The sequence below is a fragment of the Gymnodraco acuticeps genome, unplaced genomic scaffold, assembly GCF_902827175.1.
Source record: "Gymnodraco acuticeps unplaced genomic scaffold, fGymAcu1.1, whole genome shotgun sequence".
Lineage (NCBI taxonomy): Eukaryota > Metazoa > Chordata > Actinopteri > Perciformes > Bathydraconidae > Gymnodraco > Gymnodraco acuticeps.
The window spans coordinates 220643-292731 of NW_022991123.1; the positions used below are offsets into that span (position 1 = coordinate 220643).

At 42.8% G+C, this 72089-nt stretch overlaps 4 protein-coding genes across 4 annotated transcripts; 3 read left to right on the forward strand and 1 right to left on the reverse strand.

The window, feature by feature from the left end:
* Positions 1-14202: 14202 nt before the first annotated feature.
* LOC117560254 (protein ANTAGONIST OF LIKE HETEROCHROMATIN PROTEIN 1-like) lies at positions 14203-15920 on the reverse strand. The gene is made up of 2 exons (XM_034237110.1): positions 15805-15920; positions 14203-15115 (listed from the first exon to the last, which is right to left on the reverse strand). Exons 1-2 carry the CDS (start codon positions 15918-15920, stop codon positions 14203-14205), a joined length of 1029 nt encoding a protein of 342 aa, XP_034093001.1.
* A 2529-nt stretch (positions 15921-18449) lies between these two features.
* On the forward strand, positions 18450-22158 carry LOC117560271. The gene is made up of 2 exons (XM_034237134.1): positions 18450-20745; positions 20947-22158. Exon 1 carries the CDS (start codon positions 18883-18885, stop codon positions 19507-19509), a length of 627 nt encoding a protein of 208 aa, XP_034093025.1. The 5' UTR covers positions 18450-18882; the 3' UTR covers positions 19510-20745; positions 20947-22158.
* Positions 22159-24013: 1855 nt separating this feature from the next.
* LOC117560270 (zinc finger protein 184-like) lies at positions 24014-26806 on the forward strand. The gene is made up of 2 exons (XM_034237133.1): positions 24014-24564; positions 24683-26806. Exons 1-2 carry the CDS (start codon positions 24393-24395, stop codon positions 25375-25377), a joined length of 867 nt encoding a protein of 288 aa, XP_034093024.1. The 5' UTR covers positions 24014-24392; the 3' UTR covers positions 25378-26806.
* A 1138-nt stretch (positions 26807-27944) lies between these two features.
* On the forward strand, positions 27945-30543 carry LOC117560268 (GDNF-inducible zinc finger protein 1-like). The gene is made up of 2 exons (XM_034237130.1): positions 27945-28477; positions 28596-30543. Exons 1-2 carry the CDS (start codon positions 28306-28308, stop codon positions 29402-29404), a joined length of 981 nt encoding a protein of 326 aa, XP_034093021.1. The 5' UTR covers positions 27945-28305; the 3' UTR covers positions 29405-30543.
* The last annotated feature ends 41546 nt before the right edge of the window (positions 30544-72089 follow it).

Consider the following 72089-nt stretch of genomic DNA (forward strand, 5'->3'; position numbering starts at 1 on the left):
TAAGCACAAATCATTGTCTAATTAATACATTAAAAACAAAAGGGGGCTTAGTAAGCTTTATTTTTTAGTACATAAAATATAGGTAATAATGAGATCTATTAATTATCTATGTCTAACTGCTACACATGTATTTATACAGAAATGTAGATATTTATGAACATCTAAATGTAGTTGTTAAAGGTTTTAAGATATACATAATCACATCATGGGGTCATTAAGGTTTCAAACAGGTTCATGTAAGGTAGGCCTACTATAAGATGAAAACGTGATTTTTAAAACTAATTTCTGAATCTCACATTATCCTGTAGTTTGGTATATTATTGATATGGGCTGGACACCCCTTCACAATGATCATCATTGACTTTTTTTTAGACCAAATTAGGAGGGCCAGTCAGGCCACTAATGAGCTCAATCATTCACATTTATTATTATTACTTTATAAATTAAGAGTACTAGGGGTCTATTACAAAACCTTTGAAGGAATCGTCATGCATTCTGAATGTTTCTGTAATTTAAAAACAGGCATCATGGCTCAAGATCCTGTTCTTGTTTAAGATTATTCATACTAATTTGTGAATTTAACATCCATATTCACTCTTCAAAACTGAAACAACTAAACATTTGTTTTAAAGCATTGCAGGCCTAAAGCTCCATATCAGTGACCTATATTTTAATTTCTTCCATCAAACTTTAAAAATGGCAAACCGCATATTTTTAAAGATTTAATCTTTTAAGAAACAAAATATCAACTTTGAACAGAAGGGTTTTAAACACACGTTTTTAATGCAAATAAACTTGAAACATAAACCTATTTGTTATTTCAAAATTCATTTTTATTGTCTGCGTGAAAGGCACAGTAGGCTATAGGCTATATCAACATTCAAAAATTACAAAGTCGTACAATATATACCATGTGCTATGTCTAGGATTAAGTATATGAGACTTTTCAGCCCACGACCCCCAAAATAACAGTGCCAGAGACTGGCGACCCCCGACGGGATAGTGATGTCCAGTGTGCTGGGCAGTGTGGCGGCGGAGGGAGCCGAGGGCACCACCGGAGGAGAGGCGAGCGATGACAGCAGCATCACAGTGGTGCAGATAGGGAAGAATGGGGAGTACCTGGGCACGGCGCGGCTCCCCCACAGACTGAGGGGACTTGTTACACGGAGCCCATCACCGTGGAAGCTGCCGGACCGAGAGTTTGATCCTGCCTGTGGCGGGAGAAGGCGGTCTGCTCGGCCTGCCCTTGGCTCTGGGGTCCCTCCTTAAACAAATAAAAACCTTTTAAAGGTGGGGTAGGTAATTTTGGAGAAACCAGCTCGAGTGCGCTAGAATTTGAAAATACACAACCGGAAAAATCTGCCACTTCCTTACAGAGCCCCTCCTCCAACACACACGAACGCGCACATGACCAATGACGGCACGAGATAAGTTTGTGAACAGAAGCTTCCACAGATGACATTTTTTAATGGATTTTTTGTCAAAGCACTTAAGATATTCATTGCTATCGGGATGTTAAGAGCATTCCATGCAATATAACAAACTGTGTATCTCGAGCCGGTTTCTCAAACTTACCTACCCCACCTTTAAATAAAACATTCATCTTAACAGATAAGGTTTGATTATTTATTTTAAACGTCAGGCCTACAGCATGGCCACAAACCCCATCTAAAAACAGAGGCTCTGTCCTAATTACCTGATTGCATCGACCTGGGTTACTTGGCTCAACCCAATAACTTTATATAAGTTTACTTTAAACAACACTTAAAATAATAATAATTATACAGTATAGCAAGCAACTAATACATACATACAAAATCATGCATTGTTCCATCTGTCAAGCTAAGATATATCTTAGCTCTTAGCTTGACATGCTCGTTCAGTTAGCATGTATGCTAACTGGACATGCTCGCTCAGTTAGCGTACACATATATATATATATTATTTATGTATTCCATTCCTTTAAATTGAATATTTAAAATACAAATTAGCAAAATGAACACAATTACACTGCGCTAAACAGCCAAATCGACAAACAACCGAGAACCTAAATAGAATGTCATTATATCTAAATCCACAAGACGTTAATTACCTGTACTCGATGCACCATATTGTTTGTTGTCTGTTCTCTGTAAACCTCCATCTCTCATTAAATATCCTTGCGTCAGCGTCTCACGTGTTGGGTGCGCTCTCTTCTGACCATATTTGGAAGTACAACTTCCTACAACTTCCTACAGGTTCAACCTCCACCGTCTGGCTGCGGCTGCAGCTGGACCCTTCTCGGTTTGGCTGGACAAGTAAGGAGAGAACGAGGGCATATGGAGTGGAGTGGAGACCATAAAGTTTGCCAAAGCAAGCCCATTTAGCAGTGTTCCCCCATGGCTTTTCCCAGAGGCTAATATAGATGTGAGTATCATAGAAAGGAAAAAAGAGTGGCAAATAAATGAAGTGGGAATTAAAATGATAGTTACGGCTGTAACTAGGGTTCTATGAGTCCCGGATGACTGCCAGAGGCGGTGCTTTAGCACTGGATATGTCCATCGCACGCATGTGCAGTTCGAGTACCTAATAACAACAAAGTCGCCTGTGACCCACGTGACACCGGCTACATAAGCCGGCGTCATTAGCGGATTGGTTCCCAGAATCTTCTCGCGAGCACACAAGAATTCTGAGTGACAGGATACTCTGGCGGTCATTCAGGACTCATAGAACCGTAGTTACAGCCGTAACTATCGTTCTATTTTGTCCCTACTGACCGCCAGAGGCGGTGCTTTAGCACTGGATGACTTATGCCAACCATGTCATGAAGAATCCAAACACTTGCTTGCCTAGCTGGAAGCAGCGGAGCTCGGCAACAGCACCACGCCCAAAGGATGGGGAGTGGCGTCATTGCCCCGGTAGAACCAGGGGAATGTGCCAGACGATGCCCACGACGCCGCGGCGCAGATGGTCTCCAGGGGCACCCCTCTCAGGGCAGCCCAAGATGTTGAGATGCTCCATGTAGAGTGGCATCTCACCCCTGATGGTGGGGGGCGGCCACTGGCCCCATAGGCATGTGAGATGGTATCCACAACCCAGTGGGACAGCCACTGCTTGGAGAGAGCACAACCCTTTCTCGTGCCGCCATGGCAAATGAAGAGCTGCTCTGACTCTGTCGTATACGGGCCGTAGCATCAATATACGCCTCTAGGGCACGCACAGGGCACAGCAACTCAGGCGTGCTGTTCTCCTGTGGGACATTAAAGCGCGCCAGCTGGATAGGCCGATTGGAGTGGGCTAGTGGAAGCACCTTGGGCAGGAACGCCACATTCTGCCAGAGGGCAACACCCGAGCCATCGGCGTTCCACCTCAAGCATGTATCGCTCACGGAGAGGGCATGTAGCTCTCCAACTCGTTTCCCTGAGGTTATGGGTAGCAGAAATGCTGCCTTCAAGGACAGCCACTTAAGCCCCACCTGGGCCAGGGGCTCGAAGGGAGGAGATGACAGGGCATCCAGCACTAGGGGCAGGTCCCAAGCCGGAGCCCTCAGGGTCCTAGGGGGACGCTGCCGTAAAGCCTCTCTCAGGAAGAGGGACACCAACCTGTGGCGCCCCACTGTGGCGCCGTCGACTCCCACATGTCGGGCAGATATAGCAGCCATATAGACCTTCAAAGTGGAGTGAGAACGACCACTATCTAGAAGGGACTGTAGAAACTCTAAAATGGTGGCCACAGAGCAATGCTCTGGATTCTCGGCCTTACCCAAACACCAGTGGGAGAAGAGCTTCCATTTGCACTCGTACTGTGCTCGAGTGGATGGTGCTCTGGCATTCAGGATAGTTTCCCTGACAGATGCCGTGAAAACGCTCAACAGTGGGTTTGGCCCCTCAGAGGCCAAGCCCAGAGCTGAAGGCGGTGAGGGTCAGGATGCCAGATCTGACCCCTGAGCTGTGACAGAAGGTCCTTCCTGTCGGGGAGACACCATGGTGGGCTGCAGCAGAGACTGTGCAGCAGTGGGAACCAAACTCTCCCCGGCCAGCGGGGGTGACCAGAAGAAGACTGTGCCCCTGAGTAAGAACCCTGTGAAGCGTCTGCAATATCAGAGGCAGTGGCAGGAAGGCATACAGGAGACTGTCTGGCCAGTCGTGCGCCAGAGCCTCCTGCCCCATTGGGCTGGCCACCTCCGTCCAGGAGAACCATAGGTGGCAGTGCCTTGATTCTTCCGAGGCGAAGAGGTCCACCTCGGCCCTGCCAAAAAGGCTCCAAATTGACTCCACCACCTCTGGATGAAGCCTCCGTTCCCCTGGTGGAGGTTTGTGCCGAGAGAGGAAATCCGCAACCTGATTTCGGTCTCCTGGTAAAAAGACTGCCCGCAGACTGGTCAGGCGGGGAGACGCCCAAGACAAGAGGTTATGTGAGAGCTGGAGCAGCTGAACGGACCTGGTGCCCCCTTGGTGGTTGATATGGGCAACGGCGGATATGTTGTCCGAACGAACAAGCACATGCCTGCCCGCCAGTTGGGGTAAAAAGTCCTTGAGTGCAAGCAGCACAGCCCAAAGCTCTAGCACGTTGATATGGTGCCCACCCTCCTGGGCGGACCACTGACCCTGAGCAGTTCTGCCCCGCCACACTGCACCCCACCCTGAGAGACGGTCCACGGTGACAGTCTCACAGCGGGATGGGTGACTGGCACGCTACGGAGGACTCTCCTACATGTCTCCGTTAGAGGAGACTGCGCCAGCCAAACCTGGCGGCGAGTCTGCACCAGTAAGGACATAACTCACCCCAGTTCCCTAGTCATTCAAGCAAAGGCCTGCAGTGATGCATCACTGAGGCCCAGCAAAGGAGACTCAGCCGGAGCCTGTCGCAGAGAGGTGGAGACGGCCAGCATTAAATGGGAGAGGGAGTTCCCGATACGACCCATGCGTGCCGCTGCGTCGTAGGCCTTACAGAGCAGTTTGTCTGTGACCCTGCACTGAGGCCGAGGGCACCTGGCATCAGGCCTTAGAGCCTCATCAGGAGCCAGAATCAGGGAGGCAATGGTGGGCTCAATGGGTGGCATGGGTGGCAGTCCGATCCTCGCCGGATCCTGCATGGCAGCCAAGGTCCGGGCATCAGACCCAGAGTGGGAAAGGGCCTTGGTGTCTCTCCAGCATGCATGGAGCTCCCTCGGGTACTCCTCTGAAGGAGGAACAGTGAGGGGGACAGTGGCAGGGTTACGCCTGAAGAAGGTGCTAGCCTGAGCCGGGTCGGCCTGCAGGACCGGAAGCTGTAATCAAATAAAATCAAGTTTTATTTATATAGCACATTTTTAAAACGATTTTTGGTCGAGCCAAAGTGCTGTACATATAATAATGACCTTACAGTAAGGACACTATACAGCAAATACAACAGCACAGTCTATGCAGAATATCAGTATGAGAAAACGACAACCTCTGACCTTAGACCCTCACATCGTACAAGGAAAAACTTCCGGAGAAAAACAAACAAAAACCACAGTTTAAAGGGAAAAATGGGAGAAACCTCAATGAGAGCAACAGAGGAGGGATCCCTCTCCCAGGACGGACATACGTGCAATAGATGCCGTGTGTAAGAGATAATACATTTTACAGCGTAGGTAGACCGAATGTTTGGAAATGCATGTGTCTATAATAAGAAGATGAATCCACGAGGATGTCAACAATCCTGTGGGAGCCATCAGGGACGCAGCATGACGAGACCCAGGCAGGACCGCAGAGACAGGCCAGCCACGACCCGAAGTCCACGACTTTATCCAGAACTCAGGATAGAGGATCCAGGGCACAGGACCACAGCAAGAGGATCAGCCTCGACTCCGGATCCCGGCGTAGATATAGACACAAAATAAAAATAAAATTTGGGGGAGGCTCGGTTCATCGGAACATGCAAATACACAGACAGGCACACGCAGGGAGCAAGGTCCCCGCTGGGGCCTTAGTTGGAATTGGTGAGAGGTAAGGAGGTACGCTGTGGCTACGGCATAACACTCCCTGGCTGGAAATAGGCCCCTCTGCAAACCTGTTTCCCTCCAATAAAACCTTGTGAGGTCATGGAGGGAAAAGGTTTTGGATAAAGAAAAAATAGAAAGAGTAGTAATAACCTTAGTTTTAGATATAAGATCCAAGTTTTTAGGATTTAAGTGAAAGAGCAAGAACCAAAATGTAGATGAAGAGGCACAGCGTATCTGCGTCAAAGCACTCTCATTAGGTTATTTTATCAACTATAAGCTTTATCAAAAGGAAGGTCTTAAGCGTACTCTTAAAACGGATAGGCTGTCGGCCGCCCGAACGCAAACTGGAAGCTGATTCCACAAAAGTGGAACTAGATAAGAAAAGGCTAGAAGGCCAGAGAGAAGAAGTGAGTTTTAAGTGTTGATTTAAAAAACCCTAATGTCTGGGCTGACCTCACGTGGAGGGGCAGAGTTTTCCAGAGCCTAGGGCCCGTTGCTGCGAATGCTCGGTGCCCTCAGGTTTTAAGCCTGGTCATGGGCACTATCAGCAGCAGCTGGTCAGCCGACCTTAAGGCTCTGGCTGGGGTGTAGCGATGGAGGAATCCGGCTATATAGGCAGGAGCCAGCCCATTTAGGGCTTTGAAAACAAATATTAAAGGAGTTTAAAATCAATTCTGAACCGAACTGGAAGTCAGTGTAGTGAGGCCAGAATTGGGGTGATGTGGTCACGCTTTTTGTGGCCAGTGAGAAGACGTGCAGCTGCGTTCTGAACTAGCTGCAGGCGTCTAATTGAGGCCTGCTCCATACGCACATACAGAGCGTTGCAGTAATCCAGTCTCGAGGTAACAAAGGTGTTAATAACCCTTTCTAGGTCTTTAAAAGATAAAAAATGACTTGGTCTTAGCCAATAGTCGTATTTTGAAAAAGCAGGTCTTGACTATGGTGCTGACCTGCTTATCAAATTGAAAAGCGCTATTGAAGGTCACTCCAAGGTTCGTGACAGAGGAGAGGATGTTTTTATTGAGGGAGCCCAGAATATCAACCGGGGAGGCTGGAGGTCGGGGTCCAAAAAAGTTGACCTCGGTCTTGCTCTCTTTGAGATTGAGGAAGTTTTGGCTCAGCCAGGATTTGATCTCTGTAAGTGTGCCAGGGCCAAACGAATAATGGCCGCCATGGAGGCATCCTCCACGCACTGCAGACAACCCTGAGCAGAGGAGTGGGAAGCCTCCTCGGGAGTGAGCGGGGCCTCGTACTCCACCTCTTTGTTGAAGAGGTTAGCCGAAGCCGCGTGACATGACATCGTCATGTGGAGGTGCGGCAACCGAAGGAGGGGCGGGCGGCAAGCTAGTAGCCCCTATACTAGGGCTGTGCAATTAATCGTATTTTAATCGCGATTACGATTATGGCTTGCGACGATTATGAAAACAGCATAATTGACAAAATACGATTATTTAGCTGGGTGCGCTTCGCCCCACCCTAAAAGCCCACTCGGCCACGTGGGAGTGACATGTGTTGTGAGTGTTCAGCGCAAGCAAAGATGTCAGAACAAGAGCAGCAACTCGTTAAAAAGAAGGGTACAACTATTTCCACTATTTGGAAGTACTTTGGCTTTCACGAGTCCGACGTGGAGCAAAACAAAGTACAGTGCAGGATTTGTTACCAGGTTGTGTTGGCACCACACGCTAACACAACCAATCTCTTTAATCATCTGAAATACAACCACAAAGTGCAATACGACTGGGCAATAATACAACAAAAAGCAGACCAAAAAGCAGATGCCGCTCGACTTCATCCACCACATCATCACAGTCATCGATTCAGGACGCATTGTACAGAGCAACGGCCTACGCGACGAGCTCACAGAGACACAGAGATATTACAGGTGCCATTACATTTCACATCGCTAAAGATATGTGCCCAGTTAGCACTGTTAGCAACCAGGGCTTTAAGCAACTTGTCAACACGTTGGACAAGCGTTACGCGATGCCGTCTCGGTATTATTTCAGCAGGTATTATGTGACAAATGCCTTGGGGAAGTTGAGAGATGTGGCTTCAGCTGACTACTTTGCCACCACAACGGACCTATGGTCTAGCCCAGGGGTGCCCAACCAGTCGATCGCGAGATGTGTCTAAAAATAGAACAACAATATTCTGTTTTATCGTTAATGTCCTGTAACATAATCTTCCTGTGCCAGAATAATGCACTTGAACGCATCAAAGCTTTGTGATTGGCCGGCGTCACCCCATGTGTCGGGGCGTGGCTGAGGGTCTTCAGTACAGGTGGCAATATTGTCACCTGCCTGCGCTCATCTCTGAAACCAGACCATGTAAACAGCCTGGTGTTCATTGCAAAAAATCTTTAAGAGATGACATGAGCAGCCCTACCAGCATTTGCCATGGTGGCCAAAACATCTTTATTTGGTCTTAAATTGTAGTTCAACATTTATTTCCTGTTACTTTTGGACCATGACGGTTGGCCAGCCTTCAACGTTTAACTGAGTGGAATATGTTGAATATGTTTTACCAAAATGTTGGCTATATGTTAAGGAGTTTTCAGTAGGTTGTGACAGTGCACTGCAACATGTTTGATTTAATTTATTTTGGTCTAAATTATTTTTATGTATCATATTAATAATATATGTTTAGAATGGTTTTGGAAGTGTGCTCCAACATATTTGTTGATCTTGTTTATTGGTAAAATATTATTTGTTTTAAAGTTCAATAAATGGTCAATGAATAATCGTCAAAATAATCGTGATATCAATTATTGACCCAAATAATCGTGATTATGATTTTTGCCATAATCGTACAGCCCTACCCTATACCGGTCCCTGGCTGAAAGGCCAAGAGGAGCGTCTTCATCTTGCTCATGTCGGCAGCTAACTGATCCACCTTAGAGGACAGCCTGTTTCTAGACCTCCTATTGGGGGTTGACCCCATAGCCATCGTTCCCTCGCGTCGCCGGCAACGGCTAAACTGCTCTGGAGGAAGATGTGACGAGGAGAGGTGTCCGTTGGCTGCTGCCAAACGCTCCACCTCTGCAACTCTAGCTACTCTGAGCGCCCAAGGCATACAGCTACACTTCATGCAGGCATTCTGCGTGAGACCCTCCCTCAAATGCTCGATGCCAAGGCAAGAGGGGCAGCGGTCATGGCCGTCCTCGGGCTCAAGAGGAGCTATACAGGCGCTACAGGAATGAGCCATTATGTAGGTTGCCAGATGTAGGGCAACCGGGAGCGGGTGCGAGGACACAGCCTTCACCAGCTACCTGCTGAATGGGAAGAGTAGAGCAATGCTCCTACTCGCCGAACACGACAAGGGATGTAAATGTCCTACACCCACGTTACCAGCAAAGGGAGCGGGAGCGAGAGCACTGCCTTCACCTAGCTGAATACAAATAATATAAAGAAGCTCAACAGGACAGTTTAGCCGGGTGGTTGCTGCTAACAATCAGGCAACACGCTCACCAGGAGCGGGGGCGAAAACACTGCCTTCACTGGTTGGGATAATAACGAAGTTAAACGTAAACACAGGCTAAGACCAGAAACGGGCCTCTAAAGGAAAAACAGCACAGATAATCCCAGCTTAATCCAGCGTCAGACAAGTGACTGCGCGACTGGACACAGCTAGGCTGAGCCACGCTACTGCTAACTAGTTAACCGAGGAAACACAGCTAAACTGGAAACTCAATAATGCTAATAATAGCTCGGCACAACGCCGCGGTCAGAAACAGTACAAAATAGCACAGCAAGGGCAACTACTGGGAGAGGGAGCGGAAACGCTGCCGTCAGCAAGAAAAAAATGTAAGCAAAATAGCAAACAAGACAGCACGGCTAATCCCGGTTTATTCCGGCGTCAACCAAGTGGCTGCACGCCAGGACACGGTTAAACTGAGCCACGCTACTGCTAACTAATTAAACAAGGAAACACAGCTAAAGCTGGAAACTCAAAATGCTAATGATAGCTTGGCACAATGCCACGGTCAGCAGAAGTACAAAATAGCACAGCAAGGGCAACTCCTGGGAGAGGGAGCGGAAACACTTAGTAACTTTTGAAGTACTGTGACTACAAAGCATTAGTCAAAAGCTCTTGTAGCAGAAACCTATCTGTTAGTGCTATATCCAAATTGAAGGAAGAGATTCCACCAATACTTAACTCGATGGCATGTCTGCATGTAAGGGAGGAAACTTATACAAAATGTACACCACCCCAAATTGATCATGTTGTTGATAGTGCTACAGATGCGCTGCGAATAAAATTAGACTCTGTTGCTCCTTTGAAAAAGAAGAAAATAAAACAACATAGATTAGCTCCATGGCATAATGCCGAAACCCGCAAAATAAAGCAAAAGTCGAGACAACTTGAAAGGATATGGCTTTCCACTAAACTTGAAGAATCTCGTTTAATTTGGCATATTACTCTCAATGAATATAAGAAAGCACTGCGTAAAGCGAGAGCAGCCTACTACTCTTCATTAATACACTGAACAAAAATATAAATGCAACACTTTTGTTTTTGCTCCCATTTTTCATGAGATGAACTCAAAGATCTAAAACATTTTCTATATACACAAAATAACCATTTATCTCAAATATTGTTCACCAATCTGAAAAAATATGTGATAGCGAGCACTTCTCCTTTGCCGAGATAATCCATCCCACCTCACAGATGTGGCATATCAAGATGCTGATTAGACAGCATGATTATTGCACAGGTGTGCCTTAGGCTGGCCACAATAAAAGGCCACTCTAAAATGTTCAGTTTTATCACACAGCACAATGGCACAGATGTCGCAAGTTTTGAGGGAGCATGCAATTGGCATGCTGACAGCAGGAATGTCCACCAGAGCTGTTGCCCGTGAATTGAATGTTCATTTCTCTACCATAAGCCGTCTCCAAAGGCGTTTCAGAGAATTTGGCAGTACATCCAACCGGCCTCACAACCGCAGACCACGTGTAACCACACCAGCCCAGGACCTCCACATCCAGCATGTTCACCTCCAAGATCGTCTGAGACCAGCCACTCGGACAGCTGCTGCAACAATCGGTTTGCATAACCAAAGAATTTCTGCACACACTGTCAGAAACCGTCTCAGGGAAGCTCATCTGCATGCTCGTCGTCCTCATCGGGGTCTCGACCTGACTCCGGTTCGTCGTCGTAACCGACTTGAGTGGGCAAATGCTCACATTCGATGGCGTCTGGCACGTTGGAGAGGTGTTCTCTTCACGGATGAATCCCGGTTTTCACTGTTCAGGGCAGATGGCAGACAGCGTGTGTGGCGTTGTGTGGGTGAGTGGTTTTCTGATGTCAATGTTGTGAATCGAGTGGCCCATGGTGGTGGTGGGGTTATGGTATGGGCAGGCGTATGTTATGGACGACGAACATAGGTGCATTTTATTGATGGCATTGTGAATGCACAGAGATACCGTGACGAGATCCTGAGGCCCATTGTTGTGCCATTCATCCACGACCATCACCTCATGTTGCAGCATGATAATGCACGGCCCCATGTTGCAAGGATCTCTACACAATTCCTGGAGGCTGAAAACATCCCAGTTCTTGCATGCCAGCATACTCACCGGACATGTCACCCTGGGGATTATGGGTAGTGTAGTGTCTTCTGCCATCCTTTACTCAGAAAAAATACGTGTTTCTCCGAATCGAAGGGGAAAAATACAAAAGCATTGCACACAATTTAAACCAATCAATGTTGTGTAATTAACTAAGGATAATCTGGTGTTTTTTAGTCGATGAGTAGTGCAGATATCACTGTAAAATCAATCGACAGTAAGAGGAATACTTACTTCCGGGTGTACAATTCTCCGTTATCCAATGGGAATGGACGCTCACATTGCCTTTAAGGGTAGCCGACACAAACGAATGCCGTGCTTCCATGAGCGTCAAATCCCGCCGCAGATGGGAATACATTGCAATCAGTTGAAAGCTATTTGCGTCCCTTTATGACGCTGAAGGAGCCTAGGAGCGTCACAACTGGACACCACGGACACTGACCAAACGTCGCTCCTGGACGCTTAGGGAGTGAGAGTGTGTTGCCCAAACAGGCGAAAACCTACCAGTTTCACCCACTGTCTCTGCCACCTCCCTCCATGACTGGTTCTTCCGGTTTGTATCCCGGTAGGTGAAGAGGGTCTGGTCATACAAAACCGGGTGATTTGCTACGGCGATAAATAGTTTCTCCTCCATCTTTTTTTGAAATATAGAAATGAACGGCGGGATATCTCTCCCAGCTTAGACGCGGTTTGATTGGCTAGCGCTTGAGCTGTCAGATTTTCAGAAACAGGATTTGATTGGCTGGCGCTGGCTACTCCGGCGTCTCCGGAGACGGCGGAGACGGACCGCTATGCTACCCACAATTCAGTTCGGCGAAAAGCGAGGCAACGTGACGTCACCCCATTCAAAGTGAATGGGCAGACGCGTTGGAAACTGTTTTTGAAGCTGTCGACGCTGTAGTGTGGACGCAGCGTAACGGCCCCTACACACGGCGGCATGCGTTGCCGCTTCAACGCTTCTGCCCATTCACTTTGAATGGGGTGACGTCACGATTCGCCGAACTGCATTGTGGGAGCAAAGCGTAGCTTCTCTCGCGGTGCTCGCTGCAAAAGTAGAGCAATGTTCTACTTTTGCCGCCTCGACGGAGGCGTCAGCCAATCAAATCTCGCGTATGCAAATCTGACATTACAAGCGCTAGCCAATCAAACCGCGTGTATGTTGGGAGAGCCAGACCGCAGTTATTTCCCATATGTCAAAAAATGGAAGACAAAATTATCGTGGCGGTAGGGAATCACCCGGTACTCTATGACCAGTCCCTCTTTACCTACAGGGATACAAACCGGAGGAGCCAGGCATGGGGGGAGGTGGCAGAGACAGTGGGTGAAAGTGGTAGGTTTTCGCCTGTTTGGAGAGTTTATATCCAGTGTACTTCGTTTGAATGGACAGCTAGCAAGCATAGACAGTATATTTAGCCAGCATGGATGTAGCATGAATGTTGCATAAAATAGCACCATAGACATTAATGTCATGCATGTTCATAATATAAAGTGTGACATGTAAAACCTTTTATGCAATTAACAGTGATAAAGGGATTTGGTTTTCATTAATGGAGGAACAATTTAGTAAATTCTTCAAGTAATTAACATTATTATTTCATTTCATTAGAGGAAGTATGCAGGACAAAATGGAAGTCACTGAGGGACAGATTCAGGAAGGAGAAAACCAAGGAGAAAGAGGCAAAGAGAAGCGGGGCATGGTCGTCCGGGGGATATAAGCCCTGGCGTTTCACGGCAGTGATGGGGTTTTTAACCCCATTTATCATTGACCGTGAGATGTCCAGCAATGTCCCCCGGCAAACCCTGCCTCCATCCAACCTGGTGCCAGAGGCAGAGAGCCAGCTAGAAAGCCAGCCAAGTGTCAGCCAGCCGGCCGACAGTCAACAAGCCGAGGCAAGGGAGACAGGACAGGAGGAGGAGGTGATTGTTGAGGACTGGGACTGGGGAAAGAGGAGAAGGGGAAGGGAGATGTCCTCCTTCGAGAAAGGCTTGATGTCAGCCATCAGTCCTCTGTTTGTGCCACCACCTCAACCTCATCCTCCACCACCCCCTTCAGTAGTGGTGGAGGATGAGGATGAGTTATTTTTCAGGAGCCTCTTACCTACCATGCGAAGGCTGTCTATTGCAAAGAGGACAAGAGTCCGATTTCAAATATACACTAAATTTTTTGAGGCAGAGCAGGAGATGGAAAATAACTGATTTTTGCAATTCACACACATACTACACTACACTACATGTTTTACACTTATCCAATCATCACACACTTACACAAATAAAAGTTATTTAAAAAGTATGTTATGACTGTACTGTGTCTTCACTTGTTCATGTGGTTTGTCAGTTGCAACATACCAGAAGCTTCATGTATGTCGATATATAACGACCTTGGGTCCCTTGAAAGGCGCTATATAAATATCATTTATTATTATTATTATTATTATTATTATAATGTGCTGTCTTCTGTACAATTGTCCATTTGAAAACCTATTGAAATTATGAGTGGTTTATCAGTAAAAACAGGGCTGAAGGAAAAAGGTTGTTAGCAATATCATAATATCAATTCAAGAAACATGTTATAAGGAATGTTTTATTTTGAAATGGCTCATTTGGAATATTTGCTTTTTAAAGAAAATATGGGTAGCTCTTAAAAGAGCTTTTGGTTTGGAGGCTCTTAAAAGAGCCGTGGTGACCCTACACCACTTTATGCTGCCATGGCACTGCACCCTCCTCATTGAAATAGGAGCAGAAGTTCTCCCGCAGTTGGAGCGATCTGCGTGTGGCATTGTTGGAGCCCATCCTTGGTGCATCACACAGGGTTGGAGTATCTGGAGCTTCATCCATGGACTCCTCGACAGGTGTGCGTGATTTCCTTCCTATCGTCTTCCTGCGGAGGAAGTTGTGCAACACACAGGCGGCCTTCACACACAACTCTGTTACCTCCGGGCTGGTGGTGATGGCACGCCTGAACATTCTCCACCGAGATGAGAGGATGCCAAACGCACATTCAACCACCAACCTGGCCCGGCTGAGGCGGTAGTTGTACATCCTCCTCTCGTGTGTGATCTGGCGTCCAGGGAATGGACGCAGCAGGTTGTCCAGCAGCGGAAAAGCCTCATCTCCAACGAAGACATGGGGGAGAAGGCCGAGCCGCTCTGCTCCTGGGATGACGGTGTCAGGTGGTAGCTGCAGACTGCCATCTCTGAGGCTCTCTCCAAAAGCGGAATTCCTCAGGCTCCCACTGTCGCTGCTCCTTCCAAAGCCTCCAACATCCACTATCCTGAAGAGGTACTGGGCATCCACGACAGCCAGCAGTACCAAGGAGTGGGTGGACTTATAATTGAAGTAGAGGGACCCAGAATTTGCCGGAGCCTGGATCACCACGTGCTTCCCATCAATGGCACCAACGCAATTTGGAAAGTTCCAGCGCTCCTGAAACTCAGCAGCGATGGCTCTCCAGTCCTCCGCCTGTGGTACCGGCATGGTCTCCTCGACCAGCGCGGTCCAGATGGCACCCGCAACCTCCCTGACGATGACAGCCACTGTTATATGACCAACCCTATAGCTGAATGCTATTGTCCTGTACGAGTCACCGGTTGCCAGGTACCTGAGAAAAAAGTAATATACATGATTTAAAAAATAAAACAATTTCAGACCCCACACACACACACACACACACACACACACCCCTAAAACACGCACACACACGCCCCACACACACACAGACACACAGACCACACACACGCACACAGATCCCACACACGCAGACCCCACACACACACCCCACAAACACACACACACCCCACGCACACACAGACCACACACACACAGACTCCACACACACACATCCCACGCACACCACACACCACACACACACACCCCTAAAACACGCACACACACACAGGCACACAGACCCCACAAACACACACAGACCACACACACGCACACAGATCCCATACACGCAGACCCCACACACACAGACACCCCACAAACACACACACACCCCACACACACACAGACCCCCACACACACACACACACACACACACACACACACCTCACGCACGCACACACCACACACACACACACAGACCCCACACACACCCCATGCACACACAGACCCCACACACACACACCACACACACACACACACAGGGGAGCAATACTGTGTTAACCTAGCTATCTTAATTAATGTTATCCATCTGAAATAAATCACAAACTTCATTCGTCAATGGCATGCACTCTCTCTCTTTCTATACAGAGTCAGATTAAAGAAGTAGAAATACACTAAACATACCGTAGGCAGATGGCGAGTCGCTCGGCGGGTCCGATTGACAACCGCATGTTGGTGTCCGTCTTTGTTATCAGTGGACCCACTTTGCCGAGCAACTCATCGAAATGGCCTTTGCTCATTCTGAAGTACTGGTAAAACAGTTCGTCATCCAGACGGAGCTCTTGGACCAGAACGTGGTATTCTCCCCGTTGCAGACGTTTTCGGAGTATCGGATGTGCCCAACAGCGACGCACACGACGTCGCCTCCCGAGATACAATGCATATACCAATGCTACCCTTGCTACCAAACCGGCATCCATTTTGGCTAGAGTGGATAGAAGAACCGGGCTTTTTTGCTTTGTATATCCGGGGCGGGACATTCATGTGATTGGTTGTTGGTCGCGTTGTTCGTAAAAAATCCCCAAGCTTCAAACACGCCCACCGCCAAGCGGTAACGCACACCGCCGTGTGTAGGGGCCGTAAAAGTTACGGCTCAGTGCGCGGCCAAGTCTGTCTGAAGTCTGCCTGCCACGGACCACGGAGCTGTGTGCACATGAGCGGAGGATCACATCTGTAGCACAGCACTGGTAAGCTAACCGTTTATTTTCTTCAAACTTCAATTATAACACGGTGTGTTGTCAGGACAATACTAACTTCTGTTTGTGATTGAGTGCATTTTGCAGCAAAACGCTACAGACGAGGGGTTATGTTCTGCATTACATAGGAACCCCAGTGTTTTTCAAATGTGTTGGCGCGAACTGCAAGCAAACAACGGTGTGTTGTCAGGACAATACTAGCTTCTGTTTGTGATTGAGTGCATTTTGCAGTCATAGTTATAACGTCTACTGAGCGGGGGGTTTGAAGCTACATCTGAGCGGGTTAAAACTTAACGGGCAGTCGTGTTAACGTCAACGCCGTCAACGTTAACGCCAGCCTAAGGCACACCTGTGCAATAATCATGCTGTCTAATCAGCATCTTGATATGCCACACCTGTGAGGTGGGATGGATTATCTCGGCAAAGGAGAAGTGCTCACTATCGTACGGAGATCAATTCCAGCACATTTATGTGGAAGGACATGTGAGCCGGCCACTGTCCTCCCACTGCCTGCGCCATGCACGTTCCTCCCCACCCTGAGAGAGATGCGTCTGTGAACACCGAGATGTGTGACGTAACTCTGCCCAGGGCTACCCCCTCTGACAGGACGTGGGGACTTTTCCAGTAGGTTAAGTCTGAACCCACGGACAGAGGGATGACCACCATGCGCCTCTTCTGTCGTACGGGGTCGATGCGTAGGCTGATGAACCACCTCTGCAGTCTCCTCATGTGCAGGAGACCCAGGGGAATCACCCCGTGATCTGCTGCCATCATGCCGAGCAGCCGCATCACGGAGAGTGACGTCACCACGCTGCGGGGTGTGACGCATCGAAGGAAAGCTGTCAGTGTCTCCACTCTCTGCCGTGAGAGTCGTGCTCTCATGCGGGCTGAGTTGAATTCCACCCCCAGGTAAACAATACTCTGGGAGGGAAGAGGACAGCTCTTTTTCCAATTTATTATGAAACCCAGCTTTGACAGATGCGATATGAGTTGTACCATCTGTAAAGCCGCTTCCTCCCTGGAGCGAGCCAGCAGCAACAGGTCGTCCAGGTAAAATAGTACTCTCATCCCTCCTCTGTGTAGCGGCTGCAATGCCGTTTCTACACACTTTTTGAAAAAGTGCGAGGAGCCAGGGAATAGCCGAACGGCAGACGGTTGTACTGGTACGATATTCCCTGGAATGAAAACCGCAGGAATTTCCTGTGTTGCGGAATGATGGGTACATGGAAGTATGCATCCTTTAGGTCTATACAGGTGAACCAGTCTCCCTGGTGAACACACTCTAACACCCTTTTGACCGTCAGCATGTGAAAAGGCCTTTTCATTATTGCCTTGTTGAAAACTGACAGGTCGAGGATGGGTCTCATTCCCCCCGTCTTTTTCGGGATAAGAAAATAGCGGGAGTAATACCCCTGATTTTCTTCCTCCTGGGGAACCCTGGAAATAGCCTCTTTCAACAGGAGTTCCCGTAGCTCTGCTTGGAGCGCAAGACACTGTTCTCGGGATGACAAGCGTGTCACCTGTATCTCGTTGAACTGTGGGGGGGAGGCGAACTGCAGGGTGTACCCTCTGTTGATCAGCCTGCTCATCCATCTGTCCATCAGACACACGCGCTGCCACTCCGAGAAACACTCTGCGAGCGGGCGCACATGCTCGAGATGTGTTGTGGTCGTCATGACGACGAGCCACGCCAGAGCCCTCGCCGCCGCTGCCCGTGAGGCAACCCAAGGTGGGCCTAGAGCGAAAGGGCTGTGAGGAGGCCTCCACACGCTGCATTTCACTCCGCCTCTCATCATGAGGCGCGTACACGCTCAGAGGATGGGTGGAGGTGTGTGCAGTGATATCCACATGAGGCGTTACCACGGCGCTCATGGGCTTATTGTGACCGTGTGTAGGTGGCGTATCTCGGACAGAGGAATGCCGCGAGGTCTGTGGTTTAATAACCGAAAAGTCATAACCACCAGGCCTCTGCAGCGAATCCTGCTGCCTACTAATCAACAGATTGGAGGCAGCTGGTGTAGTTACTGTGCTCCGCATCTTATTAATCGATAGATTAAATAGCGCAGGCTTTTGTAACGAACCCTGCTGGCTATTAACCGATAGGTCATAGGCAGCTGGTTCACCCAGGGTGGGGGATATGTGAAACACATTTGTAACTGATGACTCAGACCACATGTTGGGAAATAATCTTTTTTTATTTCCCTCACACTCCCCCCCAAACCGTCAAGGCCGGCTCTGTTTTTTCGGCGGCTCTCGTGGAGCAGACGCCGAACGGGAGTACCTCACTCCCTTCTTACCCCCCTTCTCTGGTGGGGGGCCGGAGGCGCGGGACGGTGCCCCGGAGGTGCGGGACGGTGCCCCAGCCGCCGCTGACGGACGAGTCTGACGCCTCGGCTGTTGTTGCTGCGAGTGTCTGTCTGTCTGCCGCTGTGGCCGGGTTGGCTGCTGCTGCCGCTGCTGCCGCTGCTGCTTCACTGCTGGCCGGAGCCAGCCGACATGCTGGCGGATGTCCTCCGCTTGCTCCGATGCCGCCTTCATGGACTCAACCATGGCCAGGAACTGGGGTCCGAACAGCCCGTCCGAGCTGATCGGAGCGTCCAGCAAAACCTTCCTGGCTGGCTCTGTAACCGCTGCTTGTTGCAACCAGAGGTGGCGCTGGATCCAGGCTGTGATCCTTGCCTGGGAGACCGCCACGGCTGCGCACAGCGTGAGTGCCGTGCTGGCCGCCTTAGCGATCTCTTCCGCCTCCTCTGGAGCCACGGTGGTGGACCGTTCGACCAACGTCACCACCGAGTTGGTCACCAACGCGATGTTATTCGCTGCTGCAGACGCCTGGAACGCACACTGGTGTGCCCGGTCAGCCTGGCGGGCGACATACTGGTCCTTGGGGGCGGCCAACATAGGGCGCCGTCCGGCGACCAAGTTGGCCTGCCTAACCCCGAAGAACGCCGTTAAGCTCGGTTCCAGAGCGGGGGTGGTTAGAAAAACCTCGTCTGTGAACCCCTCCACCTTAGTGAAGGGGACAAAGGTGGCCACCGGAGCCCTTAAGGTCCTCGGGTTCGCCGCTGCCCCTTCCTGGTATCGCCTAATGGCGGGAAAGCGCGGCCAGATCGGGTCACTCCTGCCCGTCTGAACCCGGGAAAACACTCCGGCCATGTCATCCAGAGCCACCCTCTCCCGTCCTCGGGGAACGGGGAGACCTCTGCATGCTGCTGCTTTGCCGATTATTTCCGGCAGCTCCAGCATAATGCCACCCAACGCCGGTAGCGCCGTGGCCACGGAGAAGGGGACCACGTGCTCGGCCGCCACGCTCCGACCCCGTCTCCCCCGTCCGGGGAAGAGGGGGGAGGGGAGAGCCGCATGGCGAGCCATGGAGGGAGACGGGGTAGGAGTCGTCCGACTCCTGCCCCCCACTCGCCTCCAGAAACAGGCTGTTGTCCCTGTTCTGGATGGGCCAGTCGTCCTCCTCACCCGCAGCAGCTAGAGCGTCTGCCCTTCGCTTCCTGTCGGATGATGGGAGACGAACACAATGTGAACATGCGATCTGCTGGCTGAGAGCGGCGTCCGCGTGCTCTGGCCCCAGGCAGGATGCGCATATTGGGTGCAAATCGTAGCTCATGATGTATCCCGTATTGCACGAAGGACACATGCGGACACAATCATTGCTGCTCATGATTCGATCTTCAGATTGCCGGGCACCCTTCCTATTTATACCGGAAGGAGGCCCGAGGGTGGGGCCCACATGGCGGGTGGGCGTGGACTATAAGTGTTTCAGTGCTGCGCGGGGGCGCAGAGGGATAACCCAATAGCGATAGCCTTAGAGGGCGAAGCCATATACGAAATAGAACTTTGAGTTCATCTCATGAAAAATGGGAGCAAAAACAAAAGTGTTGCATTTATATTTTTGTTCTGTGTATGTCCACAGCAGTGCATTGCTTAGCTGTCTGCTGGTTCTCCTCTCTGTTTCTCCAAACTGTAGCTCCTACAACCCCCCTTCAAACAATATGAACTATCCCCTAAAAGCAAGTCAAATTGACATTACATTTATCTCCCCTTAACCTGCAAATACACATGCATACATTTTTGTATTGATGGTGAGCAATTTAACAGACCTTAACATGTGTGCTAAAATTGTTTTGTGAAATGTTTCAGGAAGACAAGTCTTAATTTAGTTTGAATTGTGTTTTTCTTCTTTTTTAGGACGATCATGCTATTCTTCAAGGTGATTCATGCTGAGTGTGGATCGAAACATAGTACAGGACAACATCCCCTCCTTGGTTTCTGCCCTGTCCATGATGTTTGGGAGCTATTATTGCTTCAACATCGCCTACCCGTCAGAGCTGGCATCCACCCTGGAGTTTGTCCAGAGGTATGTGTTTTTTGGGATTGGCTTTATCCAACGATTTCTTTTATTAAACTGCAACAAATCTAAAGCAGCTGCTTCAGTGAATTGGGGGTTAAGATAATTGTCATTTTGGCTTCAAAATAATAAGATTGATGTGAAGTTTTTTGTTGTTAGGCAAGCTATTTTATTATTAATTCTGTTGTTTGTTTGTATTTTTATTTTAAGGTGTTTTTTCTCCATCAACCCAGAGAAGGGCACCAAAGTGGAGAAGACACGCGCATCCCGTCTTCAGGTGAACCCGAGAGTCCTCACCTTGATACAGGAACTTTCGGACCATGAGTGGCGTGATGTCTGAATATGGACAGTAAGATCAATGGCATGTGGCGATGTGCCCAAGTTACAGTTTGTTTGATTGTTTAAATCGTAGTTAAAATGTGAAGAGCCTTTTTTTAATGTTCTTTTAACTAATTTAAAAAAAAATGCAATATGTAACTCTCAAAATGTCAAACTATTCTTTTAAGGTCATTGTAGCCACTCTTGCGGTTTGCTGTTACAAAGTGAAGTTGCTTAAACAATCTTCATTTGGCTTATGTGGATGTAAAAGCTCAGGACATTACTGTTGAGTGTAAAAATGTTGACGTGTTTTGTTTTCCACTTGGGTTTTTGCTTCTGAAGTGAAGGGTCTCTGCTGACCCTACCTCTTCACCTATCTCACTTAGACACACACTCACATGTGTTTTGCAACTGTAGCTTCATCACGTACACACTTCCTTTAGCAATGAACATGTATTCAACTAAGACAATCCCTTATTTTGGCTAAGTTACAGCTCAGTCAATGGCTGTGACAGTAGAGTATTATATTATACAGGTGCCCACTATAAGAGATGAGACATAAAGTACTAACCTATTTGAAAACATTATTTCCCATAAATCATTTGATGTGATGTAAGTAACCTCTTAACTTTGTTCAGCTTGAATTTCCTGGACAATGTGAGCTGTTTGTTTATTGTGCAGCCTTAGTTTGTATGTTTAACCAAGATGTATGTTGAGAAAAGACAGATGTTTTTGATCACTGCTATTATATATATATAATACATTCTTGGAAAGGCAAGTTCTTGTTGGAATTTGTTCAACTTTTAATACAGTGGCTCTTGAGGTTTATCTAGCTTTGCATTTTTTTTTTTTTAAGTGCTTAATCTGTGTACCCTGGATTACATTCTTCACATTTCTGGTAATAGTCAAACATATATATATATATATATACACAAAGGCAGTGTAGTTTAAATTAAATGTTTCAATCTGACTAATGTGTAGGAAAAACATTTTTTTTCCGCTGAGCAATAATCCTTACAGGCGGTTTTATACTATATATTTGAGATTGATATTCATAGAACAGTTTTTTCTGCATTTTAATTGTAATAAATACGTTTTAAAGAAGATTTAAATTGCAGTATTTAGATGTTGCTTTCACCGTAAAACACTGCATTACACTGATGCTTTTACAGTTAAACAGTGTTATTTGTTTGGTATGTTTCTGTAAAATTGAATGGGATTCAATGTACAATATGCAACAACTGCATGTAAATCTTACTGAAATAATCAGTTTAATAGCAACGTGATCATGCTAATTCAGCAGAAAAGGGCTGTTGAAATTACAGATTTAAAATGTAAATTACAACAGTTTTAAACTGTAAAATATACACCTTGTTCTGTAAAGTTGTTTACAGTTTACCATATTTTTTACATAATTATTCTGGCAACAAAGCTGCCAGGTTTTTACCGTAAAAACAACGTTTTTTTTTTTACAGTGATGGGCACCACTTAACAGCCAATCAGAATGAGAATATGTTTCACATGTGATTTATTGAAATTGCGAGTGATTGAGTGACAGATGAAGGTTGTTTAGGAGAAAATGTCAGAGAAGAAAAAGTTTGAGAGTGGCGCTCAGAAAAGGAAATTGTTGAGGGAAAAGGAGTTTCGAGACAAGCAGCTACTACAAAACATGTCGAAGCTTACAGGTTATTTTAAACCTGTAGGCCAGTGTTACGTTCCCTTCTAAAACTAGGGGTACAAAGGGAAGTAACAACACACAAAATAACGGGCCGAGAGAAAAAGGAGAGGAAACTGAATGCTGAAGCCACAAAGTGAGGTTTTAATTAATAAAAAAAGTAAAGAGGCTCACCAGCCAAATTGCAAAACAAAAATTAACTAAGGACAACTTTCTTTCAAAAGAAAGTGACTAACGTAAAACAATACACAAAGACACACATCTCCTAACAATTAGCAGAACACAGGTTGAACTAGGCCTCACACAACACTACACTACACTACACAACACTACACTACACTACACTACACTACACTACACTACACTACACTACACTACACTACACTACACTACACTACACTACACTACACTACACTACACTACACTACACTACACACATGCAGCCAGAGGAGAAGAAGAGACGCCACTGCAGCCTTCCTCAGGTCCTTTATGGAAGCTCTGATTGAGGATTGGGAGCACCTGGGGGAGAGGCTGCACCTGGAGACAATCAGGGAGAGAGAGAGAAACACACACAAAAGCACACACACACAAGCACCAACTGCGGCACGTAACAGCCAGGATGAGGAGGAAGGACGGATGGGGAGGAAGGACAGATGAGTTCTGTACCGAGCGGAAGCGGTGCCGGCCGCGGGGCCTCGGAGCCAAGTAGGCCGTCTGGTTCTGATAGCGATGGAGTAAGAGGAAAAACAGACAGGAGGGACATTATCTGTTGGAGGAGATGGAGAGGACGACGAGGACTTGCTATGTGGAGGGGAGCCAACGGCAACCGGACAAATACATGAGGGAGGCCCGATACGTCACTCATCTGGAGGAGGTGACCAGGCGCGCGTAGAGCAGAGTGGAGAAGTGCGATCACAGAGCCTGCCGAGGCTATAAATGACTTTGATTTGTTGTTTAAATAGGGGGCCTACAAAACCCATCAGCCCCAGGGCCTGATGGCAGGTTAGGGCGGGCTTCCCCCCTGCAGGGGTTGGGTTTTCAGCATGTCAACTCTTTCACCTGTGGTGAAATTGCAGGATTGGCTCCAGGACATTCAGGACAAATGTGCCTTTTTATTTCATACAGTTCAATTTTGATTGAGACAGGGAAATAATCTAAACCTCACGCGTGGCATTTCAATGTCAAGGAGGGCGATATAGCGTGTATGTGATTACATTACAAATACTGACTTGAGCCCCACCACTGTATGGGTTAGCCCTACCATAGATTACCCAACAAAAATACTCTGGCGCCGCCACTGCTGATGCGGGGATACTGAGAACAGAAGGTGAGGGGTTAAGAGCTACCAGGAAGGCCATTCTTAAGTATTTGAGTGAAACAGGATTGATTGGAAGAATTTAAAACAACGTAAACACAGTGGTATAATTCCACAAGTGGTGATAGAATGATATGGTGATACACACTCTTGTACAGTAGGTGGCGGTATGCACCTTAAAGTTGTTTGCAATCCGCCAACAACCAAAAGAAGAAGAAGAAACACGCACCGGAAGTAAACAAACCACGCTCCGTTACAGTTGGTTCGCCGCTATTGATGAGTGGAGTAAACTAAGATACGATGTTATAGTAGTTTCGTGGGAAATACTACACTTATATTTAGGCAACAATGTCTTCGGTTGAGTTTTTGAGAGAGTTTGTTAACGAGCGACTCTCTGCTGCTGCTGAAGAAATATTTGGAGTTTTTCGGAAAACCATCGTCGAATATGAGGAGGAGATCAGACGGCAGCGCAGACTGCTGGATGTCGTTTGGAAACCGGATATACAAATACCAAGGATAGGTATGTAAAACGTGCTCACTTCAATAGTAGAAAACAAAGGAATTGTCAACGTTGCATGTCCTCAAGTTCCGTTATGTGTACAGCATTATCCTATTTTATTTGTTCTCTGTCCCTCCAGAGCTCCCACAGCATCCTGTCTGTGAGGAGCAGGTTCTCTCTGAGGAGCAGCTCTGTATTCAGGAGAGGAACTCCAGTCTGGACCAAGAGGACCCAGAGCCTCCACAGATTAAAGAGGAGCAGGAGGAGCTGTGCACCAGTCCGGAGGGAGAGCAGCTTGGACTGGAGCAGGACACTGATGCCTTCATGTTGACTGCTACCAAGGAGGAAAGTGAGCACCAGCTCCTCTCTCACAACTCTCATGTAGCTGAGAGCCAAGATCAGGAAGGAGGCGAGCAAGACTCAGGATCAACTGGACATGCAGAGCCAAAACCACAGAATGAATATCACAGAAATCCCAGTTATGAAGGAAACAACATTAATTTGTCAGAGATGCACACAGGTAAACAGCCTTTCAATTGTGACTCATGTGGGAAATATTTTTCCTCGATAGCAACACTGAACAGACACCTCAGAAGCCACACAGGTGAGAGGCCATTTCCTTGCAATACATGTGGGAGAGCTTTCGCAAATAAAAGCCACTTGAAACAGCATATTAGAATTCACACAGGGGAGAAGCCATTTCTGTGCCAAACGTGTGGGAAACGATTCTGTCGAACATCAACATTTAAAAGGCATATTATGAAATTCCACATGGGTGGAAGACGTTTTCTTGCAAAAGATGTGGGAAATGTGTCCGATATGATGTATAATTGAGAGTCCACATGAGAAGCTGCACAGGGGAGGATCCGCATTCTTGCATCATCTCTGGTAAAAATGCCATATTCAGTAGTAACTTGGGAAGCCACACAGAAACACACACAGGGGAAAAGTTGAATCCCTGCTGCACAGAGCCTCCACTGATTGAAGAGGAGCAGGAGGAGCTGTGCACCAGCCCGGAGGGAGAGCAGCTTGGACTGGAGCAGGACACTGATGCCTTCATGTTGACTGCTACTGAGGAGGAGAGTGAGCACCAGCTCCTCTGTTCCTCCAAACCCTGCAGCCTCCCTAAAAATGATGAGTGACAGGCTGATAGTGACCTGATAGAAACTTTATTATTCACCTAATCACTGATTGAGATATGATGAAGCTAACTTAGTCTCATACATTCATGGGATTTATGTAACAGTAAGACAGAGAATAAGTGTGCACCCACATGCACTATTTTAGTTTTGATATGCTGTTGTAAATACTCCTGTTGTCTGCTGTGTTCAGACTCAAGTCATGTGTGTGATTCAGGACCTTCAGTGTCCTTTTTTAAACAGAAGACCGTTGCTAGAAGCTGCAGCTAGACTGCAGAAGCATTAGTTTTTTGTTTTTGAGGATGGAACAATTTCACACAGATATAGGGAGGCTAGACCTATACAGTTGATTTATTATGGTCTATAATTTAATATCAAGATGGCTGAACTGTTCAGTGTCAATCCTGTGGAGATGGAGGTTATAAATCTCCAAAATAATGTTCAGCTCAAGTCTCGGCAAAACTCACAACATTTCTGGAGCCCAGAAAACTATAAGAACATTCACTAAGCAGCACTGAACACGTCTGCTTTATTTGGCTCTACAGACCTTTGTGAAGCAGCTTTTTCTGACATGAATGAGATCTAAATACAGAACAAGACTGACTGATGAACATTTAAATGACTCTTAGAGTGAACCTAAGTGGGTACACTCCAGCATACACCTCTATGGTGGACTCCATGTCGTGTCAGTCAAAAAGAGTGAATGCACTTATTTTACCCAGATGCTTGTAAGGTGGTGATTAAGGCGATGTATTTACTATGTGGGCCATAATAATCCATGTGCGCCGTACATAATGGCAGCCCACTGCTCCTAACATTAGGATGGGTCAAATGCAGAGAAACCGTTTCGTTACGTAGTACCTTTACTACATAATGACAATAAGTTGAATCTTCTTCAATAATAAGAAGTGAAAAAATTGTCTTTTTTTCTTGGACATGTTTGTGAATTCTCAGTGATGTACTTACTATGTGGGCCATAATAATATGTGTGAAATTGTCGTTTTCTTGGACCGTGATGTGAAGTTAAGATTATGATAAACTTTAGGTATTGTAATTTCACACGTGTACAAAGCTTAATTCAACTGATGAGTGCGATAATAAATGTAAGCGATGTGATGGAAGTAGCTCTTGGCCACTTTCATTTTTTCAAAGTAGCTCTCTTAGGAGAAGAAAGGTTGGAGACCCCTGCTCTAGAGATTGAAGAGGAACGCTGCACCAACCGGGAACAATTGTAAATGGATTGCTCGTGAACCAAAGATCGATTCTAAAATAGAAACAATTAATGAAGTGGGAATTAAAACGAGTATGCACCTTAACGAAAAGTATTACAATTACCTCAACATTTACACAGATGGATGTAAGAAGCAAGAATGCATGGGGATAGTCGTGTATATCCCAGAATTCAAAATATCAATCTCAAAATGAGTGTCAAATAACTTATCAGTTTATACAGCAGAAATACTCGCAGCAATTATTGGGCTACAATGGGTTGAAGAGGTCAGACCTGATAGGGTGGTGATATGCACAGACTCACTATTTGCTTTGAAAAGCATACAGTCGACAATAACTGTTAGAGAAGATTTAATAATTTAACTTAACCACTGCTTACTGAGACTTCAGAGGAGGGGAATAGATGTGCAGTTATGCTGGGTGCCTGCACATGAGGGGGTTAAAGGGAATGAGCATGCTGATAAGTTAGCAACAGACGCGTTACAAAAGGAAATAGCAATACCAGTTTCACTTGGAGAAGGAAAAGCAATAATTAAGAAGAAGGGTATGGAAATATGGCAGAAAAGGTGGGAGGAAGATCAGAAAGGGAGGAGATACCACAAGTTACAGAAATCAGTCATAACAAAGATCAATACCAAGGAACAGACGGAAGGAGATCACCATCACTAGACTCAGATTGGATCATACAGGATTAAACGGCACAATGTTTTTAATGGGAAAAAGCCACGTTGAAGAATGCAGGGGGTGTGGAGTGAAGGAAAACGTGGAACACATCATATTACTCTGCAACATGTACAAAACAGAGGGAAAAACTAAGAGACAGGGTCTGGGTCAGAGAGGCAGGAAGGGAGTGGAGCCTGATGGGGATACTGGGAACAGAAGGTGAGGGTGGCACGCGTGGCATTTCAATGTCAAGGAGGGCGATATAGCGTGTATGTGATTACATTACAAATACTGACTTGAGCCCCACCACTGTATGGGTTAGCCCTACCATAGATTACCCAACAAAAATACTCTGGCGCCGCCACTGCTGATGCGGGGATACTGAGAACAGAAGGTGAGGGGTTAAGAGCTACCAGGAAGGCCATTCTTAAGTATTTGAGTGAAACAGGATTGATTGGAAGAATTTAAAACAACGTAAACACAGTGGTATAATTCCACAAGTGGTGATAGAATGATATGGTGATACACACTCTTGTACAGTAGGTGGCGGTATGCACCTTAAAGTTGTTTGCAATCCGCCAACAACCAAAAGAAGAAGAAGAAACACGCACCGGAAGTAAACAAACCACGCTCCGTTACAGTTGGTTCGCCGCTATCGATGAGTGGAGTAAACTAAGATACGATGTTATAGTAGTTTCGCGGGAAATACTACACTTATATTTAGGCAACAATGTCTTCGGTTGAGTTTTTGAGAGAGTTTGTTAACGAGCGACTCTCTGCTGCTGCTGAAGAAATATTTGGAGTTTTTCAGAAAACCTTCGTCGAATATGAGGAGGAGATCAGACGGCAGCGCAGACTGCTGGATGTCGTTTGGAAACCGGATATACAAATACCAAGGATAGGTATGTAAAACGTACTCACTTCAATAGCAGAATACAAAGGAATTGTCAACGTTGCATGTCCTCAAGTTCCGTTATGTGTACAGCATTATCCTATTTTATTTGTTCTCTGTCCCTCCAGAGCTCCCACAGCATCCTGTCTGTGAGGAGCAGGTTCTCTCTGAGGAGCAGCTCTGTATTCAGGAGAGGAACTCCAGTCTGGACCAAGAGGACCCAGAGCCTCCACAGATTAAAGAGGAGCAGGAGGATCTGTGCACCAGTCCGGAGGGAGAGCAGCTTGGACTGGAGCAGGACACTGATGCCTTCATGTTGACTGCTACCGAGGAGGCAAGTGAGCACCAGCTCCTCTCTCACAACTCTCATGTAGCTGAGAGCCAAGATCAGGAAGGAGGCGAGCAAGACTCAGGATCAACTAGCAGTGCAAAGCCAAAACCACAGAATCAACACCGCAAACGTCACCAAAACAAATTGTCAGAGATGCACTGTGATACTCGGCAAGACTCGGGAGAGTCTGCAAGAAATGCAGAGCCAAAAAAACGGAATCAACATCCTGAAAGCAAAAGTCACCGTAACAATGCAAACAACACTGATTTGTTAGAGATGCAAAGTGATACGCACACAGGGAAACAGCCTTTAAAATGTGACAAATGTGAAAAATATTTTAAGTACAGGTCATCACTGGAAAGACACCTGATAATTCACACCGGGGAGAAGCCATATTCCTGCAATACGTGTGGGAAAAGATTTACTCAGAAGTCAAAGTTGAACTATCATACAAAAACCCACAAAGGTGAGACGTCATATTCTTGCAAAATTTGTGGAGAAAGTTTCAAATACGATCGCCTATTAACAGTCCACATCAAACAGGAGCATTCAGCATCTGTTGGAAAAGATTTGACCGGCCACAAGTGTAAAAAAAAATCGTATTAGAATCCACACAAGTGAGAAGCTGTGTGGATTATTTCCAATACTACACAGCCCACATGGAAACACACACAGGCGAAGAGCTTCCAAAGATCAACGGGGAACAGGAGGAGCTGTGCACCAGTCAGGTGACTGGATTGTTTATTCATTTTGAATGCTTTCAGAATGTTCTTTACACTTAAAAAATAAACTTTACAGAGGAATATGATGATGATAAAAAAACTCCAATTGGACTATGACTAATACACTGGGGAAAAGGAACATCTACATGGAAGGAACTATTTTCTGAAGAGACACCTGCTTGTTCACAGTGGAATGTAACTGTACATTTACTCAAGTAATGTACTTAAGTATAATGTTGAGATACTTGTACTTTACTTGAGTATTACCATTTTCTTAAATGTTTAACTTCTACTCCTGTACATCTCAACGTTTCTTTTTACTGCACTACATTTATTTGAGACTTATAGTTAACATAAATTACATGATAAGGAACATGTGTTCATATACACACTATTATTGTCCTTGGGAGTACACAAAGTCTTTTCTCCACATTGATGAAATACAATATAAAAACATTCTTATGTTTTTGTTCAGGACAAAAACAGGATAATATAATCTCTGATAACAGTTTATAGAAGAGCGATTCTGTACAATGAGTACTATTACTTTTGATATTTTAAGTACATCTTAATACGTTTGAACTCTAACGTAACATTTTTAATTCACAACTTTTTGTGTTTTGCAGCGAGTCATCATAGGCTAACAGATGACTCAATACACCAGAATAGTTGTTAACTTTAAACAAACAACACGATTCACATTACTCACACTATTACTGTGATTAGTGATTAAATCAACAATTAATGTAGGACACCTAGTTGGGCTTGCCAACATCACGCTACAGTTTCATTAAACAAATAATCAAATATGCTAACAGTTTATTTACCCGAAAGCTATAGCTAACGATTAATTGTTTTTAGTGCCTTTAATACGGTTAGAAGCTAACAGGTGATTGTTTGTATTGCCTTAAGATGTATCAGTCATCATAGTTAACGTTAGCTAATCACACTTCATTTCAAGATACCGGAATTGTTATTCATGTTAAACAAATAAAACTTTAAAAGCACTTCCCATTACTCACACTCTGTGTGTTGTCGTTCATATTCATGTCTCCTGCTTGCTAGGTGGCAGTGTCACGAAAATCGGCTATTCTCGTCTACTTTCGAGGCGCCAGCGGGTCCGTCTGCGCCACGTCACGGCTGCCCCGCGGTTTTGATCCAGCCTCATAACCCACCGGGCGCGTTTCAGAAGCGGTGCGTCTTGCCTGCCGGCTCGCAGTTTTTGTTGATTTGTGCATATTTCCTGGACAGGCTACTTTGTACAGACAAAGTTAATAATAATTGTAATATTCCAGTTATAAACGACATGAATCAAAGATGTGTTGTTGTATTTCATTGGTAAGTCGCAGGGAAACGACGTAAGTGAGGGACGCAAGGAATCCATTTAACCGAAGTGAGAAGGACCCCCGGTCGATTAAATGGAATCCTTGCGTCCCTCACTTGCGTCGTTTCTCTGCGTTTAGTCCCTCCCACCAGGGAAGCATGGAGAGACGCAAGGAAACCACGAGAAGCAGGGAAATTAGTTTTAAGAGCAATGGGACGTCCTTTCCTCCGGAGCGTCACGTGAAGCGATGTCCGTTTGTGATGACGCCGCACAGCTGATGTCTGACTGCAGCTCTGTCCCCGTTGTTTTCACACACACCCCCGCCACTGTTAGTACACATTTACTGACATATACATTTGTATCATCTGTTGTAGACCCAAATACATAAAATAAGAACTCATTCTCAAAAAAGATAAACGCCATTCTTAAAATGTAAAAACGAAAAAAGCGATCATGAAAATGTTTCCAATAAATGAATAAAATAATTTTTGACCACTTTATTGTTCAGATATATCACATATTTGTAGCCTAACTAAATGATACACTAATTTAAACAAAACACAGTATAAACTGAGGAGTGACTCGTGAGTTTCATGTGTTTTCTTCACTCCGCTGGGAAACTGCTCTCATATCAAGAAGCATCAGTGCATGCACTGCATCGTCCAATCAGTGAGCGATACACAGTAAGGGGGCGGGGCGAGTATCTGACGATTTCATCGGAGGATGGTCTGGTGATTCCTCGATTATCGTTCCTCGATTGTCGGTCCTCCCGCAGAAATAAGCGCCATGGGACGGTAATCAAGATGGCGCAGACAAATCAACTTCCGGTGATACCGAGGACCGACGAGCGAGGAAATGAAAATAATCGACCTGCGATCGGCCGCGATCTTTGCGAACGCCGCAGCGCAGCCGTAACGCGACGCAGACGGACCCGGTGGAATCCAGGGGTAAGCGTGCCACAGTTTTGCCGCTGCGAGGCTCCACTAGCCACTGACGTAGGACAAAGCAAATAAATACGCACAGACATTTTCGAATACATAAAAAACAGTACCGGCGTAGGACTTGCGTGTGGCACGTCCTATGCCGGTTTCCCTTCATAAATCACAATCAACTCGAAATGCGGCGCAGCTTTTGCGGGCTTCACATAACGTCCATATTTACCTATAAATAGTCAAAGAAACGGCCCGTATTAATATTCATTTTGACTGACTGCATGAAGAAGATCGCAGGAAATTACGACAGAACAGCTAAAAAATACATTTCACACCGTGTCAGATTTTGGTTCTTTTGGGAAGGTGGAGACAAATCACATTGTTTGGTGCAGTTTGAACCAGAGTAGCAGCATGGAGGTCGGATCGTCACCAAAACAAATAAATAAGTGGTCCGAAAAAAGTAAATGACAAAATACACATAACCTTCCTCAGGTAGTGTGTCAGTGTGTTTGTGCCGGGGACGGCATAAAACGATTAAAAATGATAGTATATAAAATAGTGCTGTCAAAATTATCGCGTTAACGGCGGTAATTAATTTTTTGAATTAATTGCGTTCAAATATTTAACGCATTTAACGCATGTGCAGAATGGCCCGCCCCATACATGCCACCAGTGGCAGCGCCAGGGTATGGCTGGGGTAGGCTACACCCATACCAAGAAATGGCTTAGCCCCAACATGAAAAATGATGTTAAAGTAAGCAAAATAAAGTCTGCCAACTCGCCAGGGGCGGATCTACCGGGGTGGCATGGGGTGGCAACTGCCACCCTAAACAATAGCCTTGCCACCCCAGCTGCCACCCCAGTTGGCATCTTTGTTTTGAAAGAAAAGTTGTGGCTAATCGGACATTTATGAGAGAAAATCTCTAATGTCCGAGTGCAAGTGAATGCAGCACAAGATGCACGTCATGTAACCCCTCCCCCGGTCCTGGCGCGAGACTGGAAATATGATTGATGGCGAATTCAGTTGAACGGGGGGACGGCGCAAAACGAGAAGCATTTCGGACCCAAGCACTGAAGGAATGAGGTAGTTGCGGTCTACAATTACAGAGAAGAGACTGTCAGTTTGGCTGTACTCAGCATGGAATCAAAACGCACTAAAGCTTTGGATCTTAATACGTTTGTGAGGCGTTTTGCTGAACAAAATGGTAATCACCGCATTCAGCTGTAATAGGCATGCCAACTTGATGCTCTGCTCACGGATGACTCGATGAGCATAACAAACTGTTAAGATGATGACCTTGTATGCGTGTATATATATTTTTTCTTTGTGGGGGTCTGCCCCCAAAAAACAGTTTTAAGTCCTGAGAAAGTCAAATAAGACGGTGTGTAAAACTACACTGCCCAGCCAACAGAAAGTAACCACTTTGATTTAACTAGGCCAGTAGGTAAGGACCTTCCACTGGATAATAACTGCAGCGATGTTTTAGCTGAATATACGTTTTTTAACCCTAACTGATGCAGTTAGTCACTTCTTTAATGTTTGTTCTTTCTGATGTAAAGTCAAGGTTGTAACTGTATATCAATAATGATATAATTACTTGTTTTTCAAATGTGAAGGAGGGTGAGCAAGCATCTTGATGAACATTCATCATTAACTCCTCCAAAAAATATAGTTTATTCAATAATAAATGAATATGTGAATCATAACAGTGATTGACAGCTGATAGGAATAATATGATTGTTAATAGTATCATATTCATTCAGACAAACATCGATGAGACAGTTAATTAATGTACTTATTGCAGCAGTGCATATATTTGGTTCCCCTGCTGGTCTAAGATTGAAACAAACTCATTCAGTTATTGTTCAGTTAAAATTCATTAAATTACGTCTGCCACCTTACATATTTATATGTAAGGCTTTACTGATGTGCCACAATAATATCACCTTTGTGATTGAGTTAAAATATTAATATTGTGGCTTTCCAAGTTAACATTGATTGTAGGGGTGTAACGGTTCACAAACATTTCGGTTCGGTTCGTACCTCGGTTTTTAGGTCACGGTTAGGTACGTTTTCGGTTCAGCAGAAAAAATTATCACAACATTAAAACATTTTTTAATTTTTTTAATTATTATTAAACTGTGAATATTCACTCAAATAAATACAAAATATAATAAAATAAACATTAAGGTGCAGCATGTCAATGAACTGAAATGATCTGTATTTGAACTGTACTGTACCTAAGCAGCCAGGTTGACATTAGGACTTGCTTTTCATTGTATTTTCATGTTGTTTAAAGAAAGATGAACTTGTCCACATTGCTTGCCGAAAGGGCAGATCTGCTGGCACTAACAATGTCTCCTGATGTGGAGAACATCCTCTCTAGGGACAGAGGTAGCAGATACAGCCAGGTAGCGCTTTGCTAACATGGCAACATAAGGATACTTGGCGTTTGTAATAGCTTTGGCTCGGTCTGAACTCTCTGCGAGTGGTGGAGGCTTACATGCTAGCGGGAGTTGGGTTTGCACTTCAGTCTTTTTTCTTTTGGTAGCGGTGATATTCACGTTCGGGTGATGCCTTTTCAAATGAGTGTGCAAGTTTGATGTATTGCCAGCCGCGTAACCAATGTTAGTTGAACAATGCCGACAAACAGCTTTGGTTCAGTCCACCTGTCTTTGTCCGTCATCCTTGTTCGTAACTGCGAAACCAAAATGTTCCCAAACCGGAGACTTCAATGATGCTGGAGGATTTTGGAGCTCAACTTTATCTGCGTTCACCATTTCGATAGTTCCTCAAATTACTGACTACATTTGAACGCATCCCTGTGACCAGCTCTCATAGTATACCTCTCGTCCAATGAAATGACTTGGTCGCTCTATGATATATACCTCAGATTACTTCCAGAAAGTTGTTCATGTTCTCAATTTTTTACATTTAACGTTATATTTGTTCGGTACCCTTCGGTTCACACGTGTACCGAACCGAAGGGCCCGTACCGAATAATTTCAGTACGTGTACCGTTACACTGCGATTTAAATCAGCATATACTTCTGCCAGGGGATGCCACCCCTTAAAATCTCCTGCCACCCTCTTGCCACCCCATGAATATTTGTCTAGATCCGCCCCTGCAACTCGCCCGGAGTAAATTGTACAGACAGCAGTTAGTAAGATTGATTTCAGTAGCCACGGTTTTGAAAACTTTTGTCACGTAGTGATCGTCTTCTCAATAGAACATCTTTGATAACGGCGTGGTGTTTTTGCAGGAAGTCCCGACGGAGAATACTTTTGCTGTAGTACAGGGGTGCACATAACTGGTACGCAGGTTATGTGCGTAATCTGAAATGCGTACCGTCACTTGTGTCACAAAGCGCATTTGCGTACCGACGTACTTGTGAAGCTTTTCCAGAAGGCGGTTAGATCACCGGACGACAGAGTCGGTCTCCGTGTGCACAGACAGGGCTGCTGTTAACGTCGGTCTGTACAACGGAATTGTGCCAAAACTACGCCAACCGGCGGCGGAGAGAGACTCCCCCCCTTCACTGGAGAACTGCGCTAAAACAGCTGATCACAACGTTCACACTCTGTGGTCACGAAGTACTCCACTAGCCGCCCGCCCCCCCCCCCCCCCCCCCTCTGTCGACTTTCCTGAAGTACTCCCCCGTTGATAGAAATCAACACGTAATGAATTAAGACCCCACGGTTTGATGATTGAGAGGTGTGTGGGTTGTCTTTCATTTTGACACGCAGAACATTTTTATAATAAACATAGATACTGTATGTTAAATGGATATATCCGCCTTCTTTCATTTATCTTTCCATTCCCACAACAATATACATAAATAAATGGCATATTTTGGACATAGTTCGAATGGTGATTAATCATGATTAATACATTTTTAAGCTGTGATTAATCTGATTAAAAATTGTAATCGTTTGACAGCCCTAATATAAAACCATGCTTGTATCTATACAACCTATAGAAAAGCAAAACGGCCTCAGTTTAGACGTAATTATGTCCTTCTGCATACCGCATTATTTATGAGAATACATGTCATAACATATTCGAGGTGGTTTTCAATAACATATCCGTATATATTTATTTCTCCAAGTTAGGTTTTTGTGTGCACTGAGGAGTCTCAAACAGGCGTTTGTTTAATCATTTTAAGATTGGCTTTAATCAATGTTTGCAAATGAATTCTTCATATATGATATGTTACGCTCTCTGAGAGCTTACAGGAGTGACCCCACAGGCCCACAATACTGAACACCAGAGGTGGGACCAAGTCATTGTTTTGCAAGTCCGAGTCAAGTCTCAAGTCTTTGCGCTCAAGTCCGAGTCAAGTCTCAAGTCATTGTTTTGCAAGTCCAAGTCAAGTCTCAAGTCAGGATGGGCCAGTTCAAGTCAAGTCAAGTCCTAAACTTTGACAAAACGAGTCATAAACAAGTCATTATGTGTTTTTCACCAAATGTAATGAAATCGATTAACAGAATAATACTTAATAATCAAATTGCTCTTTATTAGTCACATTAATAATTTAATAATCCATTTTCTGGTAAAGTAACGTGTTTTTCTAATTTAAGAGGGTAAGGTAAGGCTACCGTGACGGTTTGATTCAGAAGGAGTTTAATGGATAAGATCCCTGATGTTGAGGTAACCAGAATGTTTATTTCTACTGTGTACAACATGTTATAAGGGACCCACAATCTATCTTTATGCAAGGGATAATGTGCAGCGAGGCGGTCTCTATGGGGAAAAGAACACCTGAATCTAGATCCCTCTGCAGGTGGTACTTTAAGTATATTTTGATGCTAATACTTTTGTACTTTTACTTGTAAAATTTTGAATGCAGGACTTTTTATTGTACAGGGTTCCTGCAGGTTTCGCCAACTCAAATTTTAGACTTTTTAACACCTTTTTAAGACCACTTTGAATAGAATTTAAGACCTATTTCACGGCAATAAAGTATGAAGGAAAATGTATATAAAGAAGAAATACGTCCCATAATCACTTACAAAGTAAATGTATTCATGTTCAACATAAGAACAGTGACTGAACACAACAGTGTAACAGTACAGAACTGTGTTAGCGTGTTAGACAAAAAGTGTGTGTATGTGTGTGCGTCTGTGTGTGCTTGAGTGTGTGTGTGTGTGTGTGTGTGTTAGGGCTGTGCAATTAATCATATTTTAATCGCAATTACGATTTTGGCCTGCCACAATTACGAAAACAACATAATCGTAAAAAACGATTATTTTGCTTTGCTAGGTTGTGACAGTGCACTACAACATATTTGATCTAATTAATTTTTTAGTAATGTATCATTTATTTAATTAATTTTTGTATTGGTTTTTTCAGTTGAATTATACGTTCAGGGTAATCAACAGTTAAAAAGATACTGTTCAAATTATTATCTGTTTTAAAGTTCAATAAATGGATGTTTTCAAAGTCAATGAATAATCATATTTAATAATCGTGATATTAATTATTGACCAACATAATCTTGATTATTGCCATAATCGAGCAGCCCTAGTGTGTGTGTGTGTGTGTGTGTGTGTGTGTGTGTGTGTGTGTGTGTGTGTGTGTGTGTGTGTGTGTGTGTGTGTGTGTGTGTGTGTGTGAGAGAGAGAGAGTGACAAGAGCTATATTCAGAGCTCTGCTGCCTTGGCTACACTATTTCATCGTTGCTGTTGTATGATTGGTGTTTAGCTACGGTATTTAGCGTCTACAGCACCTCCGCTTTTAGGGTTGACGTAGACCCAAACTTAGCCCGGAGGTCCCCCGGTGTTGTTGCGGGAGCTGCTGCATTAGCTGCTGCTGCACTAGCTAACGCTGCATTAGCTGCTGCTGCACTAGCTAACGCTGCACTAGCTAACGCTCCACTAGCAAAACAAACACTAATTTATTTTGCAAAAGGTGCAGCGGGCTTCAAACACGTTCCCTCCACTGGTTTCAACCAAGCACTAAATTAGATGTTTTCCAACCAAATACGGTTGAACTTACACTTCCCCATATTTATTTGTAAGTAGATTCGAAGATAGGCTACATGAGCTGAAGCTTGGTTGCTTTGTTACTAGCTGGGTGTTCTCCAACAAGGGGCCGGGGGAAACAAAGTTAGTGATTACTGGTTCCATGTTGATTTAATTCAATACAAATTGTTGGGGGGAACTGAAAGGCTATTACCGTACTGGTTACTTTGCAGCCCGGACATTTCCCCCAAAACACATTTAGACGCTATCGCAACATAGAAGTACCTTTCAAATCCGATAATTTTTAAGACCTTCTGAATCATATTTAAGACCTTTTTAAGGCCTTCAATTCTGATTATCAAATGTAAGACTTTTTAAGACTTGTTAAGACCCCGCGGGAACCCTGATTGTAACTTTTTTTAATTGTCTGAACTTCTCCCACCTCTGACAATAAATCCTGAGTGTTTACCCTGCTCTGAAGGTTATTTTCATTTTACAAATCCTGCACTCAGCTTTGCTTTCTCCAATATCATTGAAAAGCAGCCAGATGCTGCTTCTTTTTTCGGTTTTCGCTCATTTCTTGACTTTTTCCGACGCGCTTGCATTTAAATCCGGCTACCCGTCTCCCCGTCACTCTGCACATGCTGTGCCCCCCACCCTTCTTTCACATAATGGTATGATCCTAGTGTGTCCTCGCATATGATTGGCCGCATGGTGGCCCAGCTAAATAAAGACCCCGCCCCTGCCTGCAAGGATTCTCAGCAAGAGTAGGAGCGGCTGAAGATTCTGCTTTCCCCGACGGGAGTCTGCTCTTCTAGCGGTAGCTCGCGATCGGCGTGTTGGAGACCTCTGAATTAAAGTAGCAAGTCACCTCAAGTCAGAAGGCTCAAGTTCAAGTCAAGTCCCGAGTCATTGGTGTTCAAGTCCAAGTCGAGTCGCAAGTCTTTTGTGATGTTGTCACGTCGAGTCTCAAGTCATAAAATGTGTGACTCGAGTCTGACTCGAGTCCAAGTCATGTGACTCGAGTCCACACCTCTGCTGAACACTATGGAGAGGAGACAGAGTTTATGAGGCAAAAAGGTTTATTAACCTAAACCGTTTTACAGAGACAAAAGAGGGATTGGATACAGGGGCGGATCTACCGGGGTGGCATGGGGTGGCAACTGCCACCCTAAACAATAGCCTTGCCACCCCAGCTGCCACCCCAGTTGGCATCTTTGTTTTGAAAGAAAAGTTGTGGCTCATCGGACATTTATGAGAGAAAGTCTCTAATGTCCGAGTGCAAATGAATGCAGCACAAGATGCACGTCATGTAACCCCTCCCCCGGTCCTGGCGCGAGAGTGGAAATATGATTGGTGGCGAATTCATTTGAACGGGACGCCGCAAAACGAGAAGCCTTTCGGACCCAAGCACTGAAGGAATGAGGTAGTTGCGGTCTACAATGACAGAGAAGAGAATGTCAAATTTGGCTGTACTCAGCATTGAATCAAAACGCACTACAGCTGTTGATCTTAATAAATTTGTGAGGCGTTTTGCTGAACAAGATAGTAATCGCCGCATTCAGCTGTAATAGACATGCCAACTTGATGCTCTGCTCACGGATGACTCGATGAGAATAACAAACTGTTAAGATGATGACCTTGTATGCGTGTATATATTTTTTTCTTTGAGGGGGTCTGCCCCCAAAAAACAATTTGAAGTCCTGAAAAAGTAAAATAAGACGGTGTGTAAAACTACACTGCCCAGCCAACAGAAAGTAACCACTTTGATTGAACTAGGCCAGTAGGTAAGGACCTTCCACTGGATAATAATTGCAGCGATGTTTTAGCTGAATACACGTTTTTTAACCCTAACTGATGCAGTTAGTCACTTCTTTAATGTTTGTTCTTTCTGATGTAAAGTCAAGGTTGTAACTGTATATCAATAATGATATAATTACTTGTTTTTCAAATTTGAAGGAGGGTGAGCAAGCATCTTGACGAACATTCATCATTAACTCCTCCAAAAAATAAATATAGTTTATTCAATACTAAATGAATATGTGAATCATAACAGTTCTTCACTATATATGTAAAGCGTCTTTGAGCACCTGCAAAAACGCTAACAAATTAAATCTATTATTATTATTATTATTATTTATTATTTATTTATACAGCTGATAGGAATAATATGATTGTTAATAATATCATATTCATTCAGACAAACATCGATGAGACAGTTAATTAATGTACTTATTGCAGCAGTCTGCATAGATTTGGTTCCCCTGCTGGTCTAAGAGTGAGATAAACTCATTCAGTTATTGTTCAGTTAAAATTCATTAAATTACGTCTGCCACCTTATATGTAAGGCTTTACTGATGTGCCACAATAATATCACCTATGTGATTGAGTTAAAATATTAATATTGTGGCTTTCCAAGTTAACATTGACTGTAGGGGTGTAACGGTTCACAAACATTTCGGTTCGGTATGTATCTCAGTTGTTAGGTCACGGTTCGGTTCGGTACGTTTTTGGTACAGCAGAAAAAATTATCACAAAACATTAAAAACATTTTTTTTATTATTATTAAACTGTGACTAATGTATTCAAATAAATACAAAATATAGTAAAATAAACATTAAGGTGCAGCATTTCGATGAACTGAAATAATCTGTATTTGAACTGTACTAGTACCTAAGCAGCCAGCTTGACATTAGGACTTGCTTGTCATTGTATTTTCATGTTGTTTAAAGAAAGATTAACTTGTCCACATTGCTTGCTGAAATGGCAGATCTGCTGGCACTAACAATGTCTCCTGCTGTGGAGAACACCCTCTCTAGGGACAGAGGTAGCGCTTTGCTAACATGGCAACATAAGGATATTTGGCGTTTGTAATAGCTTTGGCTCGGTCTGAACTCTTTGCGAGTGGTGGAGGCTTACATGCTAGTGGGAGTTGGGTTTGCACTTCAGTCTTTTTTCTTTTGGTACCGGTGATATTCACGTTCGGGTGATGCCTTTTCAAATGAGTGTGATGTATTGCCAGCCGCGTAACCAATGTTAGTTGAACAATACCGACAAACAGCTTTGGTTCGGTCCACCTGTCTTTGTCCGTCATCCTTGTACGTAACTGCGAAACCAAAATGTTCCCAAACCGGAGACTTCAATGATGCTGTAGGATTTTCAGCTCAACTTTATCTGCGTTCGCCATTTCGACAGTTCCTCAAATTACTGACTACATTTGAACGCATCCCTGTGACCAGCTCTCATAGTATGCCTCTCGTCCAATGAAATTACTTGGTCGCTCTATGATATATACCTGAGATTACTTCCAGAAAGTTGTTCATGTTCTCAATTTTTTTACGTTTAACGCTATATTTGTTCGGTACACACGTGTACCGAACCGAAGGGCCCGTACCGAATAATTTCAGTACGGGTACGTGTACCGTTACACCCCTAATTGATTGATATGATTGCGATTTAAATCAGCATATACTTCTGTCAGGGGATGCCACCCCTCAAAATCTCCTGCCACCCTCTTGCCACCCCATGAATATTTGTCTAGATCCGCCCCTGATTGGATAATCCACAAAGTCCCGGGCCAGGGTGTGTCACCAGAGGTGGAGCGGAGGTCCGAAGCCGGGGATCCCGAGTTGGCGAGAGCGAGCAGGCTGGAGCAGCTGTGCGGAGAAGCACGGCGGAACACAGGCGAGGAGAGCCGGGGATCCAGAGCTGGCGAGAGCAACCTGGGGCAGGTAGTGATGGCAGTTTGACACTGAAGCTTCGAACGGAGCTTCAACCCTGGACTTCCTATTCCATAGAAGCAGTGATTTCAGAAGAAATCACGTGACATGTGACGTCCGAACCAGCAACTGCTTCATTTCCTGAATGAATCACTCCACTGGTTCATGGTCCAATCACGCGATTCAATGCACTCTGCCTCAGGTTCAGGTTCAGGTTATTTATTTGTACCCGTAGGTAGATTCTGTTTGCAGACAAAAAGACAAGGGTTCCATCCTGACACTAAAAACAAACACAAACAACAAACACATCTCTAATAAAATGACTAGTAAATGTACAAGTATACCCTGCTCAACCAAATCTCAAAATATAAAAAAAAAAAAAACATTTTAAGAAGGAAAACACTAGTACAAACATGGACATTCAAAATTCACAATTAAATAAAAAAAAAAAAATAGGCATCTGTGTGACGCTCCTATGATGTGTTAATTTGTGCAATAGCTGCTGGGATAAAACTGTTTTTACTCCGCTTAGTTCTACTCTTTGGGACAAGTAACCTCCAGCCCGAAGGAAGAAGCTTGAATTCTGAGTGCAGAGGGTGGGAGTCATTGTCTAATATGGAGCTGGATAACCGCTGTAACTGCCTGAGGTACAGGGTCTCCAGGTTTAGCTGTTACTCACCGATCAGTCTGCTGGACCACTTTACGATCTGACTCAGAGAGTTTCTGCTCTTTAAAGTCAGGTGAAAAAGACAGAATCGACTCGATAAAAGCACGATAAAACATGATCATCATGGTTTTGTCAATGTTAAAATAGGACAATTTCCTAAGACAGTACAAACGCTGGTGCCCCCTTTTGCACACAGCTTCACAGTTTGGATCAGAGCTCAATTTTGAGTCAATAATTGTCCCGAGATATTTGTATGATTGCACAAATTCTACTTCATGTATGTGGGGATGTCTTCTAAAATCAATGATCATGTCCTTGGTTTTGCTTATGTTCAGTTGTAGATAGGACTCCTCACACCACCTGACAAAGTCGTCAATGACAGGGCCGTGGCTGGTCTCATTGTCCTGGAGCCTACCTAAGAATTACAGAGTCATCTGCACAATTACAGAGTCATCTGCCTCGTATCTATTCTGACAGGCGACCAGTAGCGTGGCGTGGGAAAAAAATTAGGGGAAGCCAATAATACGTCCTTTCTTTTGGGTCGGGGGTGTGGTAGTCAATGTAATAACGTAACCAGGTGAGTGATTACAGCACCCGGTATCATTTTACACACATTTGTATCATACAGATGCAGGACTTACACACGCCTGTTATCTAACCGACAGGTCCGCACGCATTCTCCAGCCCAAACTCTAATAAGCATTCATTCACAAACTACATCAGGAGACCTTTCACGTTTTACGTCCGATTCGCTCCTTTGTTCCTCTCTGTACACAGCTCCAGTTTGGGTATCGGCCTGTCATCAGATTGTATCTGTTGTTGCTGTAGCGGAAGTTTAGTACAATTATGTTTGATTAAATACTCCAAATCTCCACCCTCCATAATTGCACTTGCTCTGCTTGCTACTTTCTAACGGCGGTGAGAGTGCTGCAGTGACGCTATCTATCTTCTATCGATTAGATTTATGATTCGAAAATTATAAAAGTAGGGTAGACATGTGGATATTATCCGACTGAACAAAACGTGCATTTATCTAACAGGTTCGTTTTCCACTGACCTTATTTCGAGCTATTTTCTAAAATCCTATGGAGAAATCCCGTTGCTTTTTTGTCGAGGGAAACCGAGCGCAGCTTACTTCCGGGTTTTAGGATGCGTCACTGCACCACTAAGTTGATGCGATTTGATTGGATTGTGAGGCAAGGGAAGCCAGCTGCCTCTGGCTTCCCTTGGCATGGCCCTGACTAATCACAGGTTGGCAGGGTTATGATGTGAGCCTCGTCTGATTGGTCAATCCCTCCATTTTTTTCACCAAGGGAAGAAAGTTTCGGCTGGCCTCCTCTCGCAACAGAGAGTGCAATCTACTGTTTCACCATAACATCTAGAGGGGCGCTGTTTCACTCTTTGTAAAATACTCAATGAGAATGGGGGAGAGACGGGCCGGCAGCAACACACAGCAAAGAATTTCCGAAACTTCCGAAAACTTTTTATTTATTTATTAAAATTATAACTATAATCCGAAAAAACAGGGGAAGCCTGGCTTCCCTTGGCCTCCAGGAGAAAACGCCACTGCAGGTGACAGGTTGAAACAGTTTCGAATTTGAGCGCTTCAACACTTTATAACCGCTCTAAACAATGTGCAATGTGTGGGTTGTTGTACGACGCTGAAGTTGGCTTCCAATTCAGAGCATCCGATTCGGCAGTTAAGGGGAAAGTTAAGGGACATTTAATTTACAGCGCTGAGCGAACAATCCTCCGTGTTTGAACCTTTTAAATCACTGCATAGCCAATTTATTTGGACTGGATTATCCCAGAGAGTCTAAATAACCCAGTTTGAGATTTGTGAAACCTTTATTCTATTTGTGAAAATTTAAAAAAAGGGAGATTTCAGTGCTTTTTTCACATGTAGACCACATTAGACCAGGTTCTGATCTAAAACCACTAGACCTACACTCATCAAATCTGGACTGGATTATCCCAGAGAGTCTAAAGATTCTTTATAACCCAGTTTGAGATTTGTGAAACCTTTATTCTATTTGTGAAAATACAAACAAGGGAGATTTCAGTGCTTTTTTTTTTACATGTAGACCACATTAGACCAGGTCCTGATCTGAAACCACTAGACCTACACTCATCAAATCTGGACTGGATTATCCCAGAGAGGCTAAAGATTCTTTATAACACAGTTTCAGATTTGTGAAACCTTTATTCTATTTGTGAAAATACAAACAAGGGAGATTTCAGTGCTTTTTTCGCATCCTGACCACATTAGACCAGGTCCTGATCTGAAACCACTATACCTAGACTCATCAAATCTGGACTGGATTATCCCAGAGGGTCTAAAGATTCTTTATAACACAGTTTCAGTTTTGTGAAACCTTTATTCTATTTGTGAAAATACAAACAAGGGAGATTTCAGTGCTTTTTTCGCATCCTGACCACATTAGACCAGGTCCTGATCTAAAACCACTTTACCTAGACTCATCAAATCTGGACTGGATTATCCCAGAGGGCCTAAAGATTCTTTATAACACAGTTTGAGATTTGTGAAACCTTAATTCTATTTGTGAAAATACAAAAAGTGAGATTTCAGTGCTTTTTCACATGTAGACCACATTAGACCAGGTCCTGATCTGAAACCACTATACCTAGACTCATCAAATCTGGACTGAATTATCCCAGAGGGTCTAAAGATTCTTTATAACGCAGTTTGAGATTTGTGAAACCTTAATTCTATTTGTGAAAATACGAACAAGGGAGATTTTGCTGCTTTTTAAAAATCTAGACCACATTAGACCAGGTCCTGATCTAAAACCACTTTTCCTAGACTCGTCAAATCTGGACTGCATTATCCCAGAGGGTCTAAAGATTCTTTATAACCCAGTTTCAGATTTGTGAAACCTTTATTCTATTTGTGAAAATACAAACAAGGGAGATTTCAGTGCTTTTTTTTTTACATGTAGACCACATTAGACCAGGTCCTGATCTGAAACCACTAGACCTACACTCATCAAATCGGGTAAGTATGGACAGCTAATTAAGGAAGAATAAAGTCTTTACTTCTCAAATGTATTATAATTTTGTGTTGCAAATAAAAATTCAACAGATAAGTAGGTATACTTATATAAACTTAATTTATTTACAGTTGCAGGCAAAACACTTTAACAGGAAATTAAATATAGTCTATAACTAGCATTGTTCAAGTTTACTTTAAGCAACAAGCTTTGCCTAATTACAGTATGTCATCTTGAGTACTAGGATTGCTTGGAATGTGAAAAACATTACAAGATTAGAAAATAACACTTTGGTAAAAATAATTGCTATTCATATTTTGCTTTAGGACAAAGCAACAGAAGCTGTTCAAAGTGGATGAAAGACTGAAGGTTAGCCTTTTTCTTTATCTCATGAACCTGAATTCCTTTAACATCTCTTTCATTTTTTTGTTTGCTATGAAACAGTATTTAAGATACGAAAAACTTTGTAGATAAAGAATTATCACCTAAATGAGGAGCATACACTTATTTTTATTTTTATTTATTTATTCATTTGTTTAACAGGGACAGTGCACATTAATTAACATTGCTGTAAATGTGCCAGAGTTAGCCAAGAGGCTATTTTTCATCTGTTGTCCCTGGACAGATTTTTTAAGTGAACCTAAAACAAATTTCATTTAAACAAGTAAATACAATCAAATTAAAACATGCAACATACATTACTGGAATACTTAAATAAATAAAAAGACAGAACAATAAAACAAAACAAAATAACATGTTGTGACGACCCCTCCCCCCTTCTGCCTGTCTGTGCTCCCTGCCTTGCTGTCCTCTGGCAGGTACTGGGAGTGTCGTCCTGTTTGTGCCCGCCCATCTAGAGGCGGAGCCTCAAGAAGGCATAAAGGCTTGCCCAGCTGGGAGGTTCACTTTCTGATTCTGATCCTGGCCTGCTGCAGCAACCTCAGCCTTCCACCTGTGTTTGTATTTTCACAAATAGAATAAAGATTTCACAAATCTGAAACTGTGTTATAAAGAATCTTTAGACTCTCTGGGATAATCCAGTCCAGATTTGATGAGTGTAGGTCTAGTGGTTTTAGATCAGGACCTGGTCTAATGTGGTCTAGATTTAAAAAAAGCAGCAAAATCTCCCTTTTTGTATTTTCACAAATAGAATAAAGATTTCACAAATCTGAAACTGGGTTATAAAGAATCTTTAGACCCTCTGGAATAATCCAGTCCAGATTTTATGAGTCTAGGTATAGTGGTTTTAGATCAGGACCTGATCTAATGTGGTCTAGATTTTTAAAAAGCACTGAAATCTCCCTTGTTTGTATTTTCACAAATATAATAAAGGTTTCACAAATCTCAAACTGTGTTATAAAGAATCTTTAGACTCCCTGGGATAATCCAGTCCAGATTTGATGAGTGTAGGTCTAGTGGTTTCAGATCAGGACCTGGTCTAATGTGGTCAGGATGCGAAAAAAGCACTGAAATCTCCCTTGTTTGTATTTTCACAAATATAATAAAGGTTTCACAAATCTCAAACTGGGTTATAAAGAATCTTTAGCCTCTCTGGGATAATCCAGTCCAGATTTGATGAGTGTAGGTCTAGTGGTTTCAGATCAGGACCTGGTCTAATATGGTCTACATGTAAAAGAAAGCACTGAAATCTCCCTTGTTTGTATTTTCACAAATAGAATAAAGGTTTCACAAATCTGAAACTGTGTTATAAAGAATCTTTAGACCCTCTGGGATAATCCAGTCAGGATTTGATGAGTGTAGGTCTAGTGGTTTTAGATCAGGACCTGGTCTAATGTGGTGAAGATGCGAAAAAAGCACTGAAATCTCCCTTTTTTTAATTTTCACAAATAGAATAAAGGTTTCACAAATCTCAAACTGGGTTATAAAGAATCTTTAGACTTTCTGGGATAATCCAGTCCAAATAAATCGTGTATGCAGCGATTTAAGAGGTTCAAACACGGAGGATTGTTCGCTCAGCGCCGTAAATTAAATGTCCCTTAACTTTCCCCTTAACTGCCGAATCAGATGCTCTGAATCGGAAGCCAACTTCAGCGTCGTGGTTGTTGTCGTAGTTTGCGTTGTTACTGTTGAGTTGTTGTTGCATTTTAATTGTATCATTATAGAGCAAGCCAGAAGAAAGATAGGTCGTTCTGGCTCGGGAAACACTTCGAAATGTGGAGAAGTTGTGAACAAAAAGAGAATTGTAACTAATATAAAAACAGTTAAATACTTTAAGGAATAGATAGCCCAGTGGATAGAGCCGGCGGCCCGAATGCGGTGATGTCCTCCGCGCAGCTGGTTCAAAGCCTGAAATGGAAGAACTTTTAGTCATTGCTTTTCAACTTTAATACTTTAATAACTGATAAAAGGCCCTCTCCGCCCAAAAAAATGTCCAGCACTCTCTAGTCTCTTCTCAATAACCCAATACACACAATTATCAATCTTTAATTGCAAATAGAACATGATATTCAGTGCATCGAATATTTTTCAAGGCAAAGATACGTTAAACCCACTGCAGCCTTGCACTTAGGAGAGGTCGCTGTAACTGAAGCTTCGAGAAATGAACCTATTTCCGACACAAATGTCCAAGTGGTTCGATGCTTCATTCAAAGCTTCATTTTGCCATCACTAGGGGCAGGTGTTCGTGGAAGCACGGAGGAACACAGACGAGGGGTAGGTGGCTGGACGTGGCAGGCAGAGGAGTAGGCAGACGGATACTGAATAGAGAGAGCACAAGGTAAGGATAACAGGAACACAGAAAGTTTGGTTTTGCTAATAGCGGAATTTACTAAGTCGTATTACCAGCGTGGTGAAACGACGAACTGGTGAATACTGGATGACGAAAACCGGGTATATAAGCAGGTGAAGGTGAGTAGATGAATCAGAGTGATGAGCAGCAGCTGATGAGGTGAGTTGGCGGGAATCGATAAGTAGCCTAGGTCAGCCACGCCCAGCCAGGAAGACAGACACTCATACCTCATTCACACCAACGCAACTCCGGTTCAAGCTCCGTGCTAGAACTTTTAAGGTTCAGAACCGGTTCTTCGGTTTAGCTCCGGCTCTTTTCACACTGCCCAGAGTCCGACTGGTGCTGCGTCATTGCGTCATCGTTTGCGTCATGACGTAACCGTTTGCGTGCCTGCTTCATAAAGCCAAACTTTGCGGAAACCCCTCACAGCTGACACCGACAACAACAACAATGGCCGATTGTCCTCCAGCTTCCTCTGTACCTCTTCAGAAGACCAGATTCCCAGTAGGTAGCTGGTCTCTTCAGTGGACCACTGCTGCTTGTTACATTTCTCCATCGTTGTGTACAAGCTGGATAAAACGCCGGCTTTTTATTCTTGTTCAGGAGTTGATCCCGCCCCTGCCCCTGCCCCTGCCCCTGCCCCTGCCCCTGCCCCTGCCCCTGCCCCTGCCCCTGCCCCTGCCCCTGCCCCTGCCCCTGCCCCTGCCCCTGCCCCTGCCCCTGCCCCTGCCCCTGCCCCTGCCCCTGCCCCTGCCCCTGCCCCTGCCCCTGCCCCTGCCCCTGCCCTGCCCCTGCCTCGACGTAAGCGTGACGTATGTGGTGCTTTTGCTCTGGCCGGACAATTTTTTGGTGCTCGAAATGAACCGGATTCCGGAGCTAAGAGGCTGCTCCGCTGCGGTGTGAACAAGAAAACCCGGTGCTTTTCAAGCTCCAGCTCCGAACCGGCCCTGAAACACCGTTGGTGTGAATGAGGTAACAGACATACAGACAACAACAAACACAAAACAAAGGGGAACAGAAGGAGGTCGACTGTAAATCCTCACATGATATGAAGGGGGACCTAACCTCCTCTAGGGGTGTCCGGGGGCTTGCTCCCGCGGGAAGATTTTTTTTTAAATGTTGAAGTTAAAAGCATCAATCTGGTGCACTTTGAGAGCAACATTAGGAGATCTACATCTCTCAACATCCATATGAAACAGAACTGTAAGCAGATATTCTTTTTCTTTATGGATATTTTACAAATCACTCCCCTTTTAAACTGTATTCTTGTTTATTAATAACAACATATAGTATTTTATACTTTATTCTCTTATTTTTGTATAATTATAATGATCATATAAAGATGTGCCTTTACCTCACTGGTTTTAGAAATAGCTAGCTAACCAGATGCTAATAACAACAAAGTTATTGACTGTATGATCAGCATGACAGATGAACAGATTGCCACTGGGCTTACAACTAAAGACACAGCCAAGCAAAAACTGCGACATGTGTATTGCTCCTTATGGGTACTGCAATTTCTGAAGTGCCGGAGCGGCGTTCTGGTGCTCTCCGTGAGCACTACACGACTACACCCCTCAGACGAGACATATACCACGCGATGACACGTTAGGCTCGTGTTGTGTTCAAGGACCCTAACCTTGGCCAGGAAAAACAGGTATTCGCTTGTTTAATTATTTTGCGGTCTAGATTTCTTTAATTCTTTTCTTTTTTGCGTGTGTTTATAAATTACCTCGAGGGCCGTACCAAATGGTCTCGCGGTCCGTATACGGCCCGGAGGCCGGAAGTTCCCCACCCCTGGTCTAATACTTGTACAATTGAAATGTACAAGTAAAGTCATCTGATAAGCTAACTGCCGCACAGAGTTTTAGATGTATCAGTCTCTGCAATACGATACCAAAAGCAGACAGACACAGTTTGTAGAGAAAATATTCGATCTTTCAGCAGCCTAAGGGCCTACTTTCCCAAGGAGATGGTAGAGAGTAGAGACCAACACGGAGCTAAAATGGACATGCAACTTTGCCAACAAGTTTGCCAACAAGTTTGCCATAACTACCTAATAGCCTACATACCGATATTGCGATTAATTATTGTTGTTCTGTTAGGTGGCCCCTCCCCCTCTTCATTGATATTTTCGCGTTGTTTTTTAATATTACGCTCACTTCTTTGAGTATTTGTAAAAGAACATGTTTTCACAGCTTGTTTCTGCTGCCCCCAGTGTCCAAAATAATATTTATTTTCTTGCGGGTTGTTATGTTATTAATTTTTTATTTTATTTAGTAATGTTATTAATATAAAAATAAACATTAATGTTTCGAGGGATTTTGATGGCCATTTTATTTTGATTATTTTGACACAGCTATAAAATGTGATTATATAAAGCAAATCCTAGCAATGGCCTCATCAGTTAGGTGAATGTCAGATACGGGTGTAAGAAGGTTTTTTAATTAACAGAACAAGAACTTAAATTGAAATTCTCCATTATTCCCCATCTGTGTCCTGACTTCCTAAGATTTAGTTTAAAAAATGTTCTCATAAAATGTTGGCAAAACAATACAGAGATTTGTATACACTATCATTTTGAGTTCAGTCTACTTTGCTTCCATAAAATGAGTGGAAGTAAATAATCGAAAATACACTCTTTTTTCCAGAAAGCTTTCCCAAAGAGGCAACCCAACAAAATAAGCAACAGTTTACCATAGGTGTTGAACTGAACTACAGTTAACTGTATGAACTTAGCAAAGGAGCCCTGAGGAGGCAAAGAAGGTGAAGCGGGACAGTGATGAGAAACATTCTTCTTCTTAACCACATCAGTAAGTTACAAACCTCCATACTTATTTATACACTGGGCATTTTACTCTGCCTTTATCATAGCAGGAGATCAGGTTTGAAGTTATTTGAGAATCTTTAGTTGCTTCTTACTTTGCACATTAATGTTAGCCACACCACTCCCGGTAGCTCACGGTGATCTTTTTCATGTGAAAATCAACATATTTGTTGTGCAGTGTTGTGCAGTGTCCTGTGTTGTTGGTCTCTCTGAGGAAAATGGGATTCCACAGTGGCACCAACAATAATGCTACTATGAACGCCTAAGAGGAAAAAGCTTTCTGCTTCCGCTTAAAATAGTGACTGACTACTGAAATGAACGACATGCAGCTTTGATACTGACAGGTCAGTCCTGCCAACAACACACCAACACTTTGGTTTTACAAGCTGGCCTTATGGCACTTGGTTGCGTTACTAAACAACTGCCTAACTACCTGTCCCATGCACTGTCATTCACAACAGAAATATAGATGTTTGTTGGTTGAATATATATAAAGGGCAGAAAAGCGCTATCTTTAAAAAATAAACACAATGGCAGAAAAGTCCCTCTGAGGCTTTACCTGTGTTGTCTGCTAGAGAGATGTTAGTGAACGTCCCATCATCCTCCTCATCCTCATTATCCCTCCTCATGCTCATTATCCTGCGTGTCAACGTCCTGAGTGTCCTCTCCTTCCTCCAGCATGGTGTCCTTTTTGTTTTTAACTGACAGACGCATTCATCTGCTTTCTACCATCCTTTCTTTAAACTTTGCTCTTCCCTGTTCTATTCTTTGGGCCCGGCCTCCTGAGTGACGGTTACCTGATTTACCTGACTGGTGGATCAGGTTACTGAGTTGTCACAGGGATTGGTCTCCATGGGGACCCCTGGAAAAACTATCAGGGGTCAAAGGTTGACTCCCAGTTTGTTAGCGTGGGCAGAGTGAGACATAATAAAGACAGCACATACTGTCACACATTAACCTGAAAAGCATGTAAATACAGTTCCAGGATTTAGTTTTGTCTGCTGCTTTTCTCCCGACTGCTCTAAAACCAGAACATAACAAATCTGCAGTGCTTTCACATTGTGTAAATGCGTTATTTCACAAGATTTTGCACAATTATGTTCATGCATCTCACCTAATTAGACAATGTGTCAGTGCAGGGTTAACCTACAGTGACAGGAACGTTTCTGTAGATCTGTGGGAGCAGCCTGCACTCTGGTGGTTCATGTTGAGTACTGCAGATCAGTGACAGAGCTCATGCTCCATCTGAGGGCAGCAGGCAGTGACACACTTACTCAGCAATGAGAATGCTCTCAAGGTCTAGCGCCAGTCATAGCCAGAAAATAAATCTGAGAGTCACCAAACGGGAACATTTTTAGAGGTTTCTGTAGTATTTTTTTTCATGATGTACCTGAACAGAGGTGGGAAGTAACTAAGTACATTTACTCAATAACTTTATTTAAGTACAATTTTGAGATACTTGTAGTAATGCTACTTTGTACTTCTCCTCCACTACAATTCAGAGGTTAATCATGTACTTTTACTCCACTACATTTATTTTATATATTTAGTTACTTTACAGATTTGAATTAATTATGTGAAATATAATCAACACTTAAATCAGACTTTAGTTCCACCTGGAGTAAATTCACAAGCTACCCTGCAGTATGCAAAGTCATTCAAACTAGCTGCACCTTTACCAGCTTTGATAAACACATTAATGCATCAATAAATATAGAACATTTCATTTATATTATTCTGAAATGGACCAATCTGCAGAATGACTACTTCTAGTACTTTAAGTACATACATTGATGCTAATACTTTTGTACTTTAACTTGAGTAACATTTTCAATGCAGCACTTTTACTTGTAACAGAGTCTTCTCTCTGGTACTTCTACTTTTACTCAAGTACAAGATCTTAGTACTTCACCCACCTCTGTACCTGAATTTATTGAAATAAGATTGTAGGGGAGTTTGGCAGATAACCTAGAGCAATGGTCCCCAACATGGGTGTCGGGTCCCCCCATGGGGGCGGAATACATCTGAGGGGTCATGAGGGATCAGATTTGGGAACAATAAGTAGAGGAAGTATGTCCGACAACAAGATTTAGAGGTGTTATGTGAATGAATTGTGAAAGTTCAGTTAGATTTCAGAAAAAGTAGTTTGAAGCTCTGTAAAAAGCTGGTTAGTGGATCGGTTGAGTTTAATTTAGTCAACATTTGTTAATTGGTTTTATACATTTAACACATGAAGCAATCATTAGAAAAACAGCCGGATTAAACATATGGCATTATTTTAAAAAATCACAAATATAGGACGGAGTATAATAAAAACACATAAAGACCAGAAAAGGGTAAAAGACCATTTCTATCGGTCAGTCTTTTATGCTTTGCTATTTTGACAAATTGCCATTCAATGAATAATAGTAGTGAATGCTGGTGACACAACTGCTGCTTAAACATGTTCTGCTAATAATAGTGTGAAGGACTGGAAATACTATGTAATAACATAATAATACAAACAAGAGAAGGACCCTCTGCAGGCAAGTCAGATCGGGTATTTAAGTCTCGCCAGCTGAAAATAAGTACCACACTGTGTGTTCAGATAGTATGAATTACAGCAGCATGTGGTTTTGTTGTCTGAAAGACAATCCGCATTTTGTGTGTGTTTGTGTTATATGTGTTGATCTTCTGCTCACTTGTTGGTGCTTTGGTGCATCTACTGAAAAACTGAAACATTGACTTTAAATGATTATATTATGTCAACAGATTACACATAACTTTATTAGGTTATTTGAAAGCAATAATATTAAGTGGAACCTAATATTTTGTATGTAAACTTAATATTATGGATTTCAATTAACCTAATACATTTATTTGAAATCTGTTGACATGATACATTTAAATAGTTATTCAACAGATTACACATAACTCTATTGGGTTACTGGAAAGCAATAATATTAACTTTAAGTTTTAGGTTCAACTTAATTTTATTGCTTTCAAATAACCTAATACAATTATGTGTTGACAAAATATAATCAATTAATGTCAACGTTAAATATGTTCAGTGTATGCCTTTTTGTTTGCTCGATCATAATTCAGTGTCTTTATGTTTTGTCGTGTGTTCGCAGGCATGTGTGTTTGCAGAGGATTCACCCGCCCCATAAAGCCGGGATGAACAGACATTTATGGGAACAATTTCACGGGGAAGGGATAGCCATTAACGTGCAACGGTGTGCCACATTTAAAATCCAAATGTAAAAAGCCTGGAACACCTCTCTGACATAGGAGTAGAAACGTTGACTCCATTGTTGTTCAGTCTCTTTTTGATGTTGTTTTGTGTCTGGAATGTAAGCATCTTGCAGTGGACTTGTGTCACCTTGCTCCCATCTGTCCTTTGTTTGATGTGATAGGTCTTTCTTTGTAGTTGTTTTATGTGTCTGTGCTCATTTCATGTATTTTCATAATTGTGTTTTGTCTCTTTGCAGTTGTTTTATGTCTTTGTCTTCACAGAATTATTTTTGCCTTATTTGTAGTTGTTTTGTTTCACTTTGAGGTCATCTTCTTTTTTTTCTCTTAATTGCTTTGGTCTTATCTTGGTCATTAATTTGAGTTATATTTTGTAGGTGAAGGACGTGGGGCCCACTGACACTTTGGGTCCCTAGGCCTGAGCCATACATGCCCGATGCAGATCACAGATTAGCTTTATTACTTAAAGAGTTAAGAGTGACACTGCCAACAAAACTTGGCTGGTGACACTCCAGCAGCTGTTCCACCTAAACACTCAATAACGTTTAAAGGTGATAAGAAGAAATGTTCATACCTGGTAAAGGATTAATGTTTTCACTGTTTAGAGGGAAGTGTGTGTGTGTGCGTGTGTGTGTGTGTGTGTGTGTGTGTGTGTGTGTGGTGTGTGTGTGTGTGTGTGTGTGTGTGTGTGTGGCTGCAAACACACAGAGAGAGAGAAAGATTATATTAGTCTTACGGTTCGCTCCCGTGTGATAGTCCACGGACCAGATGCCCACTTTGGCACCAACGCTCTGCCAGTGTTATGCTACACACACACACACACACCACACACACAACACACACACACACACACACACACACACACACACACACACACACACACCCAACACACACACACACACACACACCACACACACAACACACACACACACACACACACACACACACACACACACACACACACACACACACACACACACCACACACACACACACACCACACACACACACACACACACACACACACACGTGCAGGGGAGTAGAGGCTGTACAAAAGAGCACTCGTCCATCTGTCCATCTCCAGGCTAAACTGGTACTGCGCACATCATGTTTGTGTCTCCCTTGTCTGCAACGTGTGTGTGTGTGTGTGTGTGTGTGTGTGTGTGTGTGTGTGTGTGTGTGTGTGTGTGTGTGTGTGTGTGTATTTTTCTCATACTGCCTGTGGTGCAGCACCTCTTTTCACCCTCTGTCTGAAAGCAGAGCCCAGTCTGCTCTGATTGGTTAGCTGGCCGGCTCTGCTTTGATTGGTCAACTGCTTAGAGATGTCCCGCCCCTTTGCCTATCATGTACAATATGTTGGAGCGCTAGCCAATGGAAGCGTGAATGTTACACAGTTATGTCACTGTTATGAAAGTAAACAAAAAGTAATGAATACATAAAGTTACATTTGGCTTACACGTTTATCAAAGTGACTTAAAATAAGTGCAATCAGCCTTTAAGTTACAAAATCAAAACGGCAAGAACTATTTAAATTCTTTAATCCACTCAAATATCTCAAGAACTATGACATTTTGTACCAACATTCATGTTCTCCAGAGGATGAATCCTAGTAGCGTTGTTGGCCCCCTGGCACTACCTACTAACATTTACATTTTCCGTCTTCAGTAAAACGTTGTTGGAGATATATCACTCTTGCACATACCTGAATTCAGTATATATTCAGCAATGACATTTAAAATATTTGAAATACTACTTAGCTACTTTTATGTACTCTCTCAATCTCTCACTCACGTTTCTATCATTGTTTTCCTGCAACAGGTCACCTCTCGAGAGACTTAGGAAAGCCACTTTGACGTAATAACATAGGTCCAGCTGAGCCCATTTAGCTTCAATCAATATTGACTGCTGGTCATCGATCCAAACGGCCAAACGAGATGAGATCATCCAATGGGTAAATAACTTGTATTGTTTTAATATTTCCATGTGAGTTATAACTTTGGTTTGTCTGTAGGAGCTTCCTGTTAACAAGTAGGGGTCAAAAATACTTTCCTTAATTAATCTTTAAAAGTTCATAATTTATTTCATTTCGTTTTGACCTAACCTCACCAAAACGAGCCTGTACTGCTTGGCTGATATAGCGGAATATTTATTCAGTCTCTGTGTTTTCTCCATCCCCAAAGTTGTCAATCTCTACCAGACACCATTTCCAAGATTGGCATTTAAACAGTAATTTTGCAGCATTTTATCCACAAGCAAACCATTATCTTTCATTTTAAGGTGAAGGAGATATAGACTATTTAATTGTGTTTTCCAGATAAGTTTTAATTCCGCTATCTCTTGTCAGGACAAGTGAGTTCAGTGTAAGCAGTTTCACGTTCAGCTATTCAATCATTTGTTGTTTTTGAAACAGAAAGTCTCCTTTTCAAAAGGAAAAATGCATACTAAAATGAAATGATGTTAGCATTTTCTTTCTTTTTTTATATTCAAGTTTTTCTAAAGTTAAGTTATCTCTATTTTCTTCAGGCTGAAAATAACAACTTAGAAACTGTAAAATATAAAGTACAGTGTTATATAAACACTCAATAAAACTCAAATGTATGTTCTCAGACTACAGAAAGGTGGCCAAGGCCAATAGAGGTCACCAGCTTTCCTTGTATCATTCTCTCTCTTCTAGTCTTCTCTTCTCAAAAAATTATCGTATCTGTTGGGGAATAATTTGCTTAGGTATTCAACCTTTGACACAGTTCATAATGTTCTCCTCTCACTGTCTCCTTTCCCATGGCATAGTTCTACGGCCTTAGGTATTGCTGCTATCTCTCTTAAGGAGGAGCAGCTTGGGCGCATTGTTGTTGCCAGTCTATGACAGAGCACAAGCCGCCATGAGGTCGTTTACTGTTCAGGGACGTAGGTTCCCTGGCGCGCATTCTTTTCTATGGACGAGAGCTCTAGTTAGATTCAGGGTCCATAATTGTTTAGTCTCACTGATAAAGAATGTTGATTATTACACTCCGAACTAGTTAAAACCTCGAGCTACAGAAAGAGTTCTTCAGAATTGGTTTGGCAACCGCTGTGTCAACTCGTGACGCACCGCCTGTCTTTTCAACTCTCCGGCCGTAACTCCAAATAAACCATCAGTGATTGCCATCAAAGCTCCAGCTCTCCTCGTGCCTCTCTGTGTCCTGTTTCCAATTTCTTCAGAAGTTTTCCCCACAGTATCTAAATCTATCTCAAAATAATAATAATAATAATAATAATAATAAAATAACTAATTTAATAAACTTCATTCAACTGTGGGAAGGAGTTATATCCAACAATGTATATCCAACAATCTATCTATATATCTCAAAACATTAATTTGATGGACTATATGGATTTCCATCAATAAAATCCATAGCCTCACATCAATCTAATTACATCCATGCAATATAATGTAATTTAGTTAGTTCAACTAACATTTTTATCAAATACAGTTATACAGTATACAGTATAGTAGGTAATTTTGGAGAAAGCAGCTCGAGTGCGCTAGAATTTGAAAATACACAACCGGAACAAATCTGCCACTTCCTCACAGAGCCCCTCCTCCTCCAACACACACGAACGCGCACATGACCAATGAGGGCACGAGATAAGTTTGTGCACGGATGGAAGGCTGACAGGCAGTTAGGCCATCCAGTTATTTTAGCCGGGCCGGCTAAAATGATTGGTCGTGCTTTTTACAGTGCTACGGCTTCCACAGATGCATATTAATGTATTTATTGTCAAAGCATTTAATGTATTCATTGCCATCGGGATGTTAAGAGCATTCCATGGAATATAACAACAAGTGTTTCTGAAATAAATTACATACCCCACCTTTAAATAACATGATTAAAGTAACTAATGAAATTATATAAGAAGGTAATATAAAACCTTTTATCCATCCATCCACCTATCTTAAAAAATGACTTTCTGACAATTCAATTATGCGAATGATTTTCCATCCAATAAAATGTAAATGAGGCCCCAACTCCGACATAAAAACTAATTCAGCTAGTTTAACTAAAAAAACATTTTTGCCTAAGAAACATGATTCACATTTACTAGTTGACATTCATTTACAATTGTTCAACTCAAACAATCATAATTAATTTACAAATAAATATATCTATTTTTGCGAGGGTAACTTTAAAAATGTATTCCATTGCAGTTATCTGTACAAAACAAATGAATCAATAACCCTTATCTAAGTATCAGAATATAATTAATGAAATATTTACAATACAATAATAAATATATAAGTAATGTAACCTGATTATGCCTTCTGTTACTTTTGGATTATCACAATTGCCATGCAAATAAGTAAAAGAAGAAAAATCATCACAATGTTTTTACCTAAGTGTATTCTGTAAAACAACAGAACAATCTAAGCTCAACATTGTGTCCTCTGCTCAGAGATTTTACTTATAAGAAAACCTGCCTTTCATTCAGCATATTCAGGCAGTAGTCTACACCAACAATAAAACACAGGAGCACATACTACACTTTAAAAAGAAATCAAATCTGAGCTAACAGAAAATGCTCCGTTCTGGTTTAATACACACAGTTAAACTCAAACACACTATTTTTTTTTGAACATATAGGTTAATCTTCTCAATAAAAAAATGAACAAATGAACCAAAGAAAGTGAAAACCATAAAGCAGATTCAGGCAGTAGGCGTATAGATTCTCACTTAAAGTATTAACATACAGAACAGTTTACAAAGAATAAATAAACTATGTTCCTTTAACAGCATTCACAATAATATCTTTTACGTGTTTGGTAACATTTTAATCCTAGTAGTAATGCCTACATTTTTTTAAGTAAATGTAAGGGAATACAGTTACCTTTCTTTGAATCCTGATTACATAATCCTGTTACATGTAATCCATTACTCTCCAAGCCTTAATGTAATTGAATATGATCAAGTAATATAATAATTTACATTCAAATTTGGAAACGAATTCACATTAAACTCAAACTAGTCAAAATAATTCGGAAATAAATAGTAAAAAAAAAAGATCCTGTTCTAGTAAAACTCCACTCCAGGGTTTGCAGGTAGCATGAAAAGCTACAGTGTTGGTTTACGATCTTCCCCATACATGTTTCACCCCCCCCCCCTTCACCTCTCCCCTTCTCCCTCACTCTATTCTTCTTAATCTCATCCCACTCACACATACTCTGCGGGGGGAGCACGCACACACACACACACACACACACACACACACACACACACACACACACACACACACACACACACCACACACACACACACACACACACACACACCACACACACACACACACACACACACACACACACACACACACACACACACACACACACACACACACACACACACACACACACACACACACACACACACACACACACACACACACACACACACACACACACACACACACACACACACACACACACACACACACACACACACACACACACACACACACACACACACACACACACACACACACACACACACCACACACACCACACTACACACACACACTACACACACACACACACACACACACACACACACACACACACACACACTCCTGTAAGAATACTTGAGTGAGTTGACTCTGCACTCTGAACTGCCATTTATTTTGACTCTCAGTCTTTCTGTCTGCCAGAAACCACAGGACAGAACAGAGAGCAGATTCATCAGCAGCCTCACCTGCTCCACAGTCCACCACAACAACACACTCACACTCAGTATTGATGTATCAACAAAACCGCACAGTTTTAGAAACTACAAGTTGGAGTGCTACAGGGGTAAACACATTAAACATAGCTATAATAAATAGATCTCTCAAAAATTGCAAATATTGCTAGAGGCAAATACACATTATAAAACCATCGTAGTAAAGCGAACATAACATGACCAAAGTCAGGTATTGTTATTATTTTTTTTAACTATTCAATCTTTGTAAATAATATTGCTGTTTTCTTAACGTATAGGTTTTTGTGCATGTAAATGTTCTGCAAAGACTGAAACCCCAAAGTTCACGACAGAGGGAGTTTCTCGATTGAACTCCTTTGTTTACTTCCGTAACATTATGACATCACAATATTACACTTGCGCTTCTATTGGTTATCGCTCCGACACATTGTAGGTGATAGGCTAAGGGGTGGGACATCTCTAATCTGTTGACTCATCACAACAGAGCCGGCCAGCTAACCAATCAGAGCAGACTGGGCTTCAGACAGAGGGTGAAAAGAGGTGCTGCAGCACAGGCAGTATGAGGAAAATAAAGAGCTTTTTGAACATTAAAGCATGTACACTTGTCAAAGTATAGGCCCGAAAAACGACTTCTTGAGTAGCCTGAGATCTTTAGGGTCAAGCTCCAAAAAACCTAGATTCTACATTTCCAAAATTCCTCACAACAGTATGTTTCTGTTAGATCCTTTCTGCCTTGTATATATACCAATGTCTACGTCTCCATTTTATATCAAACACTTTGCAGTCTTGAAGCCTGAGCAGAAATAACCCTAATGTTGTAATCAGGAACTTTAGAAAGTTCCCTGCAGTGTCAGAGAATATTTGATACACTTGCTTTTATAGGTTGAAGACTAATCCACTCTAATTCACATTTGTAAAGTTTTTGGAGTAGCTGAGATTTTAAAGAATACTACTATCCTCATAAAATCTACACATAAAAAGGCAAATACATAATGGTTATTTTTCTAATCCTACATCCTAAAACCCTCCATAGACATACTTAATGAGACATGTTTGATAAGCTAAAAGAAAGACAGGTTTGTTTATTTCATTAATTGAAAAGGTGACATTTTGAAAGTACAAAGGTTTGCACAACACAGAGAACACAGACGCATTCAGGGCGCCCTGTGAGTCAGGGCCCGGGGCATAATCAACCCACCATCATTAGCTGCATTGTAGACTGACTTCAGCCAAACAACAGTTTACCTCTTGGTGTGCTTGAACCAATACAGATCTGTATACAAACCTGTGTCAAAGTACCTTGACTTTTACTCAACGCACATCCTGTTTACCTGAGTGACACCTGTACTTATAGGATATTCAAAAATCTGATTTACCCATAGAATTGTATCAGAGTCTATGTATAGATTACAACCTTTTCCATACTCCACACATTTGTGACCACATTTGGGCAAGACACAACATTAACATATAGGTTGTTTTTAACTAACTAGTTGCAAACTTTGTCTGGCTGCTGCAGGTAGGGTGTTTGTACATATTTTTCACTGAAGACGGCCAGATTCGTCATCAAATGATGATGCTGATGAGAGCAACCCTGTCTCCTAAAAATTATGGGTATGGGAGACACATCTATGGAATCACAATTTCAATAGCTTACCATTAAATGACGGTATACCTTTCTGTCTGTGATGTTTTACAAATCAGATATTAATGTGTAGAAGTAAAACATGAGAAATAGTATAGAAATATCCTGTAAAATTATGCAAAAACATGAATAAAACTACACATCTTCAGATGTTATACATACAGTGGGGCAAAAAAGTATTTAGTCAGCCACCAATTGTGCAAGTTCTCCCACTTAAAAAGATGAGAGAGGCCTGTAATTTTCATCCTAGGTACACTTCAACTATGAGAGACAAAATGAGAAAAAGAAAAAAATACAGAAAATCACATTGTATGACTTTTAAAGAATTTATTTGCAAATTATGGTGGAAAATAAGTATTTGGTCAATAACAAAAGTTCATCTCAATACTTTGTTATATACCCTTTGTTGGCAATGACAGAGGTCAAACGTTTTCTGTAAGTCTTCACAAGGTTTTCACACACTGTTGCTGGTATTTTGGCCCATTCCTCCATGCAGATCTCCTCTAGAGCAGTGATGTTTTGGGGCTGTCGCTGGGCAACACGGACTTTCAACTCCCTCCAAAGATTTTCTATGGGGTTGAGATCTGGACACTGGCTTGGCCACTCCAGGACATTGAAATGTTTCTTACGAAGCCACTCCTCCGTTGCCCGGGCGGTGTGTTGGGATCATTGTCATGCTGAAAGACCTAGCCACGTTTCATCTTCAATGCCCTTGCTGATGGAAGGAGGTTGTCACTCAAAATCTCACGATACATGGCCCCATTCATTCTTTCCTTTACACGGATCAGTCGTCCTGGTCCCTTTGCAGAAAAACAGCCCCAAAGCATGATGTTTCCACCCCCATGTTTCACAGTAGGTATGGTGTTCTTTGGATGCAACTCAGCATTCTTTCTCCTCCAAACACGTCTAGTTGAGTTTTTACCAAAAAGTTCTATTTTGGTTTCATCTGACCATATGACATTCTCCCAATCCTCTTCTGGATCATCTAAATGCTCTCTAGCAAACTTCAGACGGGCCTGGACCTGTACTGGCTTAAGCAGGGGGACACGTCTGGCACTGCAGGATTTGAGTCCCTGGCGGCGTAGTGTGTTACTGATGGTAGCCTTTGTTACTTTGGTCCCAGCTCTCTGCAGGTCATTGACTAGGTCCCCCCTTGTGGTTCTGGGATTTTTGCTCACCGTTCTTGTGATCATTTTGACCCCACGGGGTGAGATCTTGCGTGGAGCCCCAGATCGAGGGAGATTATCAGTGGTCTTGTATGTCTTCCATTTTCTAATAATTGCTCCCACAGTTGATTTCTTCACACCAAGCTGCTTACCTATTGCAGATTCAGTCTTCCCAGCCTGGTGCAGGTCTACAATTTTGTTTCTGGCGTCCTTTGACAGCTCTTTGGTCTTGGCCATAGTGGAGTTTGGAGTGTGACTGTTTGAGGTTGTGGACAGGTGTCTTTTATACTGATAACGAGTTCAAACAGGTGCCATTAATACAGTTAACGAGTGGAGGACAGAGGAGGCTCTTAAAGAAGAAGTTACAGGTCTGTGAGAGCCAGAAATCTTGTTTGTTTGTAGGTGACCAAATACTTATTTCACCGAGGAATTTACCAATTAATTCATTAAAAATCTTACAATGTGATTTCCTGGATTATTTCCCCCCATTCTGTCTCTCATAGTTGAAGTGTACCTAGGATGAAAATTACAGGCCTCTCATCTTTTTAAGTGGGAGAACTTGCACAATTGGTGGCTGACTAAATACTTTTTTGCCCCACTGTACATAAGTGTCCTACACTAATATTGCAAAGTTATTATTAGTATGCTGTGTGCACCTTGTGTGCACCGCATAGTGGTTAAAGCACGTTATTGAATTATTTTTGTTGAATAATGTTAAGAGTACATACTTTCATAGGGGGAAAGTAGAAGGTCAATGATAGAAATATAGAATATAAAAAATCAAGAAGATACTGTAAGTGATCTCTACAATAAAACAGTTTAGTGCACGATGTACAAAGATATTAATATGAGGATGTGCAAAACAGACAAACTAATTAACCTTTATTAACACATTAAAGAATACTTTAGGTTAAGGTCTTCTTTCAAATAAGAAAAAAGCTTTGGGGGTATCTATCTACAGATAAATATTAAGTCTGACAAAGTACTTAACGTCTAATATATTGCTTTCCTGCAATGTTAACTATGTTGAAGCACTTATTTTAACCGATATTATACACATTAATTATACTCTTATGTATGTAGATAGTATAAGAAATGTGCAGAATTTGACAGTTTAATGGTGGAGGTACACACATATTGATAGATGTCTTCTAATGCACTGTTGAGGAACCTGTGACCCAAGTTTTCCATTCATTGCATAACTACACCGTAGTTGTGTATATGATATGTCAATAAACCTTAGAAAATCTTGAAATCTTGAAAGGGATGTGCAAAATAGCAATTATATACAGTCTTTAATTAACTATTAGTAGAGAATAACGAGTAATTAATATACTTTATAGAGATCTGCAGATAAATGTTTAATCTTCTCAAGCACCAACTATCAAATATCTCTCCTGATTGTTGGCACTTGACAATCACCTTTCCCTGAATTTTACTCAGGTGTAACTAAAGTCTGATTTAAGGGTTGTTTATATTTCACATCATTAACCAGAATCTGCAAAGTAACTAAAATAAGTGTAGTGGAGTAAAAATACCAGGTTAACCTCTGAATTGTAGTGGAGTAGAATTACAAAGTAACAATGAGCTGTCATGTGGGTATATATTAATGCTGCCCATTATGGACACAAGCGATTTTCACCCATTTAGTAATTACATGTTTTACATTTGTACACACCAATTTGTTTCCTATCGCCTAAACCTCCAGGGCTGTACACAGTGTAACACTGTCAACTTCTAATTTTGTGAAAAACGAAAACGTCTTTTAAAACTACAATTCCCAGTAGAGACGTGCCATAGAGAACATGTTGCGAAACACAATAGCCAGCATGTGTAGTTCTCGGGGGGCGTTCGAGTCCAGTTTTGAATAGTCTGCCGTGGTTTCGTTTCCATTTCAAAGAGCTTTGACGCTCGGCGGAACCTTGGCGCACTGCCACTCCAACATCCAATCCCAGAGCTTGAAGACAGTGGCGTTTTCTCCCAGAGGCCAAGGGAAGCCAGGCTTCCCCTGTTTTTTCGGATTGTAGTTATAATTTAAATAAATGAATAAAAACACTTTGTTTTGTTTAGATAATTCTCCTTTGCTGTGTGTTGCTGCCGGCCCGGCTCTCCCCCATTCTCATTGAGTATTTTACAAAGAGTGAAACAAACAGCGCCCCTCTAGATGTTATGGTGAAACAGTAGATTGCACTCACTGTTGCGAGAGGAGGCCAGCCGAATCTGGCTTCCCTTGGTGAAAAAAAATTGAGAGATTGACCAATCAGATGAGGCCCACGTGATGCCCCTGCCAACCTGTGATTGGTCAGGGCCATGCCAAGGGAAGCCAGCCGCCTCTTGCTTCCCTTCAGAGGCGGCTGGCGATTTGATTGGACACTGCCATCCAATCAAATCACATCAACATCAGTTTTAATACTGTCATCACCGCCGTTAGAAATGATCAAGCAAATGAAGCATTATGGAGGGTGGAGATTTGGCGTACTTAATCAAACATAACTTTACTAAACTTCCGCTACAGCAGCAACTAAAAATTAAATCAGATGACAGGCCAATGACCGCACTCCAGCTGTGTGTACACAGAGGAAAAAGGGAGAGAATCGGATGTTCAATGAGGATAATTATGTCTGCACAGAGTGGCTAACTGGAAGCGCTAAACTTCAGCATCTATTTTGCTGGCCATGTCTTCTTTTTGACAAGGATTCATGCTCCCTGAACAATCCTTGGGCAACTTCAGGATTCATCGACCTTGCCAACCTGTCACGGGCAATTGAGAGGCACGGTAAATCCAAAAATCACATAGATTGTGTGATTGTCTGCATACATTAATAAGTAAAATGCTTAAATTAATAAGGAGAGAGTTTCAGCTGGATAGTGCGTGCGGACCTTTCGGTTAGATAACAGGCGTGTGCAAGTCCTGCATCTGTGTGATACAAATGTGTGTAAAACGATACCGGGCGCTGTAATCACTCCTCTGGTTACGTTATTGACCACCCGCCCGACCCAAAAAATGGGCTTCCCCTACATTTTTCCCCACGCCACGCTACTGCTTGAAGATTAATCACGGGGTTTGTCAACGGGACTGTAGTCCCAAACGATAGCTGGGGATTATGGGTAGTGTAGTGTCTTCAGCCATCCTAAACTCTGAATTTTGAAGATCTTCTGTTACTGTCCTTTCTTCTTAGAGGAAGTACAGAAACACGTAACTCTGGATCAGGGGCGGATCTAGAAAAATATTCATGGGGTGGCAGGAGAATTTCAGGGGTGGCATGCCCTGGCAGAAGTATATGCTGATTTAATCGCAGTCATATCAATTCATGTTAACTTGGAAAGCCACAATATTTATATTTTAACTCAATAACATTTGGTGACATTATTGTGGCACATCAGTAAAGCCTTACAGATAAATATATAAGGTGGCAGACATCATTTAATGAATTTTAACTGAACAATAACTGAATGAGTTTGTTTCACTCTTAGACTAGCAGGGGAACCAAATCTATGCAGACTGCTGCAATAAGTACATTAATTAACTGTCTCATCGATGTTTGTCTATATTAATATGATACTATTAACAATCATGTTATTCCTATCAGCTGTCAATCACTGTTATAATTCACATATTCAGTGTTATTATTAAATAAACTATATTTTTTGGAGGAATTAATGATGAATGTTCCTCAAGATGCTTGCTCACCCTCCTTCAAATTTGAAAGACAATTATATCATATATCAAAATTCAAAAGATTCAAAGGAACAGTTCAGCGCCCCACGACTTTACTGCAAACAGTTACAACCTTGACTTTACATCAGAGAGAACAAACATTAAAGAAGTGACTAACTGCATCAATTAGGGTTAAAAAACGTGTATTCAGCTAAAACATCGCTGCAGTTATTATCCAGTGGAAAGTCTTTACCTACTGGCCTAGTTAAATCAAAGTGGTTACCTTTTTTTGGCTGGGCAGTGAAGTTTTACACACGTCTTATTTGACTTTCTCAGGACTTAAAACTGTTTTTTGGGGGCAGACCCCCACAAAGAAGAAAAATGTTATACAAACGTAAGGTCATCATCTTAACAGTTTATTATGCTCATCGAGTCATCCGTGAGCAGAGCATCAAGTTGGCATGCCTACAGCTGAATGTGGCGATTACCATTTTGTTCAGCAAAACGCCTCACAAACTTATTAAGATCTAAAGCTATGGTGCGTTTTGATTCAATGCTGAGTACAGCCAAACTTGACAGTCTCTTCTCTGTCATTGTAGACCGCAAATACCTTATTCCTTCCGTCTACTTGGATCCAAAATGCTTCTCGTTTTGCGCTGTCCCCCCGTTCAAATGAAATCGCCGCCAATCATATTTCCACGCTCGTGCCAGGGCCGGGGGAGAGGTTACAAGGCTTGCGTCTTGTGCTGCATTCACTTGCACTCGGACATTAGAGATTTTCTCTCATAAATGTACGATGAGCCACAACTTTTCTTTCAAAATAAAGCTGCCAACTGGGGTGGCTGCCACCCCGTAGAACCGCCACTGCTCTGGATTTGTTTTAATGTTTGAGGTGCAATAAACGACACAGCAGCTTTTTGGCATGTTAAAACTATTATTTTCTGCCTCGCTGATGAGACTAACAGCTGGCGAAATTACAGCCTCGCCTACTGATTTTAATTTAACCCTATATCGAGCCTGATTCTCGATTTCAAATGTGTACTCTAAAATTATATTTATAAATTACTATTATCATTATTATAAGCAAGACAATAAATGGCAAAGATATGTAGAAAATAAACTTATTTAAGATACGTTCATAACAAACTTAACTTGGGTCGAAAATACGTTTCTAGCTAAACGTAATTGAGAATGCAGTTTAGTTCTGTGGGAACATAATCTTTAGGAGACAGGGTTGGATGAGAGCTGTGAGAATCAACCAAACAATGAGCTGAAAGACGCTCCGTAACTGAAGAAAACTGCAGAGGGCGATCCTTCACACATTTAATCTATTGTTATTAAAAATATATTGATTTGAACTGCTTTAAAGTGGCATCAGATAACTTCTTAATGGTCTCATTTTTTGTGAATCTGTTGCAAAGATGGATCGCCCCTAGCTTAAAACTAGTAAGGCATTTAGTTACTTTTTCAGACCAAGCCCCCATTTCCCATTGACTTATGTTGCGAAAGAGACATCTGTACATTTGCGTTCATTTGACTGAGCCAAGAGCGGTGGACCGGAGTTTAAGGTAAACTTATGTGCGCAAGCTCTTTGGGCCCAGATACGGGTACTTTTTTAAATCTACAGTTGCTCCATGTTCGGCTTCATGCGCCACTGAATTTTTTTTATAGGAATATACTGGACCATGCCTCCAACGCTGTGTTAAGTTCTCTTTAAATGCTGATTTTTCATTATTCTATAGCCAACGTTGGACCTTCACAATATACCCAATAATGATAACTTTCAGGAAAGTCTAAGGGAGTGGTAAATTATACCTGTGCAGCATTGTACCAATTCAAGTCAATGACTAAACAATCTCCTCTTTGTGACGCCCTGCCTAAACATTTTTGAACTACCCTGTGAATAGCAGTCAGTTTGTAGAGGCTAAGCCAACGCTTTAAGCCTCTGAGGATCCGCTTGGTGGGTGTAATTGACGCACACCTTGTTTGCTGCCGAATAAAAGTTAGAAACAAAGTTTCCAGTTCGAAATAGTCAATTTATTTCCCTTTTTTACTGGTTTCTTTCCATCATTCACCACACGATATTTATGGTTTACACAATACCTTTTGCTTTGTTTTTAATCCCGTGTTTGTGTGTGTGCGTGTTCTCCGTGTGTGCTCCTTGTGTGAAATGTGTGGTCAAAAACTGTATGGGCCTTCCGGCGGAACCTCTCACCAACACATAGGTTCCTACCTTTATACCCACAGTTAATTGGCTCCTACACCACTTATTCAAGCTAAAATATTATGAGGATCCGATTTTCAAATCACAGAACTTGGTCCAAAGAATCTTGATAAATCACTGATTTTGGCAGTTGGTGCCACCTTGTTTTGCTACTTTTTTGCATAGACAAAAACAGTCGTATTTAATTGTTTTCCTTGCCTTGGGTCATTATGACATGGCGAGAAAGTGCCAAATAACAATCATTAGGGGATTTGAGTCAGTATGTGTGTGTGTGTGTGTGTGTGTGTGTGTGTGTGTGTGTGTGTGTGTGTGTGTGTGTGTGTGTGTGTGTGTGTGTGTGTGTGTGTGTGGTGTGTGTGTGTGTGGTGTGTGTGTGGTCGGGTGTGTGGTTGAGTTATTGACATCAGTCCGTCGAGCTTCTCCAGCTGACCTGTGTGAACACGGAATGTCTGGATGGTGTCATGCAGTCATAAATGCAGCCCTGAAGTCATGAACACATTAGCCTATGATCTAAATTTAGAAGTCAGACATTTACATTGTTATGTTTTGGTATGTTAAGTGTGTGTCTTAAATCTCAGTTGTTTTGATGCTGACATGAATTGTTATATTAACCCTTATCTATCAATAAGGACTTTTCAGGCTTTTAATTTCCGATGTTGGCAATGGTGAGGTATCATTTTGAATGTTAAGCTCCTTACACACCAAACTGACACCAAAGAATACGTCCCGACGGAATGTCGCCTCACGTCTCCTGCGTCTCCTGCGTCTTGGCCATGTGTCGCACTGGAACACACCGCAAAGACTTCAGCCGACGGCCAAGTTGCACTTTCGAACTGTGCATGCGTGAGTGGCAATAACTCTCCTTACCAGCAGGCGTCGGTAGTGTGTATTCGTCATTCAAAAGAGGCAACAACCGGAAGACAGACTGCGTGATAACTGAGAGAAGAAGAACAGACTGCGTGATGTAAACAAACAACAAATAGCGTGTGCGTTCCATTTTCACTCTACAACGAGAAGCTCATTGGGCTTTCCCGAACCTGTGTCGAGAGCTGGAGTTAAATGAAATCTCAGATTTGCCTTCTTAATAGTTTGTTTGGGTCCCTCACTTCCGTTTCGCTTCTCATGCACTAAATCACTAAGCTGAACAGCCAATCAGAGTGATTTCTTTGACCGACGGCCTTTGGTCGACAGCCTACCGATTCAACATGTCGAATCGGCGGCGGAAGGTGTCGGCACGGCCGAAAAGACACGACGGTGTAGTACACACCAATCTGAGTAGGGCGACACAACGCTCATCGACGGGCCGACATCTATCGACGCCGAAAATCGGCTCGGTGTGTAAGGACCTTAAGAAGTCAAGACTCAGCTCCTATAAATATCAATTAATAAACTAGGTCACCAAAACATGGCCATTAAAAAGAGGTGGGAAGTAACTAAGTACATTTACTCAAAGTACAGTACTTAAGTAAAATGTTGAGATACTTGTACATTACTTAAGTATTTCCATTTTATGATACTCTGAACTTTTACTCCACTACAATTCTGATGTAAATCATGTACTTTTACTCCACTACATTTATTTAATGACTTTACTTTACAGATTTGGATTCATCATTTGAAATATAATTAACACTTAAATAAGACTTTATTTACACCTGGAGTAAATTCACAAGCTACCCTGCAGTATACAAAGTCATTCAAACTAGCTGCACCTTTACCAGCTTTGAGAACACTTTAATGCATCAATAATTATAATCAAAACATCATATTATTTTGGAATTGACCAATCTGCATAATGAGTACTTTTGGTATAGTTTTGTATATTTTGATGCTAATACTTTTGTACTTTTACTTGAGTAACTTTTTGATTGCAGGACTTTTACTTGTAACAGATTATTACTCAACTCTGGTACTTTTACCACTAGTAATTTTTCCACCTCTGCCGTTAGATCATAAAAGCTTGCATTCTATTGTATTAGACTTAATCTATCTTAAACAAATAATTTTTTTAATTATTTTCCACCAGATTGAGTCATTTTCTCATGTCAGCCCTATTGGAGCATACATGCTTTTTTCCATGTTTCTTGCAAACATTTTTAAAGTCTATGTTTTTGCTGATCACTGAGATGTCCCACATAAAAAAAAAGAAGATCGATGATAATGACATTTCAGTGAAAGTGGAAAAATAATTTTAGGATGTTGTATTAATATGGTTCTTTTTTAAATGTTTGTCCTACAAGGACTTAGAGCATTTTAGACAGTCATAATTTAATTTGTATTTATTTTTAAGATCTGCACCTTGTGTGTGTTGATGTTCTCCTTTGTTGATCTTTGAATATGTTTCTGTTTGATTCCCATAAAATCTGATGTCACAGTATTGTTTATGACATTTAATCCCCGTCATTTCCACGGGTCCATCAGTATACCAGTCTGATATGCAAATAATGCCTCGTGTCTATATCAGTGTGTGTGTGTCGTTGTAAGCATTTGTGTTTGCTTAAGTGTAGGGCTCTGTGTGTGTTTGTGTAGACGGGGTTAAAATGTGTTAGTCCTGTGGCTCTGTGTGCGTCTCCTCGTATGTCTCAGTAGTGCGTGCATGGCACTTAAGAAATTAACATATTTTGAAAGGAAAGAAGATGTTGTTCCTTAATGAGTGAGGGCATATGCATCTTTTTATGGCCTCATTACCATAATTACCCAGCATCCTTTGTGACCATGACACGCATATGAGGTTGTGCGTATACATGTGCGTATGTATGTGTGTGTTTGAATTGTTTGCAGGGCAGATTATTTTTCTCTGCCTTTTTGTCATTAATAGTCCACCCCCAGGTGCGTATTTTTCATACATACATCTTTTATTATTATATTCCACCACATGAACAATAATTCTGCCTCTCTAATTGTAAAATAACCAACAGTAACAATAAGAAAATATATGTTTGTCACCAATTTCTAAAATCAAGGCTTTTTCAGTGAAAGTCTGGTTTTAACCTGGTCTTGCAATCCTTTCTGTTTTTCTTCTGAAACAGCTGATCAGGCAGAAAACAACATGATTCTCCTTCTCCAGCATTCCCGGCGAGTGCGGTCACCACCTCTTGTCTCCCAGCCAGAGGTTTAAGACGGTAAACACTGTGGCAATGTGTGTGGATAACAATAGCATTCCTGTATGAAAAGCAGCAGTTATTGCAGCACATCAGAGTTTAATGCCCTGCCATGGAGACACAGCAGAGTTAAACTCACATTAGGATGGCCTAATTGATTTCTCAGAGATTTCGTTTTCCTTTTTTACTCAAAACCTATTTCTGAAATTCCCATGAGACCATGCTCAACATGAAGAGAGATAAAACAAAACGATACCTGCTTGCTTGCCTATATTGTATAAAGAAGTAGTCTGGAGGACAGATTGTACGGTTCATCCTCAGTTTCAACATTTACCTCGCTGTTGGTGTTAAAGACAGAAATATCAGCAAAAGTATTCCACACAAACAGCAGTTCATGCAAGTTTGGAGTTGGACCTATACGCTGTCGAGTTGGACCTACGCTGTCATCGAGTTGGACCTACGCTGTCATTGGAGGCAGTCGCAATTTCTACAGGCTCGCACTACCTGTTAGCATCTGGCATCTGTTAGCATCTAGCTCTCCTGCTTACAAACTTTTAGCCATCCCTGCTTATACAAGTAGTAGTTTTAGTTGTCTGCGATCTGCGGAGGCCTACTCCCACCTGTC

Bases quoted from the DNA above. Each gene is read 5' to 3' on its own strand.
- LOC117560268 (XM_034237130.1), top strand. From the start codon at position 28,306: ATGTCTTCGGTTGAGTTTTTGAGAGAGTTTGTTAACGAGCGACTCTCT. The intron at 28,478-28,595 runs GTATGTAAAACG...CTGTCCCTCCAG, and splicing joins TATACAAATACCAAGGATAG to AGCTCCCACAGCATCCTGTC.
- LOC117560254 (XM_034237110.1), bottom strand. From the start codon at position 15,920: ATGAGCAAAGGCCATTTCGATGAGTTGCTCGGCAAAGTGGGTCCACTG. The intron at 15,116-15,804 runs GTATGTTTAGTG...CTTTTTTCTCAG, and splicing joins CGACTCGCCATCTGCCTACG to GTACCTGGCAACCGGTGACT.
- LOC117560270 (XM_034237133.1), top strand. From the start codon at position 24,393: ATGTCTTCGGTTGAGTTTTTGAGAGAGTTTGTTAACGAGCGACTCTCT. The intron at 24,565-24,682 runs GTATGTAAAACG...CTGTCCCTCCAG, and splicing joins TATACAAATACCAAGGATAG to AGCTCCCACAGCATCCTGTC.
- LOC117560271 (XM_034237134.1), top strand. From the start codon at position 18,883: ATGTCCTCCGCTTGCTCCGATGCCGCCTTCATGGACTCAACCATGGCC.